The following is a 72,089-nucleotide window of genomic DNA, read 5'->3' as shown; positions in this document are numbered from 1 at the left end:
GTTCCTGTGCGATTGAGCAAGCCTTGCAAAGCAAGCCGTTATGCAGAAGGAAGCGAGAGAGGAAGAAGGAAGCTTATGACAGCCAGTTACTCGGGGGCCTGATAGGAGCCCTCTGGGGGTCTGATTTGGCCACTGGGGGTGCATGTTTGACACCCTTGCTATAAAGAATATAGTTTGAAAAAGCCAGGAGTAATTAATGTGAAGAAGAGTCTTTAAGGAGGCATAAAAAAATAGTTGCGTTTCTGGAAGGACTAACCCAGCATAACTCTAGAAGCCTCTCTGGAGCTTATGTTGAGGGTGGTAGAACTGGTCCACAAAAGCTACACTGAGCTCTAGTGCCTTCAGAGCCATCTTGGTACATTCCCGATCCCACTTGTAAGGTGCCTGTTGAATCCAACCTGCCAGAGAAAGACATGAGATGCCAAAAATCTGGTTGAGTATGTTGGAATCCAGCAACGTCTCATGTACAAAGAAGAAGATTATACCAAGCAAGCTCTAGTTAGATACGGCTGTAAGAGAAGTACCTGATTTCCAAAGGGACTTCTCTGGGGCTTCTGTTTGGAGAATGCCATTCTTGTCTTTTCGTCTAGAGCAATCTAGAACTCTTTCAGCTAACAAGGCAGGTAGGTTTATGTGTTCTCTTCAGGGCTTTTTTTGTAGGAGGAACTCTTTTGCATATTAGGCCACACACCCCTGATGTAGCCAATCCTTCAAGAGCTTACAGGGCTCTTTTTACAGGGCCTACTGTAAGCTCTCGGAGGATTGGGTACATCATGGTGTCCGGTCTGCAGATTCAATGATGAGTCGATGTAGGTACAAAGAAACTATTTTATTGATACTGATACTTGCAGCCTAAGCCAAGGTTTGAAAAGACTAAGGACCATACAGTAGATACATGGCATATAAGGGATACTTCAAAAGGATTCCTATGGGGAGGGGATGGTGCAGGGAACATTCACACATAGATGTTACCAATACATTCTCATGTTGATTAGAAGCCCAAATGACCTTGATGATCCGAGGCTCCTTCCTCCCTTCTTTGAGCCTGACCTGAGAAGGCACAGATAAGACTTTTCACACATTTCCATTTCAAAGCAGGAATACTCTCTACTGGAAGGGAGAGGGTTAGGAGGAAGTTTGCTAGCAGCATTTGGTTACACTTTGGTTTTACCCAGAATGCTCAATGGTTGAGCCAGAGTTATAGACAGACTTGACACATGGGGGTGTAGCATAATATGCAAAGAAGTTCCTGCTACAAAAAAAAAAAGCCCTGTTTCTCTTTCCTGTCCAATTTGTTAGTTCCTAAAGTTTTTCTGACTTTCCAAGCAGTTCAGTTTCCTGACCACTGCATAGGCAGCCCCCCAGGGTTGCACCTTAGACAGCTGCCGAATGGACAGGCCTGCCCTGATGATCATTAAAGTTATTCGGTCTTTTTAGCATTCTCTACCATATATGAAGATCAAATGCATATGGCTGTACGACCACTGACTAGAAGTGACGTGTGTCTCTTAGCTGAAATGGACGTATTCTGAATACGAGCTTTAATCCTAAGGGCATCCAGATAAGGTTAAGCAAAGAGTGTGGCTGATAACATATTAAACCGTTCTTATTTCAGTGGCATATTTTTTGTTTGCTTGAGGAACTGGGGATTAATGCTAGTTTGAACCAGGGAATCACTTCCAAGACTCAATCGTCTGTGCACACAAATTTAGTGCAGACTTCTAGGGCAATCTCTCCTCATCTTGGCAATATATCGAACAGGTTCTGTGCTGGGAAGGGAGTCATCGGACTAGAAAGGAATATCAAGCATCATTTCCCTTAGCAGTGCACAGGTCTTAACTCATGGTCCATTACAGGGGGAGTTGAGCTGGCCCTTGGAGAACACATCCATTCACGTTTTGCAGAGCACATTCATCCTTCTTGCCAGGCATCCATAGATGTGAGTGGAAGAAAACCACAGAAATGGCTTTGCAAGATGGCTACCATCAGTGGCAGACTGGGTCTAAAAATATTCGTTGCCAGGAGACAAAAAGGGCCCACCCGCAACTATAAGGCTATCATTTAATTTTTATAAGAAATAAATAAAATTTTCAAAAAAAACCCCATAGGTGGGTAAAAGGTACAATTGAAACTTTTGCAAAATAAATGTGTATGTGTGTGCATATTATACACACACACACACATATATATATTAGTGATATATTATATATATATTAGTGATTACAGAGTACATATATTGTGCATTTTACTGGCAGTATGCCATTTTCTGGACTGAGAAAATGTAAATATAAATACAGATTGCATTCTCCCCAGGGGAGCTGATCTCTGCCAGCTGGAGATCAGTTGTAAAAGTAAGAGATCCCCGGGCCCCACCTGGAGGCTGGCAACCCTACATACAACGTCAATATATATATAAGAATATCAGGACTTCTGTTATATTTCTGTTATATTTTCAAGTTACTAAAAGGACATAAACATTTGAACATCTTGTCTAATGTTTAAGGGGGCCCACTTGCCATCGGGCAAGCTGACACCCTGGCCAGTCCACCACTGGCTACCACCTATCCTCCCCCAAATTCTGCATGTTCTTTTTTTTTGTTAAACCAATTTTATTTGGTAACATATGGTAACAAATTATATAGCAAATTATAACTTCTTTTATCTATCCCATATATTACTTTCTACCCCCCCTCCCCCCGTTACTTGACCCCCGCCAGTGTTATTTACTTAAAGTACTAATGTTTAAAGCTACCCTTAACTAATAAAAACAAAAATTAATATTCTTCTTTTTTCTAAACTTAATCATTATCAAAAATTGTCCAATGTCCTTTTATTTTCCACTCTTTTTCTACATATCTTCTGAACTTTTTCCACTCCATCATAAAAAACTTCTAAATCATAGTCTCTTAAAATTCTTGTTAATTTGTCCATTTCACTCCATGTCATAACTTTTACAATCCAATCCCATTTCTCTGGTATTTTTTCTTGCTTCCACAACTGCACATATAATGTCCTAGCAGCTAAAAGCAAGTACCAAATCATAGTTCTATCTTCTTTTGGAAATTTTTCCATTTGTAATCCCAACAGAAAAGTCTCTACAACTTTCTTAAATTCATATCCCAAGATCCTAGAAATTTCTTGTTAAATCATCTGCCAATACTTTTTTGCTCTTTCACAAGTCCACCACATATAGTAGAAAGAACCTTCATGTTTTTTACATTTCCAACATCTGTCTGGCATCTTATTATTCATCTTTGCCAATTTCTTAGGAGTCATATACCATCTATACATCATTTTAAAACAGTTCTCTTTAATACTATGACACGTCAAAAGCTTCATAGAGTTCTTCCACAAATATTCCCAAGTTTTCATCTGTATTTCTTTATTTACATTAATTGCCCACTTAATCATTTGAGATTTCACTACTTCATCTTCCGCAGATCATTTTAAAAGTAATTTATATAATTTTGAAACTAATTTTTCGTTGTCTCCAAGCAGAACTTTTTTCATTTCTGTTTGCTCTTTTCTTATTCCTTCAGTTTTCATGTCATTCTCCACCAAGCTCTTTATTTGTTGCATTTGAAACCAATCATATTTATTATTCAGCTCTCCAGCAGTTTTCAATTCTATTTTGCCACTTTGTATTTTTAATAGTTAATTATATGACAACCACTTTTCTTCACCCATCTCAGCTGTTATTTTTATCACTTCTGCTGGCACTATCCATAACAGTTTTCTCTCATCATCATATTTCTTATATTTTATCCATGTATTTAGCAAGCTGTTTCTTATATAATGGTAAGAGAAAAAGCCGTCTATCTTTTTCCCCCCATAATACATATAAGCGTGCCAGCCAAATTTATTTCCATGACCTTACAACGCTGAGAGTTTTTTGTTTAACAACATCAAATTCTGCATGTTCTGATCACCAAACTTAATAAGATGGAGGAAAAACTGGGATCAAATTTGCTAAGGTTTCTAAAATGCTAAAAAAAAAAAAAACAGAGGTAAGGGAAATTGGAGTCTGGGTGCAGTTTGGGAAGTGAAGTTCCACTTTAAATTGCTCTGCATTGTAAAGGAATAGATATGCTGATAACAGATGGGCATTTGGGGGTGGATTGGAGGCATCCCAAATCAGGCCGGCTCAAAAGTACCATCCTGAGCCCTCCAGATGCTTCAGCGCAAGGTGGCCCTATCCTGTCTGCAAGGCGGCTTGTCGCAATCAGATGGGGGGCGTCTCAGAAGCCGGACTGCTCTTTTGACTCCCGCAACAGTCAAGTGCTCATGTGCTCAAGTGCTCTGAGTATTTATTTATTTATTAAAAAGGAAGCGGCTTGGGGCAGCTTGCCGGTTCACACCAAGGTGCCTCGCTTCCATGCATCCACATCCAGATGCCAACGAGGTGACTGATGTGCGGCTCTCAAATTTACAACCACTTTGACAGTGGTTGCTTTTTGAGCTGCTCGGAGGACACCAGAGGATGGAGTGAGTACGGGATGGGGATGGGTGGCAGATGCTAGCGTTTGAAAGGAATTTTCGAGTTGACGCGAGGCATCTCTGAGTCACCCCTAATTGCCCGTCTGTTATCAGCCGTATGGCACACAACAACATCCTGGGATGACAATCTGGGAAAACTGGATGAACGGAAGATGAAATCTCAGTGCTCTGGGATGCTCTTGGCCTTGCAACATGAGTTCCCCCAGATAATCAGAAATGTCATGAATTGATGGATTATATATTATGGCCAAAGTCCAACCTGAGAAGTGACATCATCATGTCAGCTCAGTGCTCTAGGTTTCACCTCAAACTCTGATTTCACCATAGGGTTTGGGGCAGGGCTTTTTTTGTAGCAGGAACTGCTTTGCATATTGGGCCACACACCCCTCATATAGCCAATCCTCCAAGAGCTTACAGGGCCAACTGTAAGCTCCAGGAGGATTGGCTACATAAGGGGAATGTGGCCTAATATGCAAAAGAGTTTCTGTGACAAAAAAAAGCCCTTGTTTGAAGATGATGATGATATTGGATTTATATCCCACCCTCCACTCCAAAAGAGCTCCATGGCGCAGAGTGTTAAAGCTGCAGTACTGCAGTCCTAAGCTCTGCTGACGACCTGAGTTTGATCCCCGGTAAAAGCTGGGTTTTCAGGTAGCTGGCTCGAGGCTGACTCAGCCTGCCATCCTTCTGAGGTCGGTAAAATGAGTATCTAGCTTGCTGGGAGAAAAGTGCAGATGACTGCGGAAGGCAATGGCAAACCACCCCATAAAAAGTCTGCCATGAAAATGTTGTGAAAGCAACGTCACCCCAGAGTCAGAACCGACTGGTGCTTGCACAGGGGACCTTTCCTTTCCTCCACTCCAAATATCCATTATCTTCCTCCCCCACAACAGACACCCTGTGAGGTGGGTGAGGCTGAGAGGACTCTCACAGCAGCTGCCCTTTCAAGGACAACCTCTTCAAGGAGAGCTCTGGCTAACCCAAGGCCATTCCAGCAAGTGCAGGTGGAGGAGTGGGGACTCAAACCTGGTTCTCCCAGATAAGAGTCCATACACCTAACCACTACACCAAACTGGCTCTCCAGTTTGGGGTGAATCCAAGAACCTCTCCCCAGTGTGATGAGATCACTTCTGGTTTTGTGCTGAGTGAAATCAGGAGTTGGTGTGGCACTGAAGAAATTATTCATACCCCCACAGCCTGCAGTCTCCCAGCAGGTTATCAGCCACTCTTGGAAACCCTCCCCACCATCCTTCCCCTTCTGACCTTGAGCTTCATGTTCCAGCAGTTTAGCTGCATTAGCAATGGCGCTACTTTGAGCTCCAGCACCGTAACTCATTTAGTCCTGATACCATCCTTGCCTGCTAGGTGTAAAACTGAAGACGACATTGCACCAGGATTATTTTTTCAGTGACTCAAATTTCTAACAGCTTCAATAAGCAATTTCCCTTAACAAACAAAAGCAGTCAATTTTTCTCCCCAGTTTCTATAAACGATTCAATATCGTAATGACATCTTCATTCTCCCGTAATAATTTGGAAAACGTTTAAATCTCTTTGGTCAGCCTAGACCAAACTGTGCGCATACCAGACAAACACGGAAGCTGCAGTTCTTTCCTGGAAGTAAGGCTCATTGAATAAAATGGGACTTACGTCTGAGTAGATCTGCATAGGATTGCCCCTTTGCTGTGCAATCCTAGGCAGTGTTACACACTTCTAAATCCATTGACTTCAACTCATAAAGAACAGTTCCGTACATTTTTATCAAACAACACTTGAACTTATGAAGCTTCCTTATACTGAATCAGACCTTGGGTTGCAAGGTCCAACTCAAGAACTATCTCAGAACTTTGGGGGTGAAGCCAGGAGACTTTAGGGGTGGAGCCAGGAGCAAGGGTGTGACAAGCATGATCAAACTCCAAAAGGAGATGTGGCCATCACATTTAGAAGAAGAAAAAGACGACATTGGATTTATATTCTGCCCTCCACTCAAGAGTCTCAGAGCGGTTCACAATCTCCTTTATCTCCCTCCCCCACAACAGACAGCCTGTGAGGTGGGTAGGGCTGAGAGGACTCTCACAGCAGCTGCCCTTTCAAGGACAACCTCTGCCAGAGCTATGGCTGACCCAAGGCCATTCCAGCAGGTGCAAGTGGAGGAGTGGGGAATCAAACCCGGTTCTCCCAGATAAGAGAGCTATCGCTGACCCAAGACCATTCCAGCAGGTACAAGTGGAGGAGTGGGGAATCAAACCCGGTTCCCCCAGATAAGAGAGCTCTGGCTGACCCAAGGCCATTCCAGCAGGTGCAAGTGGAGGAGTGGGGAATCAAACCTGGTTCTCCCAGATAAGAGTCCGCACACTTAACCACTACACCAAACTGGCTCTCATTTAGAGGAACCACACATCTTCTAAATGCCTTCCCTCCATTTGGAAATAATGAAGGATAGGGACACCTTTTTTTGGGGGGGGGGGTGGCTTATAGAATTGGACCCCTGGTCCAATCTTTTTGAAACTTGGGGGAAGTTTGGATACTGTGCTGAAAATTTGTTACAGCGGCTCTCCAGGGTCTCAAGCTGAGGTTTTTCATGCCTATTTGCCTGGACCCTTTTTTTTTTTTTTTGGAGATGCCAGGGATTGAACTTGGGACCTTCTGCTTCCTAAGCAGATGCTCTACCACTGAGCCACCGTCCCTCCCCATAATTGAACTCCAAAGGGAGTTCTGGCCATTGGTCCATCCACGTCAGTATTGTCTACTCAGAAAGGCAGCGGCTCTCCAGGGTCTCAGGCAGAGGTCTTTCCTTATCACCTGCTGCTAGATTTTGGTTGCCAAGCCCAATTCAAGAAATATCTGGGGACTTTGGGGGTGGAGCCAGGAGACTTTGGGGGTGGAGCCAGGGGCAAGGGTGTGGCAAGCATAATTGAACTCCAAGGGAATTCTGGCCATCACATTTAAAGGGACAGCACACCTTTTCAATGCCTTTCTTCCATAGGAAATAGTGAAGGATAGGGGCACCTTCTTTTGGGGTTCATAGAATTGGACTCCCTGGTCCAATCGTTTTGAAACGTGGTGGGTATTTTGGGGAGAGGCACTAGATGCTATACAGAAAATTTGGTTACCTCAAAAGACAGCCCCCCCCCCAGAGTCCCCGATACCCGCAGATCTATACCCCATTATTCCCTATGGGAAGCGTTCTCCATAGGGAATAATTGCCCAGTAGACATTTCCCTCCCCCCTGCCACTTTCTGATGACCCTAAAGTGGAAGGAGGGCCTCCAAACCTGGAGATTGGCAACCCTCTCGCTCTCTCTCACACATGCACTTACTGCGTCTGGTTCCTCCACAACGACATCTGAAAAGAACAGGGGCTAGGCTGCTCCCTCTCTCTCTCTCCCCCTCTCTCTCTCTCACACACACACACTTAGCTGCTCTGAAACGAAAGCAAAACAAAGCGAGGGACTGTGTTGCTGACCCTTCCCATGAAGTACTTCCTGCTCAACTTTAAAGGCACACACACACACATTTTGAAACGGACCTGTTTGCAGGTTTCTAAACCTGCTCAAGATCTAGAGCTGCATGGTGGCTATGGGGGCGGGGCTTCCCCTGCCGGCCAGCTGGCGGGGGGCGGGGGAAAGCCTGTAAAACCAGGGGATCCCCTGCTGGGACCTGGGGATTGGGAAGCCTATGCCAGATCCTTTAACTTGAGATTCTGGTGATCAAACCTGGGGCCTTCTGCATGCCAAGGAGATGCCCTCCCACTGAGCCACGTCCCCTCCCACTCCCACTTTCCCGTTTGAAATGTCAAGTCAATATTCCTTGTTGACGCATTTAAAATCTCCAATGTACTGAAAATGCAGATAAATCTAATTTTACATGCACCAGCTTCAAAGGGCAAACAACTTGTTTCACTAGTAGATGCTTTGCTATCTGGAGTCTTGCTTGCCTATTGGAATACAAAATGCATATTCATGCAAATGTGATTTTCCCCTCAGTCAAATTGCTGCAGAGAAGTCTGAAGTTTTTTTTTTTAAAGGAATATGAAATGAAAGAAATGGCTTGCGTTAGAACGTCATGCGTGGCTGCCAAAGGTCACAGCGTAACTTGAAAAGCAAAATCGGTCCAGTGGGGTACTATTACCTTCCTGATGAATATGATTTAGGGTGACCTTGTTTGACCATTCTTTCAAGATAACTTGATTAATATATGAACAAAGCAGGAGTCAAGTCACACCTTTAAGACCAACCAAGTTTTATTCAGAACGTAAGCTTTCGTGTGCTCTCTAAGCACACTTCATCAGATGAGGGGATCAGGTATCGTGGGCTGAAATACATGCAGTTTGTTGATTAAGAGGGCAAGCTGGCTGTGATCTTCTGGGGAAACAGTGTGGCTTGGCCATTGGTCTGGATAGCTGTAAAAGGTAATAAAGTTTCCTGCCAGTTGGTGTTTCTGCAAATCTAGGTAAATCACAAAAGGATTAACCTAGATTTGCAGAAACACCAACTGGCAGGAAACTTTATTACCTTTTATGGCTATCCAGACCAAATGGCCAAGCCACACTGTTTTATGTGACCATGCGATCAGTTAGTTTGCCCTCTTAATCAACAAACTGCATGTATTCCAGCCACAATACCTGATCCCTTCATCTGATGAAGAGTGCTTAGAGAGCACACAAACGTTTATGTTCTGAATAAAACTTGGTTGGTCATAAAGGTGCACTTTACTCCTGCTTTGATCAACTGCTTCAGACCAACACGGCTGCCCGCTTGGATCTATCTACATGGTTAATATATCTCCTTTTCCTTTCTGCCTGTGTGCCCCCCCCCCCAACTCTCCCAGACAAGTACTAGAAGTCCAGCTGTACCCTGTTCGGTTTACCATCTGTTGAACATTTGGATTCATTTGCCAAACCTGGCATCTCTTATCTGCTGGGAATTTTCCATGCCAAAATGTCCATATTTCCCCCCACACACTTCATCTTAAAGGTTAACTTCCTATGTGGGCAGTTGATCTATCGGAGCCCCTTTGTGTTATTTACTTTCCTCCAGGAAACAATGCTTGAGACGAAGAGCCATAAACTCAAGATTTATTAAGGCTTCCCATGCAGATAAGTGCATGTCAAAACTAATGCTATTGAAAAAGATTGTTCCCTGTCTCCTTTCATATAAATCAGAATTGCAGAAGCCTCGCTGGAACAATATTAATACGATTTGCCACTCGTGGGGAGGGGGGAACCAGAGTATGTGAGAAACATCTGGTTTTAAAGACTTGTTTACATGAACTGACAGACACTTTTATTCGCCGTCTCAGAAATCTGCCCCCATTTCTACCCCCTGTACTTCATCAGTACATATTTCCCCATTCCCCAAGGCCGGCCCTTCCACTAGGCAAATTAGAGAGGCAAACGAGAAAGCCAGTTTGGTGTAGTGGTTAAGTGCATGGACTCTTATCCAGGTTTGATCCCCCACTCCCGCACTTGCAGCTGCTGGAATGGCCTTGGGTCGCCATAGCTCTGGCAGAGGTTGTCCTTGAAAGGGCAGCTGCTGTGAGAACCCTCTCAGCCCCACCAATCTCACAGGGTGTCTGTTGTGGGGGAGGAAGGTAAAGGAGATTGTGAGCTCTGAGACTCTGATTCAGGGAGAAGGGCGGGGTATAAATCTGCAATTGTTGGGAGGGGGGATGACATTGGTCCCAAAAACTGCGGTGAGTTCTCCTTTCCACTAAATAAGGTGGAATTCAACTTGACTTATGCTTGGGCATAACTAAGCTGAGCATTGCCCTGTTGTTGTTGTTTTCCTTCTCTGTAACTCTGACTGGAAGATGAGGAAGAATATTAAATGTAATGTCATGAGAATCTGAGGTAAATTTAAATACACGGTAACACTGAGGAGAGGGGAAAACTCTACATGAGGCTGAAATTTTGTGGTAACGCAAGTTTTACTGTTGAAATGTTCCTCTGGTCTGATTATAGCGAGAGAGCTAAGTAAGTGATGTACCATGCCCCCTCTTCACTACATCCTACCAATTACATTGAATCCCTGGATAAGTGTTCCTTACCATGGGTCCCACCTAGGGTGCACAGTGCCTCAGGCAGAGTTGCCACACCATGCCCCCTCCATGCACCACGCCCCCTCCCTTCTTTGCGGCACTGCAACATGGCGCCATGCTCCAGTCCCCCTCCCCCGTGCTCAGCCTCCCCCTTACCGGCTGCTTCAACTCGGGCATTTCCATCAAGTGTTCTCTTAAGAGAGCACATGACGTCACAAGGCTTCACTTCCCTCCCTTTTGGAAGGGAGGGGGGAGTGAAACCTCATTGCATCGTGTGCTCTCTTAAGAGAACACTTGATGGGGAAGCTGGCATGGCTCCCCTGAGCGTGCCGGGGGTGGGGGAATTAGACATTTGTCTGAGGTACCAGGAGGAGGGGAACCCAATTTGCCACCCTCCTTTTCAGTGCCCCAGGCAAATGCCTAATTTGCTTAGTGGGCGAGACAGCCCTGGACTCCTCCACTTGCAACTGCTGGAATGGCCTTGGGTCAGCCATAGCTATTGGAGAAGTTGTCCTTGAAAGGGCAGCTGCTGTGAGAGCCCTCTCAGCCCCACCCACCTCACAGGGTTTCTGTTGTGGGGGGAGAAGATAAACGAGATTGTAAGCCGCTCTAAGTCTCTGATTCAGAGAGAAGGGCGGGGTATAAATCTGCAATTGTTCTTCTTCTGGATCCCACCTATGTGTTCCTCAGCCCTTGCATACAGGCTAGAGTTGCTGAGTCTGAAATGGGAAATTTCTGGAGATTTGGGGATGGAACCAGTTCCCCTAGAGGAGGTGGATGCTTTGGAGTGAGGATTGTACAGTGTTGTACCCCACCTTTAAATCAGGGTGGGGGTGGCAGGCTGCCATGATTGAAGGGAATCTATAACTTTCAGAAATGCACATACACAATTTCATATGGCCAAATATTTTCTTCCAAACTCTATAAGTGAATCAATACTCGCATGCACGGTGTATTATTAATCAATCCAAACGTCAGTCTCTGCCACGCAATTAGGTCACAACAACTCTAACTGGAAGTCTCGCAGTCTCTGACCATAGAGTGGATGTGCTTGAAATCTAGGTACCAGGAAAATCCGCACTGGCTTGTGTGAAGGCGTGACGACATGCAACCTACGGACATGCACCCTACATTATTACATAGCATGTTTCAAGATGTATCTTCTTCCGGGTCACCTTATTCTAATCAGAACTATAAGAGCATAATAGTTGTAACTAATACCTCACAATCACACAAGCACCGTACTCTAAAACCTATTCATACATCACTTACCCGCTGCTTAAAAATTTCAAATGCATAAGTCACAACTTGATGTTAGGCAGTATGGCTCTGAGCATAGCTAACGTGCACACTCAACCTAAACAGTTACAATGCAAACACCTCTGGTGGCAGAACTGTTACAACTTAAAGTTACGAGGCATGGCTATAGAGAAGTAATGAACCAACACAAAATACAACGTCAAAAATTACAGAACAATGAAACTGCCCAAATGCCTCCCCGATAGCTTCAGCCTTCCCTAGTGTGCCCACTACAGTGGGTGTGCTGGGGAAGGCACTGGGGTGTGGCCCAATATGTAAATGAGCTCCTGCTGGACTTTTTCTATGTAAAAAAGCCCTGATTAAATTAGACACTTGGTCCTTCAGTATTGTCTATAGGCCTGTAAACAGGAATTTTCCATGCCCCCGATGTGGTGATGTCGCTTGTTGGGATGTTGTCACTGAGCAGCCAATGGACAGGCACAGAGGTGAAGAAGATTTTGGATTTATGCTCCACCTTCCATTCTGAATCTCAGAGTCTCAAAGCAGCTTACAATCTCTTTTGCCTTCCTCTTCCACAACACACACCCTGTGAGGTAGGTGGGGCTGAAAGAGCTCTCTTAGAAGCTGCCCTTTCAAGGACAGCTCAGCAAGAGCTATGGCTGACCCAAGACCATTCCAGCAGCTGCAAGTGGAGGAGTGGGGAATCAAACCCATTTCTCCCAGATAAAAGTCCACACATTTAATCACTACACCAGGGGTGGGGAACAGTGGCTCTCCAAATGTTTTTTGCCTACAACTCCCATCAGCCCAAGCCATTGGCCATGCTGGCTGGGGTTGATGGGAGTTGTAGGCAAAAAAACATCTGGTGGCATCTTCTTCAACAACCTCCAGCCACTGTTCCCCACCCCTGCACTACACCAATCAAATCAAATTAAACATAAACACCACACCGACCTTCTTCATGCAAAGCAGTGGCTCTTCCACTGAGCCAAGTAACTGATGGTGTCACTAATTATGCAATCCATAATGAAAGAGTTGGATTCCTTCTGAATGTAAGATGTGTTTCCAATGCATGGAAGGGCTGCTTCACACGTCACACTATGATGCCCGGTAAGAAAAGTGGAACTAATATTTGCTCTTTGATTGCTTCTTCAGCTGAAAGCATATGAATTCTGATACAACTTGTTGGTTCTAGTATGCCACGGACTCTTGCACAACACTAGGGACTATTCCTCAACTCTTGATCTATTCCAGGGGTGGCCAAACTTGCTTAACCTAAGAGCCACATAGAATAAACGTCAGATGCCAGATGTTTGAGGGCCACAAGACATGAACATCAGATGTTTGAGAGCCTCAGGGAGAGACGGAGGAAGGAAGGAAGGAAGGAAGGAAGGAAGGAAGGAAGGAAGGAAGGAAGGAAGGAAGGAAGGAAGGAAGGAAGGAAGGAAGGAAGGAAGGAAAATAGATGGGGAGGGAGGCGGGTGAGATGAAAAGAAAGCAACTTTAACTTCAAATGCATTTTCTAAGCTTCCTACTGGCTTGGCTTGGATAAGTGATTTAAATAGACAAATTCCTTCTCCAAGCAGGCACAATATGTGAGAGCCACACAATCTATGTGAAAGAGCCACACGTAGCTCCTGAGTCACAGTTTGGTCACCCCTGATCTATCCCAATATTGTTCTAATTGACGGGGCTTTTTTGGGGGGGGGGGTAAAATTAGACTTGGAAATGCCGCTGAATGAAATTGCTCGGCTGATCGACATCTCGAGCATCGGTTACTTCGCAAAGGCAGTGAGTAATGTATAGCCTCCATAAAAAGCCCCCAAATAAATGGTGCCATGTGTTGGCTATGAATACGATGATGTATCCTCTAATACAACAAAGCAACCGGGCTTTCGAGAGCCAATTTGCAAAAGAATTAATGCTTTCCAGCTCGTTTCATACCGCTATGGCAGGCGGAAACAATAACTCCAACTATTTTTTTAATTAGGGAAATGGCTGCTCTTACCCAAACGGTGTGCGTTGTGTTTCCTTTCGCTGAGGTGACCCGGGAGGCTTAAGGAAGCAGGAAGGGAAAACACAGCACCCTCCAAACAACAGTGAACAGTTTTCCACTGAACTGAAATACCTGGAACTGTGTTAATGGTTTTGGAGGAGGAAGATAAAAAATACATTGTACAATAAAAAAAGAGAGAGATGAATTATGTTCAGGTTTAGCTCTCAGCTAACAAACCTAGAATTACTCACACTGATGAGGCTTTACCTTGAAATGAACCCATGGAAACAGCACGTCTAAAGGCATCCTGGAAACTTCGGCTATAAATTATCAAGAAGTACAAAGCACTTCAATGCAGCTTTGAGGCTCAAATAGGCCATTTGGAACCGGAATGGAAGGCACAGTATGCTCCATTTAACAAAGTGGACTTGTAGATTTGGAAGGACAGACACCACTCTCAGGTGGTGACGGATTTCATGAGGGAGTGAAAGGTGCGTTTGACAACTGAACAGCGGGCATGTGTGAGGAGGAGGGGAAATATTTGGCTCCACACCCAAAGTCCCCAGATATTTCTTAAATTGGACTTGGCAACCCTACCTGTAACCACCCCAATCCCATCAGAACACTTGCCACCATAACCAGACAAAGCACCTTTAAGAACTAGTAGCAGGAGTGGAATTCTAGCAGGAGCTCCTTTGCATATTAGGCCATACCCCCCTGATGTAACCAGTCCTGCAAGAGCTTACAAAAAAGGGCCTTATAAGCTCTTGGATGGGGAAGGCAATGGCAAACCACTCCATAAAAAGTCTGCCATGAAAATGTTGTGAAAGCAATGTCACCCCAGAGCCGGAAACAACTGCTGCTTGCACAGGGGACCTTTTCTTTTCCAAGCTCTTGAAGGATTGGCTTCATCAAGAAGGTGTGGCCTAATATGCAAAGGAGCTCCTGCTAGAATTCCATCCCTGACTAGTAACATGTCCTGGAGGGGCAAGGCTTGCAGCTCCACCCCCTTTCAAAAGTATATAAGGCCTCAGTTCACACTCTGCGTTTCCTGCAGTGACACCTGTGATTAGGTCCTGTTCTGCCGCTTTGTGAATGGGAAAGTGGGAAGTCAGCATAGGCAGTGTTCCTGATCGGGGTAGCCATCCATCTTTTGATGTGTCCTCAACAGATGAATTCAGCCAAGCGTTTCCTTTGTTGTGCGTGTGTTTCCACCTTATTCAGACAGATCCCAGCCTAGTAAAGATGAGGTGGAAGAATGTTGTTGTTCAATTGCACAGTTGAGTCTGACTTTTTGCAACCCCATGCACCAAGTCACGCCAGGCCCTCCTGTCTTCCACCATCCTCCGGAGTCTGCTCAAATTCATGTTAGGGAGGGACGGTGGCTCAGTGGTAGAGCATCTGCTTGGTAAGCAGAAGGTCCCAGGTTCAATCCCTGGCATCTCCAACTAAAAAGGGGTCCAGGCAAATAGGTGTGAAAAATCTCAGAGTCACTTCCAGTCTGAGTAGACAACACTGACTTTAATGGACCGAGGGTCTGATTCAGTATAAGGCAGCTTCATATGTTCATATGTAGTCACATCAGTAATGCTGTCCAGTCATCTCCTCTTTTGCCGTCCCCTTCTTCTTTTGCCTTCTGTCTTTCCCAGCATCAAGGTCTTCTCCAGTGAACGCCCCCCTGTGGGTAACTATCGTCTGTGCCTCCGCCGTTTTGGCGTCCACCGGGAGCTGCTGGTAGGCTTGTGCCAGGTCCAACTTCCCGAAAATCTTAGACCCCGCCAGGGCTGCCAGCACGTGGCTGACCACTGGCACCGGGTATGGGTTGTCTTGGAGCGCTTTGTTAATTGTGCACTTGTAATCTGCACATATCCGCACGTCTCCATTTGGTTTGACCGGAGTCACTATGGGGGTCTCCCACATAGCGTAATCGACCGGCTCCAGGACCCCTTGGGCTACTAGGCGGTCCAACTCTGCCTCGATCTTGGGCTTCAAGGCAAAGGGGGCCCTCCTTGCCTTGAGCCGGATCGGTCTGACCGTCGGGTCGAGCGGTAGGGAGATGGCCGGGCCCTTGTAACTACCCAGCGACCCATCAAATACGTCGGGGAACTCTCCGCACACCTCCCCGAACCCTCCTGCTGTGGCTGTGCGCGCCACCTCTATTCGGATTCCCAAGGGGCCAAACCATGCAAGACCCAACAGGGTGGTAAGCGGCCGCTTGGCCACCAGGATGTCTAGGGGGCCTTTGAAGGACCCCCGCTCCACCAGCACCCGTGCCCACCCCGCTATTTGGACCGGGTTTTGCTGGAAGTCCCGCAATATGAAATTTGCTGGTCGCAGCTGCAGCCCTTGGCCGGGGCGTAGCCTTCTCAGGGTCTCCTCCGCTATTATGGAGATGGAGGAGCCTGAGTCCACTTCCATGGTGCAGGGGGCCCCGTCTATGAGGACCGCCATCGTTATCTTGTTGGGGGTGGTCAGGGGCAAATTCAGTACCTGAAGTGAGGTGGAGGCTGTGGAGTGGGACTCTGCGGCCTCGTGGTGTGCGGTCGGTCGCGGGCGGTTGGGCTTGGCTCGGAAAGCCCACGCTATGTGGCCGGTCTTCCCGCAGCTTCTACAGTCCCAGGTCCGGTACTGGCAGTCCCGCCGATCGTGGGGGTCGCCGCAGCTGGCGCATTTCGCCCTTTCGCTGGTGCGCTGACTCGGCCGTTCGTGGGCTCGGGGGCGCTGTGGAGCTCGGGCGGCGGGTCCTGCGTCGCGTCGCGTCTGGAAGGCTTCTCCCTCGTCCTGGTGCTCGGGGTCCAACTCCTCGTGGTGGGCGGTCTCGGTCTTGGCCCGGGGGAACGTCCTGGCAGTCCTCTGCCACGCTACCGCCTCGCTGAAGGCGCCCTGGAGGGTGAGCTCTTCTTTGGCGAAGAGCTTCTGCTGGAGCCTTTCGTCGCGGAGGCCCCACGTGAATCGGTCGGCCAGGGTTTCCTCCAGCTGGGGAAAGTTGCAGTTCCCGGCGAGTTTGCGGAGGGCTGCCAAGTAGTCCGCGGCTGACTCTCCTGCGGTCTGGTCCCTTTTGTGGAACATGAATCTGCGAGCCACCCGTGAGGGCTGCGGCAAGAAGTGGCCCGTGAGGAGCCTGATGATCTCCTCGTAGGATTTCTCCACCAGGCGGGCGGGCGCCGAGAGACCCTTGGCGATCTCGAACGTGGCTGGCCCGCAGACGCTCAGGAGAACATCCCTCTTTGCTCCGGCGTCGGTGATCTTGTTGGCCCGGAGGTAGAACTCGACCCGTTCCGAGTAGGACTCCCAGCCCTCTGGATTTGCAGGGTCGAAGGGCTCGAGGTAGCCGGTGATTCCGCCCTGGTTGGCCATGGTGGCGGCGGCGGTCGTGTCCGGTCGTTCGTTGCCCAAGGTCTCCGTCGTAGCCGATGAGGCTAAGATCCCATCCTCATCGCCACTGTAAAGTACCAGACTTGGAGACGAGCATAGGGCAACGTAGTTTATTCCATGGTACAATACAAGATGGAGAGAGCGAGCACGCGGGCCGGATCCCGTATATATACAGTTGCCGGACTATTCTCCCTGCTGGCCGGTCCAATGCCGACCAGCCGTATTTCCCGCCACAAGCTGTGATTGGCGGATCGTTGCGCCCAGCGCGGAGGCACCTGGATGTTTCTCAGTTACCTCCGCGGCTGGAGTGGACTGATGTCATTCTGCTGTTGTGGCCATTATGAACTGGTTGCGCTCTGCGAACGCCATACACTACAGAGTGCTCCCTTCTCATTTGGTGACCAAAGTATTTGAACTTCAGCTTCAGCATCTGGCCTTCCAGGGAACGATTAGGGTTGATTTCCCTTAGGGCTGACTGATTTGAATACTGCTTGCCAATCCTTTTGCTTACGGTTCATGTGCAACAGGGAGTGGGGGGAACATTAATTGTTTAAGGATGCCATTGAGGTTAGGAGAAAGATACTGCAGGGCATCATTTGCAAACTCAAAGATCTGCTATTGGATACAGTCAGGATTTATTTCTAAAGGGGGCATTTATTATGGTTAATTTTATAACCATAGAAACAAGTGTCCTCTACCAGAGTAACCAAGTGGGTCAAAAGAATGAAGGAGACAGATCTGCTCACTAAATGGTTTTCCTTGATCAGGCTTATGGTTCACATACTAAGGCACTCCCAGAAGAGATGCCTTTCCTCGGGAGCAGAATTCAGCCTAATGACTTATAAGAACCAGAATGGATTTATTATTATGTCTGAACAAAATCGGATAAACATACGGGGACTGGATAAACATGGAGCAGAGATCCATCAATGGCTATTAACCACAGCGTATTGTTGGAACTCTCTAGGGCAGTGAATGCTCTGTATTCTTGGTGCTTGGGAGGGGCAACAGTGGGAGGGCTTCTAGTGTCCTAGCCCCACAGATGGACCTCCTGATGGCACCTGGGCTTTTTGGCCACTGTGCGATACAGAGTGTTGGACTGGATGGGCCATTGGCCTGATCCAACATGGCTTCTCTTATGTTCTTAACCGCAGGCAATCATCTTATAACACAGCATACACAATCAAAAACAACTTGATGTGTTGAGTTCCTCAGCACCAACAATGACTGGTCAATATTCATTGAATGCACTAATTAATTTAAATAAAGCTTGAAGCCTGTAATATAATCCATGCTGTGCCCTTGGGATTCGGGGAGAAGAAAATTGAATAAATAGTAGGTAATAACTTTCAGAGGAAAAGGCAATTAATCACAATGCTAAGGGTTTCTATTTGCCATCTGAATTCTACATATTAGAAACATTCGGCTTTCCTGGAGAACAGTGAAACAGTGCTTGTGTTTGCACAGTGCAGCTGTAATAGAGGATTTTACTTTCAAAATAAACTCCTTTGCAGCTAGTTGAATTGCTACTCTTGGAAAGCACTCTCCTTACTCAGAGGGAAAGATCACTGTTGATGTATAAATTCTAAAAGTGATAGCAAAGTTTGATCAGCTCACTGGTTGATTGTAACTAGCATGGCCAATCTAGCATGGCCAATAAATCACACTCTCTGAGGAATTTGCTTAAAACCACCTTCAAATGGATTCTGTCTACCACTATTGCTGTGGGTGTTTGTAAGCACAGTCAAATCGCTTCTGACTTATGCAATTCTATGAATTAATGATTTCTGAAATGTCATATCATCAAAGCTTTTTATTTTGTAGAAAAAGTCAGCATGAACTCATTTGCATATTGGGCCACACCCCCTGATGCCACCATGGTTTCACACAAGGCTTTTTTGTAGGGGAAAAAGCCCAAGAGGAACTCATTTGCATATTAGGCCACACTCACTGATGCCAAGCCAGTCAGAACTGTGTTCCTGTGATTTCCTGCTAAAAAAAAAAATCCCTACATATCATTAACAGCCTTGCTTAGGCCTTACAAACGGAGGGGCATGGACTTTGGATCATCATACGGAGCAGAGGTCCATCAGCGACTATTAGCCACAGCATATTGTTGGAACTCTCTGTCTGGGGCAGTGATGCTCTGTCTTCTTGGTGCTTGGGAGGGGCAACAGTGTGAGGACTTCTAGGGTGATTCTGCATTAGCCTTTGCTCCGGCTCCGACGCTTTGTTTCTCCCGGGGCAAATGTTGATTTCCACACATTTTGACCCGGGGCGGCAGTTTGACCCACCTCCGAAGCGGTGCTGCCCTGGATTAAGGAGATCGGCAAAATACCAGATTTTTTTTTGCTGCGGTTCCGAAGCTCAGAATTTTATGTGCGGAACTTGAGCCAGTACGCTGTCAAACTTCTTGCATCAGTACAACACACCCACATAACTCCACGCCCATGATTCCACCCAGTTATTTCGTCATACTTTCGCAATTTTACTCCCTTTGAAAATTATGCAATGTTTTCCTGAAATGGATTAATTTTTTTAAAAAAACAACTCATTTTGCGTTACAACGCAAAAACAATATAATGATGTAACGCTATTTTCTTTTTCCGAATGCATCACTTACTTGCAACCGCCCTCTTCTTTACTATATTCCATGTGAATTTGATAATGTGCCATTGCATTGTGATTGTGTTCTTCCCCCCTCTGAAAAAAAATCAATCCTGACTGCTATATTTTTTTTCCAAATAAGATCATTGCAACACAACTAAATAAAAAGCAGTGTTGCACAAACTACTTTAAACATGCGTGATTGCTACCTTTATCGATCCCCCCCCCCCATGACCTCAAACGGGAGTGGAAATTTGATTATGTTTACAGCTTTATATTTTTGATAGGTTGGGGAAACTTTCTCCCTTAACCCCTCTGCATATTTCTCCCCCCCCCCTCCTTCATGCATCTCTTTGTAATTTGTTATAGGTTTTAACGGAAAACTGTGTGCTTAACATTCGGCGTGTGTGGATAAAAACGGTGGATCGCTGACTCAGATTTCATGGTCCTTAACCTGCCAATGGCAGGGCGAAAGGAAAACATGTGACTTTGCCAGTATTATGCCTCTGGCATTACATTGTAATGCAAACAAAGACGTTACGTTGTAACGCAAACACGCATGCGTGTAAAAAAAGAAAAAGGGAAACGTATGAGGGAGGGGGAAATCTGGGAGCAGCGGTAATGCGGAATCAGAAAACATGAAACAGATTGGGAATTCAATCCGGAGGAAATCCTCTAATGCGGAATCGGGAAATCTGGCCTGCATGGAACAACCCCGGAGCAAAAGGGGGGCAAACACCAAATGCGGAATCAGCCCTAGTGTCCTGACCCCACTGATGGACCTCCTGATGGCACCTGGCTTTTTTGGCCACTGTGTGACACAGAGTGTTGGACTGGATGGGCCATTGGCTTCTCTTACATTCTTTGATAGAGTTAATCCATCTCATGAAGAGCCTCTTTTCCAGCTGCCTTCAACTCTTCCTAGCATTATTGTCTTCTCCAGTGACTCTTCCCTTCTTGTAATGTGACCAAAGTACAATAGCCTCAGTTTGGTTATTTGAGCTTCTGGGGAGAGTTGCAGCTTGGTTTGATCTAGAACCCACTTATTTGTCTTTTTGGTGGTCCCCAGTTCCCATAAAACTCTTGCCTAACACCACATTTCAGATTTATTAACTTCTTTGCTGTCATCTTTCTTCATTGTCCAACTTTTGAACCCATTCACACTAATGGGGAATGCCATGTCATGAATCATCTTGAGGTTGGTCACCAGCAACACATCCCTACACTTCGCCGTCTTTTCTAGCTCCTTCATGTCTGTCTTTCCTGGCCTCAATCAACTTCTGATTTCTTGGTTGCAGTCTCCCTTCTGGTTGATAATGGAGCCAAGGAATAGAAAATATTTTTAAAAAATTCAGCTTCTTTATCAACTGTAAAGTTGTATAATTCCCCAGTAGTCACTATTATTGTCTTCTTGATGTTCAGCTATATTCCTGCTTTGGAGCTTTCTGCTTTAGCCTTCAGCAGGAGTTGTTCTTCACTGTTTTCACAGTCTCACGGTCTTCACTGTTCTCTACCAGTAATGTTGTCTTATTTGCATATCTCAAATTATTAATGTTCCTTCCAGGGCTTGGTGTCAGGGGTTGTGGCCTAATATGTAAATGAGATCCTGCTGGGCTTTCTACAAAAAAGCCCTGTGCAAAACAATGGTGATGCCAGGGGGTGTGACCAGATATGCAAATGAGTTCCTGCTGGACTTTCTCTACAAAACAAGCCCTGGTTCCTTCCATCAGTTTTCATTCCTCAAGAGACAGTTTGGTGTAGCGGTTAAGTGCCCAGACTCTTATCTGGGAGAACCAGGTTTGATTCTCCACTCCTCCACATGCAACTGCTGGAGTGACTTTGGGTCAGTCATAACTCTCTCAGAGCTGTTCTGCTCCAGAGCAGTTCTTGGAGAGCTCTCTCAGCCTTGCCTACCTCACAGGTTGCTTGTTGTGGGGAGGGGAAGGGAAGGGAAAGGAGATTGCAAGTCACTCTGAGACTCCTTCAAGTAGTGAGGGTCAGGTATAAATCCAGTCTTCCCCTCCTCCTCCTCATCTAAATTTAATCAAGATTTCCTTATGATATGTTCTGCATATGAATTGAACAGACGGAGATAAAATACATCCTTTGCCAACTGGAAACCATTCTGTCTCTCCATTTTCTGTCCTAATTGTAGACTCTTGTCCAGAGTACAGGGGTGCACACTAAAACAATCAGCTGTTGTGGCACAACCATTTCTTTTTAAACCAACCATAACTTTTCATGATCCACACAGTCAAAAGCCTTGCTGTAATCTAGCAAACACAAACTGATTTTCTACTGAAATTCTCTCATATGTTCCTGTAACCAATGTAAATGTGCAATATGTTCTCTAGTGCCTCTTCCTTTTGCTGAATCTGGCTTGAACATCTGTCATTTCTCATTTCATATGTCTTTGTTGTAAGCTTTTGAGCATTACTTTACTCATGTGATTAATAAGTAAGCACAGGGTGGAATTCTAGCAGGAGCTCCTTTGCATATCAGGCCACCCACCCCTGATGTAGTCAATCCTCCAAGAGCTTACAAGGCTCTTTTTTGTAAGCTTTTGAGGATTGGCTATATCAGGGGTGGGTGGCTTGATATATAAAGGAGCTCCTGCTGGAATTCCACCCCTGAGTAAGCACAATTGCTCAGAATGTAAACGATTAATGCAATGGTCCAATAGATGCTGCAATCTTTACATTTCAGTTCTTTATTGGAACTGAAATGTAAACTGAGAATTTCATGACTGTGGCCTATTGTTTTGTTTTCCAAATTTACCACATTCTTGTTATGATTTTGATGGTCCTGTAGCTGGAAATAGCTCTATTGTTATTCTGTCTACTCCTGTTAAACAAACGTTTAATTTTGGATAAAAGCTTTCTTGTGCATGCACACTTCTTCAGATACATTGCAACAAGACTTCCTCAACCATTACATATAGGTAGAAAGGATGAAAGAAAGTTGCCAGTAAAGGTTAATTATACTTGTTTCCCAGTGTGGAATTCTAGCAGGGGCTCCTTTGCATATTAGGCCACACACCCCTGATGTAAGATGGCGGCGAACAAGGAGCTCCGATGTTGAAGCTCCTGGGGCAACACCAAATTTTTAACTATAATATCGAACTACACCCTCTGTAACTACCTATGCAGTTTAACTAGCAGCTGAAGAACGCTAGCGCGATTCTAGAGCTTCGCCTGTCTCTTCATTCAAAGAGGAAAGTGACGAGAAAGTGCTTACCGGCGGGGCCGGCGCCGCGGTGGTGAAGGACGGCGCAGCCTGGGAGTGCGAGCCGCTCGGGGGCTGTGTGCTAGACGCTGAGGCGGTCGGGGCCGGAGTGCGGCAGACAAGACCAGGCGAGCGCTGGAAGTTGGGCATGGACTGTGCATTGTGGAGTGAACTGTGAATTGTGGAGTGGCCTGAGGCGGGAGTGTTCGAGGCTGGACCGTGAGCAAAGCCCGGAGGAGCTGAGCGGCAGCGTTTGGCAAAGCTGCGGGAGAGAGATGGGGCAAAGTACCGAGATAGCTGGGCTACCAGTGGGACGACGGCCCTTCCTCTCCTCTTCTCCGCTCCTCCCCCCCTCCCTCCCGGACATTATAGTTGGGGGTTGTGGATAAAGAACGGGGGGAGCTGGAACAGGCTGGGGAACATCAACGGTGGTGAGGTGACCAGAGGACGCCGGCGGAGACGGTGATATCAGCAGGCTACTGGGCAATTCTGGGTCCCTGGGGGTGTAACCGCGCAGCTGGAGGGACACAGGGAGGCTAGCACCTCCCTGGGCCCCCGGTGTTGTCTGGAGGGCTGCCTCAGGTTCCCAGATAGCACAATAGTACACTGTACCTCTGCACCTCTGAGTAAGACCTCGCCCCCCCTCCCCCCAATGAGAACACGCGCACTTACACGGACATTGCCCAAGAATAAGAACAAGTTCATCTGCACTCTATGGACACTGACGCACTTTAATAACAACTACAAGAAGAACATTGCACTTTACGGCTATCATCACTTTGGAAACAACAGCACTTCACCTAGTTTTTAAATCTCCTACCTTTTATTCCAACGGATTTTAACTGCCAAATTTTTAAAAAGAATTGGATAATTATTTATTGGTTATTTAAATGATATTTATTGATTAGCTAATTGGAGATTTATTTATGGCAAACTAATTAGAGATGGGTTATTGGTTGGGGAAGGTTTTAATTTATGGAGCCAACTGAAGTATTAATTTAATTATTGTTAGCTAATGAATTAGAGATTGATTGGGGGAGGGATTTAAATTAAATAACTATTAGTTACTGGTAGTTGGCAGTTTATTGGTTGGAGGTGGGAGAGTGAAGAGGGAATAGGTATAACTATTCTGCTAGTTGAGGGGCTGGTGGCCACCAGTAGGAAATGGCGGGCCTGGGGATTCCTGTACTCCTGGGGAGGGGAAGGTATGACGGTGGGAACAGGCAGAATTATAAGGGAAGGAGGCTGAGACATGACAGTGCTCGACCACCTTCCAGCCTGCGTCCCATTCTGACGGTGACAGGTAGTGGGGCCAGGCAAAATTACTCGCCTCCGTCACTGGTGTTATGTAATGCCAGGTCCATCAATAATAAGACCGCTACCCTTCGGGAATTCCTGCTAGAGCAGGACGTGGACCTGGCATGCGTGATCGAGACCTGGGTGTGCGATGGGGAGACTGTAGCTCTCACCCAGATGCCCCCCCCGGGATACTCGGTCTTTCACCAGTCGTGGACTAGCGGGCGGAGGGGAGGAGTGGCACTATTCATACAAGAGGCTTACTCCTTTCGGGCTCTCCCGGCCTCGGAGATCAAGGTCTGATGTGGGACGTTGGGGAGGGGTTGGCGATCTGACTGGTGTACTGTCCACCTAACGCACTGGCTGGCGCCTTACCATCCCTGATGGAGGCGGCGGCGAGCTGGGCGTTGGAGTGCCCAAGGCTTCTGGTCTTGGGTGACTTCAATGTTCATGCCGATGACGCGGCCTCCAATCGGGCGATGGACCTGGTGTCATCCATGGCAACACTGGGACTCTCCCAAATTGTTACAACGCCCACCCATCAGGCAGGGCACATGTTAGACTTGATCTTTGCGGTGGGAGTTTTAGTGAACGATATTACTGCTAAAGTAGTGCCATGGTCAGATCACTATGCCCTCAAGGCTCGTGTGGATGTGCCACCCCAAACCTGTTTAGGCGGAGAGCGTATTTTAGCTTGCCCGCGGAGCCTGATGGACCCGGAACGGTTCCTGAAAGCGCTACGGGATCCCTGGCGATTCCTTGGATGATCTGGTGGAGTCTTGGAATGATAGGCTCTCCAGAGCCATCGATGAGATTGCACCTAGGCATCCTCTGCGCCCGCGTTTAAAGCCGACACGTTGGTATAATCAAGAGTTGCGGCAATTAAAATAGGGACTCAGATGACTAGAGAGGCAATGGTGGCGTACTCAAGACGAAGCAACTCAAACATCTTATAGAGAGATTATGAAGTCCTATGAGATGGCAGTCAAAACCGCAAAGAAAACATACTTTGCGGCTAAGATTGCGTCCGCAATTTCGCGCCCAGCACAACTATTCAATATAATTCAGAATCTTACAATGCTGCCACAAGGCAGACCAAATTCTAACAAACTGGAGATTGGCTGTGAGGCTTTTGTGAATTTTTTTGCAGATAAGATCGTGTCGCTCCGCCGTGACCTCCCTGCCATATTAGAGACAGTTTGCGAACCCGAGGCCTTTCTTCGGATCATGTTCTGGATGGTTTCAGTGCTCTCAGCCTGGAGGAAGTTGACAGGATCCTCTTATCTGCATGCCCAACAACTTGCAATTTGGACCCATGCCCTTCCTGGCTGATTAAATCCTGCCAGAGGGAGCTTAGATATCCTGTACGGGATATCATAAATAGATCCCCGAGGGAGGGGCACTTTCCAACACCGCTTAAAGAGGCGATGGTCCGCCCCCTCTTGAAAAAAACAACATTAGACCCGGCCGAATTGGCACACTACCGGCCGGTCTCAAACTTGCCCTTGTTGGGCAAACTTATCGAGAGGGCAGTGGCAATGCAGCTACAGAGTTTCCTGGAGGATGCTTCCGTCCTTGATCCCCTTCAGTCCGGCTTTCGCCCAGGCCATGGGATGGAGACGGTGTTGGTTGCCCTGGTAGATGACCATCAACAGCATCTGGACCGGGGCGGTTCAGCGGTGCTGATGTTGTTGGACCTGTAGGCAGCGTTCGACACGGTCGACCATCAGCTACTGACCTGCCACCTTGCCGACACGGGGATTCAGGGGTTGGCCTTACAATGGCTTTCCTCTTTCCTTGAGGGTTGGGGACAAAGTGTCACGATTGGGGGTGAGCTGTCCCGGAGACACACACTTGATTGCGGAGTGCCTCAGGGAGCGGTTCTCTCCCCAATCTTATTTAACATCTATATGCGCCCCCTTGCCCAGATTGCCCGAAGGTATGGACTGGGTTGTCACCAGTACACTGATGACACCCAGCTCTATCTGCTTATGGATGGCCAGCCTGCGTCCCAGAAAACTTGGACCAGGCATTACAAGCCATGGCCAGGTGGCTCAGGCTGAATGAGCTGAAGCTAAATCTGATGAAGACAGAGGACCTTTGCTTGCTCGTCATGGTCCGGGAGGGGAAATCCCCCTGCCAGTTTTTGACAGTGGTGCACAAGGTCAGGAGTTTGGGGATACTATTGGAGCCTTCCTTAACGATGGAGGCTCAGATAGCAGCCACTGCTAAATCCGCATTTTTTCATCTTAGGCGGGCGAGGCAGCTGGCTCCTTTCCTGGAGCCCGATGACCTAGCAATGGTGATCCATGCAACGGTCACCTTGAGGTTGGACTACTGTAATGCCCTCTACATGGGGCTGCCCTTGTGCCGAACCTGGAAGTTGCAGTTAGTGCAGAATGCCACGGCTTGGTTGTTATTGGGGCTCCCAAGATGGGAGCACATTCGGCCAGGGCTCTGGACTCTGCACTGGCTGCCAATAATATACCAAGTTCAGTACAAGGTGCTGGTTATTACCTTTAAAGCCCTATATGACCTAGGAACTGCCTACCTTAGGGACCGTCTCTCCCCACATGTTCCCCAGAGAGTACTGAGATCGGGATCTCAAAATCTGCTTGTTATCCCTGGGCCAAAGGAGGCCCGCCTGCAATCCACCAGGGACAGGGCCTTCTCCATAACGGCTCCTTTCTGGTGGAACCAACTGCCGGAAGAGGTGAGGGCCCTGCGGGATCTTTGTCAGTTCCGCAGTGCCTGTAAGACAGCCCTCTTCCGGCTGGCTTATAATTAACTGGCATTGGAAGCTCAGTGTAGTTCTGATAGACCGCCGTTATATGTTTTATTATTCTACTGTTTTAACTGTGTAAGATGTTTTAAATTCAAATTATGTTAGATTTTTATGTGTTGTGAGCTGCCCTGAGCCACTTTGGTGGGAAGGCGGGATATAAATAAACTTGAACTTGAACTTGAACTGATGTAGCCAATCCTCCAAGAGCTTACAAAAAAAGCCTTGTAAGCTCTTGGAGGATTGGCTATATCAGGGGTGTGTGGTCTAACAGCAAAGGAGCTCCTGCTAGAATTCCACCCCTGCTTGTTTGTCTCAGTGCAACTTTCACTTCTCTTTCTAAAGCCATCGTGTTTTTTTTGAAGGAATCTGTCATCCTTTTATGTCTCCTTCAGTATATTGTCCCCATCTTGTCTTTATGTTGTCCTGTTCAGTTGATGTATTTCCATATCAATCTTTCAGAATGCCTAACCATGCCTTATCTGAGTTTCAACTGCCATCCTAAAATTCTGACTGTGCAAGGTTCAACTAGTTGTTATGAATTTGTAGAGTCAAGAGAAGGTCACTTCCTGCCAGTAATGTGCTTGGCAACTGGCTAAGTGTTTTTCATTTTCTCTACTTCATCTCCCCCTTATGCCCCCCCCCTTTGGGTATTTTAAATATAACAAATAGATGTACATACAGGGCTTTCTTCGAGATGGAATGCATAGGAACATAGTTCTGGTTGGCTTGGCATCAGGGGGTGTGGCCTAATATGCAAATTAGTTCATGCTGGGATTTTTCTACAAAAAAAGCCCTGTGTTCATAATTGTTTGACTTCGTAGCTATCATCTCGTGCAGGACCAAAACATGATGTCAAGTCTCCAAATTCAATAACGAGTCGTTGTTGGAACAAAGTAACTAGTTTATTGATAAGGACGTACTTGACTAGGTTCAAATTGAAAGACTAAAGATCATACAGTACAATGCCATCATATAAGGTACACTTCAAAGGGATTCTTAAGGGAGGGGCACTATGCAGGGCACATTCACACATTGATGTTACAACTTCGTTCTCAGGCCTGCTTTGGCCTTGAGCGTTTCTGGCTCCAACCTCCCCCGATGCCCAGCCTGAGAAGGCTCAGATAAAGTCTTCACATATTCCCATTTCAAAGCAAGACTACATAACAAAGGAAAAGGAGGGGGGGTAGGGAGAGGCCTAGCTAGCAGCATTGGAATACAGATAGGCTTTACCCAGAAGGCTCCCTGCTTGAGCCAAAGTTAAGTACAGGCTTGACCAGAGTTTTACAGAGACTTGACACATGAAGCCAGCTTTCATTCAGAACAGTTGCTATGGTCCTAATCTTGTGTTTCTAAATACATCACAAAAATGAAATGCATCACATTTTTTTTTAAAGCCTGCCTTCAATGTTTTTTTTTAAAAAAGGTTTTTCTCTATGATTATATATATATATATATATATATATATATATATATATATATATATATATAATACTTAGCCATAAATTATCTTTTCCCAAACAAATTAGAAAAGGTCAATCACCTCCCCCACACAACAAACAGATGAGAAATATTAATGATTTTAAAAAAAAAACAACAACCCTATTTTTAAGTTCAAAAGTTGTACATCAGCTGGTGGACTTTCAAAGTGCCTATTAACCTTTTTGCCTCTGCTGAAAAGCTTTTAAAGGAAGGGGGGGAGCCATTATAAGGTGGAAGTAGCATGTTAGCAACTGGCTAAAGAAAACAATGGCCCAAATAAAAGGGACAATTTTTAACCTGGCAAAGATTAGCAGACAATTCACCCCAGCTTTTGGTTTTGGTTTTGTAAAGAGTCGGAAAGGGTGGAGTAACACAACAATCCACAGACTGTATCTTCACACTACAGGCCTTGCTTTGGTTTTAATAAAACAAAGCTCGAGTCCAGTGGCACTTTAAGACCAAGAAATATTTAATTCTGAGTATAAGCTTTCATGTGTATGCACACTTCTTCAGATATCTTGAAACAAGACTTCCTCCACCATTACATATAGGTAGAGAGAGTGACAGAAATTCGCCAGCAAGGGTTAATTAGACTCATGATGCATTTTGTAGAGAAAGAGGTGCCAGAGCTCATTACCACAACGCATTTGCATAACTCATTTGCATATGCCACACACCCCTGACATCACTGGAAGGTGGACTCAATTATGTCAGCTCATCATTGATTGTAGAATGCATCTTGAATTATAATTGTCACAATAAAAACCCTACTCCCATCATACTTTTAAAATTATTTTTTCCTATGTGGCCACAGTGGCATTATGAAGATTCCCATCTCTCTGCTTTATATCTTTTGGTTATTTTCCCATTTTTTGTGGGGGGAAATATTAAAAAGCTTGTCAAATCTTAGAGTTCAGCAAAATTCTCACAGGGGGTTGAACAATAGAGTCTGTAATGGAGGGTAACAGAAGGGGAAGGCATGGAAGTAGTGACAGACTTCACATTTCTGGGATCCAAGATCACTGCAAAAGGCGACTGTAGCCATGAAATTAAAAGACGTTTGCTCCTTGGGAGGACAGCTATGGCAAACCTGGGCAGTATAATAAAAAGTGGAGACATCGCTCTGCCAACAAAAGTCCATATAGTCAAAGCTATGGTATTCCCAGTAGTAATGTATGGCTGTGAGAGTTGGACCATAAGGAAAGCCATGCGCAGAAGAATAGATGCTTTTGAGCTATGGTGCTGGAGAAGACTCTTGAGAGTCCCTTGGACTTCAAGAAGATCAAATCAATCAGTCCTAAGGGAAATCAACCCAGACTGTTCCCTGGAAGGTCAGATGCTGAAGCTGAAGCTCAAATCCTTTGGCCACCAAATGAGAAGGGAGCCCTCCCTGGAGAAGCCCCTGATGCTGGGAAAGACAGAAGGCAAAAGAAGAAGGGGAGGGCAAAAGAGGAGATGGCTGAACAGCAGTACTGATGTAACAAACACGAATTTGAGCAGACTTCAGAGGATGGTGGAAGGCAGGAGGGCCTGTCGTGACTTTGTCCATGGGGTCACAAAGAGTCGGACTCGACTGTGCGACTGAATAACAAGAACAGAGGGTCAAGCTGCCTATACCACAAGCCATAAAAGGTATATTATTTATTATAAAACATGCATAAAAAGAATTTTAAAACATATTGTCTGAATGCCAGACAGCATAAAATTGCCACCTCTATATAATTTCACATCTGCATTTAATGGCTTGCTAATTACTACAATGACAATACGTGTTTTTGGTCCCTAAGGGCCCTCCTCAGTGATCAATTTAAAATATACAAAGACCCACATCTAGGAATGAAATGGTAGAAAGCCAGGTGTTGCTTCTTATATGATGTGTCATGACTTAAAATTATATAAAGTAAATCATATCTGGATAGTCCTGAAGACTTCACCCACACATCAGAATATGTATCATATGGTTCTCTGATACAGAGTATCAAGTATCCCTGGATGTGAGGTAGTACCATCAAAAGTTGCTTAGTAATGGAATACTTTTGATGGTGTTATCTCACATCCAGGGATGTGTATGTTTTATAACGGCTACAAGCATAGAAAGCTTCAAGAGGCGAATGGATAAGCATATGGAGCAAAGGTTCATTAGTGGCTATTAGCCATAGCTTATCATTGAAACACTCTGTCTGGGACAGTGATGCTTTGTATTCCTATGCTTGGGGGGCACAGTGGAAGGACTTCTACTGATGGACCTCTTGATGGCACTTGGGGGTTTTGGCCACTGTGTGACACAGAGTGTTGGACTGGATGGGCCACTGGCCTGATCCAACATGGCTTCTCTTATGTTCTTATGTGACACAGAGTGTTGGACTGGATGGGCCACTGGCCTGATCCAACATGGCTTCTCTTCTGTTCTTATGTGACACAGAATGTTGGACTGGATGGGCCATTGGCCTGATCCAACATGGCTTCTGTTATGTTCTTATGTGACACAGAGTGTTGGACTGGATGGGCCACTGGCCTGATCCAACATGGCTTCTCTTCTGTTCTTGTGTGACACAGAGTGTTGGACTGGATGGGCCACTGGCCTGATCCAACATGGCTTCTCTTCTGTTCTTATGTGACACAGAGTGTTGGACTGGATGGGCCACTGGCCTGATCCAACATGGCCTCTCTTCTGTTCTTATGTGACACAGAATGTTGGACTGGATGGGCCACTGGCCTGATCCAACATGGCTTCTCTTCTGTTCTTATGTGACACAGAGTGTTGGACTGGATGGGCCATTGACCTGATCCAACATGGCTTCTCTTATGTTCTTGTGTGACACAGAGTGTTGGACTGGATGGGCCATTGGCCTGATCCAGCAGGGCTTCTCTTATGTTCTTATGTGACACAGAGTGTTGGACTGGATGGGCCACTGGCCTGATCCAGCAGGGCTTCTCTTATGTTCTTATGTGACACAGAGTGTTGGACTGGATGGGCCACTGGCCTGATCCAACATGGCCTCTCTTCTGTTCTTATGTGACACAGAATGTTGGACTGGATGGGCCACTGGCCTGATCCAACATGGCTTCTCTTCTGTTCTTATGTGACACAGAGTGTTGGACTGGATGGGCCATTGACCTGATCCAACATGGCTTCTCTTATGTTCTTGTGTGACACAGAGTGTTGGACTGGATGGGCCATTGGCCTGATCCAGCAGGGCTTCTCTTATGTTCTTATGTGACACAGAGTGTTGGACTGGATGGGCCACTGGCCTGATCCAACATGGCTTCTCTTATGTTCTTATGTGACACATAGTGTTGGACTGGATGGGCCACTGGCCTGATCCAACATGGCTTCTCTTATGTTCTTATGTGACACAGAGTGTTGGACTGGATGGGCCATTTGCCTGATCTAACATGGCTTCTCTTATGTTCTTATAATAAATGATATATATTTTATGACTTGTGGTAAAGGCAGCTTGACCCTCCATTACACAGTGTAAATTTGGGTTGAGTTTTTTCCCTTCCCCCTTTCTTTGTGGGTTGGAGCCCAGAAGTAAGTATTGGGGAGGGGTTAAGAAAGAAAGAGCACAATAAAATTTAGAGGTTCTGGAGCTCTGCTCCTGTGAGCTCCTGTCCAAAATGAGACCTGACTATACCTAAGATTGGATTTCGCAGTTGGTTAAACTGGTCAAGAGCAGCAAAGTAGGATACAGATAACAAGCAAGTTAACATATGTGAGAACTAAATTGGGGTCCGCTGTCATCCATACCTTTGCTCTCTGGTCCTCCTCATGAAAAGAGAATGTTTTCCTTATTGCGGTCAGCAGGGCTTTTTTTGTAGCAGGAACTCCTTTGCATATTAGGCCACACCTGCCTGATGTAGGCAATCATCCTGGAGCTTACAGTAGGCCGTGTACTAAGAGCCCTGTAATCTCTTGGCGGATTGGCTACATAAGGGTGTATGGCCTAATATGCAAATGAGTTCCTGCTACAAAGAAAGCCCTGATGCTCAGTTGGTGGATGAGAAGAGGGCTCCCAGCGTGGTATTTGTGACAACTCCATTTCTTGCTCCAGGCCGGTATTTTAGATTATCCTGATCCACCACATGCCAAACCACACAAGAACTTTCGGAGGACCACAAGGGGTACACAGAAAGTTCTGGAAGCAAGTTGCTGCCACATCCACTCTCTGCAAAGAAGAAGCCTCTTCGGTTTTGCTCTGAATCCCTTGAAATGACTGCCATTTCCTGATTCTCACTTCTAGATACCACAGCCAACTTTTTATTTCAAAGTTTCTGGCAGCTTAGAGAGTTTAGAGCATGGTTGCCCAGCTTGGAAGACACCAAACCGAATGAACCTCCCTGCCCCTCCCCCGAATTAATTACTTTTGCCACGGATAGCAAAACCCGGAGACTGTAAAACACCAGGTATTCAGGCCTGGGGGGGTGACATAATATGCAGGTTTGGTTTGTTAGGTGGAACCTGAGCAGGCTGGGGACAGAATCTGCAACATCCCAAGCAGACACAATTATTCAATGTCATGGACAGACAGGCACACAATTATTCAGTTCGGCATCTGACTGGCACTGTATCCACAGCTGAGTATGCTTACTCCCAAATTGCACCCTGTAAAACAGTGCTGGCCTTCTGGATATATTATACAAGACTATAGCTATCCAAGTACTGAAGAGCCATACTGTGCCTGTGAACATAAAAAACTGGGAGGAAATACGGACCTTTCTTTAAAATTCCAACAACGAAACCCCAACTATGTCAAAGGCAAAACGGCTGGTTGACAAAACTCTACATAGCATTTACAGGTTAGGCATATTTTAGTTCAGTGAAGAATATTTGAAGCCTGGCAGAACAGAAGAAGAAAAACCAGCAAAACCATAGGAGCCAGTTTGCTGTGATTCAGCTTAATTTTAACACTGGAACTTTCCAGAGGCTAAAATGACAACGGGTTCTTGTTAAACAGGCCTCAATAAACCTGAGTTTTCCTATTATAGGTTCTGCCATGTGGAACAAAATGGCTTTTATTTTCTCCCAGTGGAAAGTACTTAGAGGCAAAGGTAGTCCCCTGTGCAAACATTGAGTCGTTATGGACCCCTGGGGTGATGCCACAGCGTGATGTTTTCTTGGCAGACTTTTTTTTTACAAGGTGGTTTGCCCTTACCTTCCCCAGTCATCTACACTTTCCCCCCAGCCCTGCTTGGCAGTTGGAAAGAATAGCCACAAAGCAACAAAGCGTGTGACACTGTACAGAAGATGCTCGGTTTGTATAATTACCCCAAATGCAAATTGTATTTGGACTATGGCCATCCCACCCATGAGAGAAGTTCAATTACTGACTTCTTCTGCAGCCTGCAGCCCAACAAGGGAAGAAGACTCAATCAGTTAGTAGGTTGTTTTGTTTTGTCTGCTAGGATTGCCAGGCCAGGGTTGGAAAATACCTGGAGACTTTGGGGGAAGATCCAGGAGAGGGTATGGTTTGGGGAGGGATAGGGTCTTAGCATGACACAATGCCATAGAGTCTACCCTTCAAAGCAGCCATTTTCTCCAGGGGGAAGTAGTCAAAACTATGGACTGCGGTGTGGAGAATCCAAATAAAAAATTCTCTGCTTTCAAGCACAACAGCACAACAACTCCAAACGTGAAAATTATTAAGATTGTAAGCTCTCTGGAGTCCAGGTTAAAGATCCCATTTCAAAGACCTGATGAAGATTTGAATGGGTGCACTTTGGATCGACCCACCATTGTCCACATATGCAGGGCTTTTTTTGTAGCAGGAGCTCCTTTGCATATTAGGCCACACTCCACTGATGTAGCCAATTTTCCAAGAGCTTAAGAGGCTTTTTGTACAGGGCCTCCTGTAAGCTCCAGGAGGATTGGCTACATCAGGGGTGTGTGGCCTCATATGCAGAGGAGTTCCTGCTACAAACAAAGCCCTGCATATATATGTCAATATATTTGGAATTCATTTCTGGAATTTGCATATCCATATATTGGGGATGTATATTTGGAATTAGTGTTTTGTTGTGTATGACTGGCTATCACTAAAATACTTGCATTGTTGTGTTGTTGTGCCTGAAAGTAGTGTATTTTTATTTCAATTTTTTCCTGGGGAGCTGATCTTCGCCCACTGGAGATAAGTTGTAAAAGCAAAAGATCGCCAGGCCTAACTTGGAGACTAGAACAAACTGGAAAAACTGTGGAAGATTAACAAAGTCCCAAATACTAGAAGTTGCTACTATTAAAACTAGTTCCAAAACTCTCTTGAAAGTGAAACGGCCTGAAGAAAAAAAATATTATCTGAATATTACATATATTTCATTATCACAGTAATTTATAAAGTCAAACATAAATTATAACAACCAACGTTCCAGTCCATTCAGTCCCACTTAAGCATGTTGGTTTCAGACTTCAGTAACTTCCCCCCCCCCCCCCCCCCGGTCTGAATTCTGTCATGGATCTATCTTGTAGAAGAAGAAGAAGCATTGCAGATTTATACCTCACCCTTCTCTCTGAATCAGAGACTCAGAGCGGCTTACAATCTCCTATATCTTCTTCCCCCCACAACAGACACCCTGTGAGGTGCGTGGGGCTGAGAGGGCTCTCACAGCAGCTGCCCTTTTAAGGACAACGCCTGCCAGAGCTATGACTAACCCAAGGCCATTCCAGCAGGTGCAAGTGGAGGAGTGGGGAATCAAACCTGGTTCTCCCAGATAAGAGTCCACGCATTTAACCACTACACCAAACTGGCTCTTGTTATTTGTGAATTCTGTTATGAGATTCTTCTGTCTCTTGTGAATGTAATTTGGATGTATAGAAGTTTGCCCCATGTGTCTGTTAGGTGTTATTGGAGATATCACTTTAAGAAGTGCATGTTCATTGTGAATTCTGTTATGAGATTTTTCTGCCTCCTGTGAATGTAACTTGGATGTATAGAAGTTTGCCCCTTGTGTCTGCTGGGTTTTACTGGAAGTATCACAGGGTTTTAAGAAATGAAACAGCTGTTTCTGTTTTGAGCATTATAAAGGATTATGAGTGGGAAGATAGTTGAGAACTTTCTCTGTGTTTAGTGCTGTAGGAATGATCCATTTTTGAAGTGGCGAGTGAATGTTGACTGCGGTTAGGATGCGTAATTTGGGTATAATATGGACTTGTATGACTTACAATATGTGATTTTGTATGATTTTTGTGTATTTTAGATGAGTGGGGAATGCTTCTTCGAGGAAGGGTGAACCGGAAATGGTAACAAATGCTGACGTTACTGTCAGAGGCTTCCTTTGGACCCCCTTTTATGAATGCCAACTTGTTGATGTTCTGAAGTTGTTATAACTGCTGTTTGGAAATAGGAAAGAACTGATATAAAATCATAAGGCACTTTTCTACAATGGAACCAGCAGAAGCACTAGCGCTTTTACCTGCTCTGCTCTGCTAGAGCAGAGGGGCAAAATTACTGAAGTCTGAAATAAGCGACTGAAGTCTGAAACTGACATGCTTACATGGGACTGAATAGACTGGGACTTCGGTCGTTCAAATTTATGTTTGACTGCTTAGAATTTACTATGATAATGACATCTATGAAATATTGAGATTAAAAAAAAATATTCTTCAGGCTGTTTCACTTTCAAAAGAGTCTTGGAACTAGGTTTAATAGTAGCAACTTCTAGTATTTGGGGACTTTGTTTATCTCCCACAGTTTTTTTTTTCAGTTTGTCCTTGCTTCTTCCTGTGGTTCTTTAGGGTGACTCACCCGGAGACTGGCAACCTTAAATGAATCTTGCCAAAATGGCCTGATCTCTTCCGTCTTCACACATATGAACGATTTCATGTCTCTTCTCAAATCCCACGTGTTTGTTTCCTTAATTAAGATAGCCCTTTCTAAGGTGAATTTTTTGTTCTATTTTCAAAAGAAGCTCTTTGTGCGAGGTCATGACTTCTCCTTGCTGCTGTGTCAGGCCTTTCCGGAAAATGAACCTCCCGATTCAAGGGCTTTGCCCTTGGTTAAATAAACAAACCCTCACTGTTGTCCTAACATCATTACCAGAGTATGAGCCTGAAGGCCTGCGTGGGATTTATTAGGGCTATGCTGCTATTGCCAGTGCCTGCACTTTATTGCATTCACTTTGCTTCTGAAAAGCAGGGGTGATGCTCCCAGCCGTCATTGGGAGAAGGCTCTAGCCCTAGTCAAATGTAACTTCTTCATCCTGCCCCCCACCTCTCTCTGTCTCTCTCTCTGTCCATGTAGTTTTATGGAATCATGGAGTTGGAAGGGACCTCCAGAGTCATCTAGTCCAACCCCCTGCACAATTCAGGAAATTCACAAATACCATCCCCAAAATTCACAGGATCCTCATTGCTGTCAGACGGCCATCTAGCCTCTGTTTAAAAACCTCCATGGAAGGAGAGCCCACCACCTCCTGAGGAAGCCTGTTCCACTGAGGAACCTCTCTAACGGTCAGGAAGTTCTTCCTAATGTTGAGCTGGAAACTTTTCTGATTTCATTTCAACCCACTGGTTCTGGTCCTACCTTCTGGGGCCAAGAAAACAATTCCACCCCATCCTCTAGATGACAGCTCTTCAAGGACTTGAAGATGGTAATCATATCACCCCTCAGCTGCCTCCTCTCCAGGCAAAACTTGCCCAGCTCCTTCAATCTTTCTTCATAGGTCTTGATCGCCAGACCCCTCACTATCTTTGTCACCCTCCTCTGGACCCGTTCCAGGTTGTCTATATCCTTCTTAAAATGTGATGCCCTAAACTGAACACAATACTCCAGGTGAGGTCTTACCAGAGCACAGTAAAGCGATACCATCAATTTAGGATAGTCTGGTCTTCTGCTCATTGCAGTTGGAGAAAGTGGTAGGGCATCCAAACCCAGAAATGATGTTACTTCCAAGTGATGCTCTAGGAATTCCGCAGATCTCTGTGGTAAAGATCATAGTGATGTGGAGGGGATGCCTAGAGTGTCAGTCATCACTTTTGAGTTCAGATGCAATTCCCTACTCACTATTTTTTTTTTAAGATGACGCAATCAGCATTGGCAGGCAAGTCAGTCATGGACTAACTCAGGACATGCAGATGGCAACTCTAGTTGAAGTATAATAAGGGGTTTGATTTTTTTTTTCCCTACACAGCTTTAAGTTCACAAAGGGACCCACTCTTGTTGATAAAGTAGTCTATGACAACCAGGGGCCATTTTGTAGAAAAAAGATGTGCCAGAGCTCATTAGCATAGCTCATTTGCATATGCCACACACCCCTGACATCACCAGAAGGTGTACTGAATTATATCAGCTTAGCACATACCTTAAGAAGCCCCATGGCGCAGAGTGGTAAAGCTGCAGTACTGCAGTCGGAGCCCTCTGCTCATGATCTGAGTTCGATCCCAGTGGAAGCTGGTTCAGGTAGCCGGCTCCAGGTTGACTCAGCCTTCCATCCTCCTGAGGTCGGTCAAATGAGTGCCCAGCTTGCTGGGGAGAAAATGTAGATGACTGGGGAAGGCAATGGCAAACCACCCCGTAAAAAGTCTGCCGTGAAAGCAACGTCACCCCAGAGTCAAAAACAACTGTTGCTTGCACAGGGGGGCTACCTTTTTAGCACATACCTTTAAACACTTCTTGAATTAGAATTGTCATAATAAAGCCTTACTCCCATCATACTTTTTAAATTCCTTTCCTATGAGGCCACAGGGGCATGGTGAAGATTTCCATTTGTCTGCTTTATGTTTTGGTTATTTTCCCATTTATTGGGGGGCGGGTGGATATTGAAAAATGTGTCAGATCTTAGAATTCAGCAAAATTCCCACAAGGGGGTTGAACTATGGAACTCAGAAGCAAGTATGGGGGGTGAGAGGTAAGTAAGGAAGAGCACAATAAAACACAGAGGTTCTGGAGCTCTGCTCCTGTGAGCTCCTGCCTAAAATAAGGCCGGGTGACACTTATGCCTTTTGCACCAATATAGATGTGATCCCTCGTGGAGCTGAGACCTACTCAACCATTAATTGGCATTACATTTATCTGAATACAAAGATTTGCTAGATCTAGGCTATTAGAATTAACAACTGTTTCCTTAGAAACACGAGGAAGGGTGGATAGGAGACTTTGGGGGAAGAATTACAGCACATAAATCACATATAACAAAAGATTTCTGGCAGTAATAGCGTTTTCCTATATGCCCAATTTTAGACACAGTTTAGTATGTTTCTGTTTCCTATTCCCTAATGCTTATTTATTTCTTTTCAATATCCAAAACTAAAACATAATACAAAAACAAAACCCATTTATAATACAATACTCAGTTGGGTTTACAGGCACAATATTCAATATTTGTTTCCACAATCCCAATAATCATTCATTTAAAAAAAAATGTCCAATCAGAAAATAAATTTCAAATATGTAATTTCAATCAAAATTAAATTTTAAATCCAGTGATTCAAGTTCAGAGTTTACACAGGAATTCTAGATATAAAAAAGTAAAGGTGCAACCACCAGTCGTTTTCAACTCTGGGGTGACGATGCTTGCACTCTGTTTTCACGGCAGACTTTTTACAGGGTGGTTTGCCACTGCCTTCCCCAGTCATCTACAATTCCCCCCCCCAGCAAGCTGGGTCCTCATTTTACTGACCTCAGAAGGATGGAAGGCTGAGTCAACCTGGAGCTGGCTACCTGAACCAGCTTCCACTGGGATCGAACTCAGGTCGTGAGCAGAAGGCTCCAAACTGCAGTACTGCAGCTTTACCACTCTATGGCATGGGGCTCTCTAATTCTAGATATATCCTGTTCCAATTATATGTCTTCATCAGTGAACCAATAATTGTATCAATAGATCACCTAAGGTGATCCATTTTCTCTACTTTCGTTTTTTTTGTACCCGAAAGCTTAGTTTAAATTATTTACAGAGGCCTTGACAGTATCATTCTGAGTAGAACAAAGCATCCAACTATGTTCTAGTAGGGCCTGAAAATTAATATGCAGAAATGTCCCTTGCATTCCCTAGCTCCCCCAAACTGAATGATTTGGAGAAGTCAGTAGCTAACTGTAAATGTATTTTATCAATTCCTCTCTTAATACAGCCACATCTGGGGATATTTAAATCCAAAGATTGGAAACATGACTATACAGGACCGATCTTTTTGCAAACCTCAGGAAATCCTCAGGTTTGCAGAAAAGTTTGAAAATCTAAAAGGGGTTGAAATAGTGTATTTTGAAAAGGAAATTTTGCATTTGAATTAAGGCATCTGGAAGATTTCTGCTATCTCTCAGGATGGGTCTCTGAAAATTAGGACTGTTCCCCACTAAATTGGGGCAGGTAGAGGGGGAAGAGATGTCTGCTCTTTCCACGCCGATTTGTGTCACTATAATTAAAGATCTGCTGATTATATTAATCCTTCAATTTATGGAGCTTCCTGCCTGGGTGAAATCTTTTCCTTCCATCCTGAGGTAGTCACTTTTTTCAGGCTCTGCAAATACATCAAGGCAGCCTTCTAATATGCTGATTACAGTAATTCACCTTGTGGAGTGACAATTTGAATACGTTTTTGGGTTTCAGTGCTTTCCTTCACCTGTAGATCTCTAGTCAATCTGCTGTGAAACTACCTTAACACTATTTAGTGACCTGTGATATTTCTGTTGTATTTATTAATCACAGGTGACCGGGGCAGTCTCATTAGCATAGATTACTCCCCCCCACCACCAATTGCCATTGGCAATGAACACATTTTACATAATTGCCGGATAATTGAGGTTGGACTCTTTAAAAAAAAAAACAATTAGGAGACTAGAAGGCTGCAAGGCTGCTGAAGGGTGCGGTCAGGAGTCATACGTTATCTGAGAACTTTTAAAAATAACTTTTTGATTAAAAAAATGAATTGTTTTCCATTTTAGAGGTTATTTTTATAAACAGGAAAGGCAAAAATAGAACCACAAAGTAGTGTGATATAAAGCTTGACCGCCAGCTGCCATTTTGCAGAAAAAGAGGTGCTGGAGCTCATTAGCACAACTGATTTGCATAGCTCATTTGCATACGCCACACCCCCCGACATCACCGGAAGGGGGACTAAATTATATCAGCTCAGCATCTACCTTAAAATGCTTCTTGAATTATAATAAAACCTTACTCCCATCCAGTGTTCCCTCTAAGCTGAGTTAGTGTGAGCTGGCTCACAGTTGCTTAGCTTCTGGCTCAGACATTTTGTCTTGGCTCAGGAAAAATGGTCCCAGAGCAAATGAACTGATGCACTAGCTCACATCTTTAACACCAGTAGCTCATGAAGTGGAATTTTTGCTCACAAGACTCTGCAGCTTAGAAGGAGTATTGCTCCCATCATGCTTTTTAAAATTGCTTTCTCTATGTGTCAACAGTGACATGATGAAGATTTCCATCTGCCTGCTTTATATGTTTTGGTTATGTCCCCCCCCCCTTTTTTGTGGGGACAAATATTAGAAAGTTTGTCAAATCTTGGAGTTCAGCAAAATTCTCACTGGGGGGGGGGGGTTTGAACCATAGAGCACAGAAGCAAGTATTGGGGGGGGGGGGGCTGAGTAAGAAAGAAAGAGCACAATAAAATGTAGAGGTTCCTGAGCTCCATTCCTGTGAGCTCCCGCCTAAAATGAGGCCTGGATGTTAGGTAGCTACAGGAGAACCAGTGAGCTCTGGTAGTTAGAGTGTCAAGCTAAGATTTGAAAGGCCCTGGTTCAGAACCTGCTCTGCCCTGGAAATCTGGCTGGGTGAACTTGTGGCATGACTAGAATCAATGAAATGGCCACACCCAGGGGTAGAATTCTAGCAGGAGCTCCTTTGCATGTTAGGCCACACACCCCTAATGTAGCCAATCCTCCAAGAGCTTACAAGGCTGGTTTTTTGTAAGCTCTTGGAGGATTGGATACATCAGGGGGGTGTGGCCTTATGTGCAAAGGAGCTCCTGCTAGAATTCATCCACTGGCCACACCTAAGCTGGAATATGACCTTGAGAAGGAAGACTCAACAAAACCATAGGAGCCAGTTTGCTGTGATTCAGGACTCACAATAATAGGTTTATTATAGGTTAATAATGGCAAAAAGGTTCTGAAATTTTTAGGGGAAGGGTTATAGGAAGAATAGTTTAGCAGTGAAATAGGCTGCCTAGGGTGGTGATGAGCTCCCCCCAGGGCCAGCCAGAAAGTATGCGGCGCTGCATATAGACTTACTGCCTGTGCACCCCCAGGCTGAATCCCTCCCATTTTTTCTGTAGTGCCATGCCTACCCACTGCTACCTGCTCCCCCCCCCGCCCCCAGCACACTCACACCAGCCTCGTGCTTACCGGCTTTTTTTGGGGGGGGCATCAGAATAGCATGCTTAATACAGAGCAGAACGAGGCTTCGCTCCCCCCTCCCTCCCTGTTCCGGAAGGGAGGGGTGAGAGCAAAGCCTCTTCCTGCTTTATATTAAGAGACAGGTTTATTGCAATGCCGGCCAAATGGGTAAGCACGAGGCTGGCATCACTACTCTGAACACACCGACAGGGGGCAGCGAGTAGGTCACCTTCTGCTGTGCCCCCCTGGCTGATGTCTGAGTGCACTGGATGTGGAGGTGGCCTGTCCATGTGGGGGAAGGGAGGTGGCCTGCCTGCCACCTAACTGCCCCGGGGCAATTAGGCATTTGACTTGGGTGCCGGGGGGGGGGGGAGAACCCAATTTGGCGCCCCCTCGCCTGGTGCCCTAGGCTAATGCCTAATCTGCCTAGTGGATGAGCCGGCCCTGGCTTCCCCTCACTGACAGTCTTCAAGCAGCTGCTGGCCACTCACTTGTCAGTGCTGCTGTAGGCTGATCCTGCATTGAGCAGGGGGTTGGAGTAGGTAGCCCTTCCTAGGGTTTTTTTGTAGCAGGACTTCCTTTGCATATTAGGTCACACACCCCTGATGTAGCTAATCCTCCAAGGGTTTACAGTAGGCCCTGTAGGAAAAGCCCTGTAAGCTCTTGGAGGATTGGCTACATAAGACGGATGCGGCCTAATATGCAAAAGAGTTCTTGCTACAAAAAAGAAAGCCCTGGCCAGGCTTGCCAGTCTCCAGGTCCCAGCAGGAGTTAACTACCCGCAGATTGATTGGGTCAATATGTGTTCTGGTCGAGAGAAAGAGATTGAGTTTCTTGATGCTCTCAATGACTGTGCTATGGAGCAGATGGTCTCAGAACCTACCAGAGGTGGGGCGATCCTGGATCTGGTCCTAAGTAATGCCCAAGACTTAGTGAGAGACGTAAAAGTGATTGCGCCGCTTGGGAACAGTGACCATAATGTTATTGATTTCACCATTTGTATAAATAGGGAGTTGCCCAAAAAGACCGCCACAACCACATTTAACTTTAAAAGGGGTAAATTCTCTGAGATGAGGAGGCATGTGAGGAGGAAACTGAAAGGAAAGGTAAATACGGTCAAAACCCTTGGGGAAGCTTGGAGACTATTTAAAACTATAATCCTAGAAGCTCAGATAAAATACATACCACAAGTTAGGAAAGGCACAAACAGGTATAAGAAGAGGCCAGCATGGTTAACAAACAAAGTAATGGAAGCTGTAAAAGGTAAGAAGGACTCCTTTAAGCGGTGGAAAACCAGTCCAAGTGAGATTAATAAAAGGGAACACAGGCAGTGGCAAATCAAATGCAAGATTGTGATCAGGCAGGCAAAAAGGGACTATGAGGAGCATATTGCAAAAAACATAAAGACCAACAATAAAAATTTCTTCAAATATATTAGAAGTAGGAAACCAGCCAGGGAAGCAGTGGGGCCCTTGGATGACCATGGGGTAAAAGGATTACTGAAGGAGGATGGGGAAATGGCTGAGAAGCTGAATGCATTTTTTGCCTCCGTCTTCACCGTGGAAGATGAGAAGTGTTTGCCTGCCCCAGAACCACTAATATTGGAAGGGGTGTTGAAAGACCTGAGTCAGATTGAGGTGACAAAAGAGGAGGTCCTACAACTGATAGACAAATTAAAAACTAATAAGTCACCGGGTCCGGATGGCATACATCCGAGAGTTCTGAAAGAACTCAAAGTTGAACTTGTGGATCTTCTAACAAAAATCTGTAATCTTTCATTGAAATCTGCCTCTGTTCCTGAGGACTGGAAGGTAGCAAATGTCACCCCCATCTTTAAAAAGGGTTCCAGAGGAGATCCAGGAAATTACAGGCCAGTCAGTCTGACTTCAATACCGGGAAAGTTGGTAGAAACCATTATCAAGGACAGAATGAGTAGGCACATTGATGAACACAGTTAATTGAGGAAGACTCAGCATGGGTTCTGTAAGGGAAGATCTTGCCTCACTAACCTGTTACATTTCTTTGAGGGGGTAAACAAACTTGTGGACAAAGGAGACCCGATAGATGTTGTTTACCTTGACTTCCAGAAAGCTTTTGATAAAGTTCCTCATCAAAGGCTCCTTAGAAAGCTTGAGAGTCATGGAGTAAAAGGACAGTTCCTCTTGTGGATCAAAAACTGGCTGAGTAATAGGAAGCAGAGAGTGAGTATAAATGGGCAGTCTTCGCAGTGGAGGACGGTAAGCAGTGGGGTGCCGCAGGGCTCGGTACTGGGTCCCATGCTCTTTAACTTGTTCATAAATGATTTAGAGTTGGGAGTGAGCAGTGAAGTGGCCAAATTTGCGGATGACACTAAATTGTTCAGGGTGGTGAGAACCAGAGAGGATTGTGAGGAACTCCAAAGGGATCTGTTGAGGCTGGGTGAGTGGGCGTCAACGTGGCAGATGCGGTTCAATGTGGCCAAGTGCAAAGTAATGCACATTGGGGCCAAGAATCCCAGCTACAAATACAAGTTGATGGGGTGTGAACTGGCAGAGACTGACCAAGAGAGAGATCTTGGGGTCGTGGTAGATAATTCACTGAAAATGTCAAGGCAGTGTGCGTTTGCAATGAAAAAGGCCAACGCCATGCTGGGAATTATTAGGAAGGGAATTGAAAACAAATCAGCCAGTATCATAATGCCCCTGTATAAATCGATGGTGCGGTCTCATTTGGAGTACTGTGTGCAGTTCTGGTTGCCGCACCTCAAAAAGGATATTATAGCATTGGAGAAAGTTCAGAAAAGGGCAACTAGAATGATTAAAGGGCTGGAACACCTTCCCTATGAAGAAAGATTGAAACGCTTAGGGCTCTTTAGCTTGGAGAAACGTCGACTGAGGGGTGACATGATAGAGGTTTACAAGATAATGCATGGGATGGAGAAAGTAGAGAAAGAAGTACTTTTCTCCCTTTCTCACAATACGAGAACTCGTGGGCATTCGATGAAATTGCTGAGCAGACAGGTTAAAACGGATAAAAGGAAGTACTTCTTCACCCAAAGGGTGATTAACATGTGGAATTCACTGCCACAGGAGGTGGTGGCGGCCACAAGCATGGCCACCTTCAAGAGGGGGTTAGATAAAAATATGGAGCAGAGGTCCATCAGTGGCTATTAGCCACAGTGTGTATGTGTGTGTGTATATATATATATATATATTTGGCCGCTGTGTGACACAGAATGTTGGACTGGATGGGCCATTGGCCTGATCTAACATGGCTTCTCTTATGTTCTTATGTTCTCCCACTTTCCTAGGCTCCTTCCCGCTCCCAGTCAGCTGACCAGCAGGGGAAGCCCCGCCCCCACAGCCCCCATGTATCTTTCCACCTCTGGAGGCTTTCAGACTCCACTGGAAAATGGAGTTGGGTTGGTGCATCTGTGTCTTTAAGGCTAAAGGGGGATGGGGGAGTAGGCAGAATAACATGACTGTGAAAGCAGCCCAGACTTTCCGTTGGTTGCACAATCTTTGCAGAAGTTGTTTGCAGCCCAGACCCTTCCTTGGTCGCATCATCTTTTCAGAGGTCGGTTCCTCTGTGTTACTTTGAAGAAGTTGGAAGTTCAGCAACTCCTAAGTAGAGATGTCAATCCCCAGGTGGGGGCAGGCCCTCCCCCACTTTAGAGTCATCAGAAACGGGGATGGGGGGGAGGGAAATGTCCGCTCGGCATTATTCCCTATGGAGATCGATACCCATAGGGAATAATGGAGAATTGATCTGGGGGTATCTGGGGCTCTGGAAGGACTGTTTTTTGAAGTAGAGGCACCAAATTTTCAGCATAGCATCCAATGGCTCTTTTCAAAATGTGCTCCAAGTTTCAAATAGAGTGGACCAGGGGGTCCAATTCTATGAGCCCCAAAAGAAGGCACCCCTATCCTTATTTCTAATGTAGGGAAGGCATTTAAAAGGTGTGCGGTTCCTTTAAATGTGATGGCCAGAACTCCCTTTGGAGTTCAGTTGTGCTTGTCACAACTTGGCTTATGGCTCCACCCTAATGTCTTCTGGCTCCACCCTCAAAGTCGCCAGATATTTCTTGAATTGGACTTGGCAACCCTTCCAACTCTATATTACTAAGATTGGAAGTAACACATTTGTGATAACAAAGCATGCAGAACAATTTAGTGGATTTGTCTGAGAATGTGTGGGTACAGATGGTCTTGTCAGATCCTCACAGTTTATAGGAAAATCCGTTAGTCAAAACTGTGGGACACCTAGGTGATGTTAAAGATGACTAATACAAGGTAGCTTCTTGGAAAAAGTATAAATGTGTCAAGTTCTGTAATTAAAAATCACTTTCCTCTACACAAAAGGTTTTTGCCTTCCTTCATGCGCAAATAAATGTTAATAAGGAGAAAATGGATGTAGGCTGTTTAGTATTATTGGTGTTGTGCTGTACCTGAGAACAATTTCAGATCCCTGCAATGGTGTGCCTTTTGCCAAAGGAGTAATCAGTTGTTGTGCAGTTAAATGACTTCTTAAGTTCAAATGCTTTTCTAGATCCTTTTGACAAAGGGCAATCAGTAACAAGGTGAAGATTTGAATTTTTCAGTCCCCCCCCCCCAAATTTCTGTAAATTGATAATTTCCTGTAATCAGGGGAAATGATCACAGCATGCAGAAAGGTGTGATATAATCTTCCACCCAATATGCTAGGGGTTTTTTTTGTTTGTTTGTTTCATTTTGTTTTAATTTCAGGTAGTCTTTGCCTGAGGAGATGTTATTATCCTTCTGCTAAGGTTGGCCAGGCCTCAGATGCTAGGTAAAGTCATCACGAGTGCTTTCACACATGCTAAATAACAGGGCTGTTTTTGTAGAAGGAGCTCCTTTGCATATTAGGCTACATATTCCTGATGTAGCCAATCCTCCAAGAGCTTAGTGGCTGTTAGTACAGGGCTTACTGTAAACTCCAGGAGGATTGGCTACATCAGCTCCCAAACCTTTCTGAGGGTTCCCCCTCCTCCTCCCCACCTACTTTGTCCATTGAATAGTAGGTGCAGCTGCATAACAATCTTTGGATTAGGATAGCGGGCAGCCAACCAGCCACCAGGGGCTTTGCTACGCCCACATCAGCCCTCATTAACCCCTTGAGTAGCCAGGGCCACTCTTTCTCCACTTCTTATGTGATTTTGGATGGCAGGGGGCTTGCTGGCCTTTTGACTGTGGGGGGGGGCAGTGGCGAAAGAGAGTCCCAAGTGAGCGAGGCCTGCTTGGGCTGGCAGGATATCTAGCCAGCCCAAGCAGGCCTCACTCTCCCAGGGCTCTCCTTTCTTGCATCAGGTAGCTTTTGGCTGGAGGGGAGTGGCATATGCTAATGAGTTATGCTAATGAGCTCCACTGTCTATTTTTCTACAAAACGTCCCCTGATCAGGGATGTGTGACCTTACATGCAAAGAAGTTCCTGCTACAAAAAAAGTCCTGCTAAATAATATCATTTCAATCCAGTGACTGTTTGCAAGTGGATTTTGCCATCTCACACACACAAGCAACCATTGCAAAATGCATTGAAGGTGGATCAAAAGTGCATTATTTAATGTGTATGAAAGCACCACAGGTTTAGGGGGTTTTTAGCATCTAAATGAAGGCAGTACTTATTTGCCTGAACAAATGAAGCTGTCTATCAAGGTCATTGGTGTCTACTGACAGTGTGTCTCCAGGGTCTCAGAATTCTTTCATATCACCTCCTGCCTGGTCCTTTCAACTGGAGATGCCAAGGATTGAACCTGGTATCTTCTGCATGCCGAGCAGATGGTCTGCCATCAAGACACAGCCCCATCCCGATGAAATACTCAACTTGCAGGCAGTCACATCAAAATTAAGTGCAACTACTAGTTGGGAAGGAAAAGTGAATTCTGGATAGAGTGCAAACCCATAACAAAGGGTATTATAGCAATTAATTGTGCTTATTATGGCCAGTTTGGTCGGGAGAGTGGAGTTGGTGTAGTAGTTAAGTGTGCAAAATCTTATCTGAGAGAACTGGGTTTGGTTCCCCACTCCTCCGCTTGCAGCTGCTGGAATGACCTTGGGTCAGCCATAGCTCTCAGATCTGTCCTTGAAAGGGCAGATTCTGTAAGAGCTCTCTCAGCCCCATCTACCTCACAGGGTGTCTTGTCGGGGAGAAAGGGAAAGGAGATTATAAACCGCTCTGGGACTCTGAGATTCAGAGTGAAGGGCTGGGTATAAACCTAATTTTTCTTCTTCTTCTTCTTCTTCTTCTTCTTCTTCTTCTTCTTCTTCTTCTTCTTCTTCTTCTTCTTCTTCTTCTTCTTCTTCTTCTTCTTCTTCTTCTTCTTCTTCTTCTTCTTCTTCTTCTTCTTCTTCTTCTTCTTCTTCTTCTGGATAGGGAATTAGCAAGTCTTAAGCAGTCAAATAATACCAGAAACTCAATACCCAGCAGGAGATTCCCAGTAAAGATTCCTACCAACCTTGGCTCAGAGTTTTGTTTGTTTGTTTATATCTTGCCTTTTTTCCCCAGGGCCTTTTTTGTAGCAAGAACTCCTTTGCATATTCGGCCACATACCCCTGATGTAGCCAATCCTCCAACAGCTTACAAAAAAGAACCTTGCAAACTCTTGGAGGATTGGCTACATTAAGGGGTGTGGCCTAATATGCAAAGGAGCTCCTGCTAGAATTCCACCCCTGCTAGTCATACATACTTTGAGCTAGCATGGCTTTGCAGGGAGATTGTTTAACACACGCATTGTTAAGACTGAAACAGACACTTCACAAGAGAGGTGCCACATTCCTTTTCTCTTTGACCTTGAATGTCAGGCGCTTATCAGGACTGCTGGAGAGACCATTCTAACTTTCGATTTCAGGGGAAAGATACCTTGCAGCTGGGGAAAAGGGACTTACGAGAATATGTTTAAAATGCTTTTGCTGCAGTACTGCAGTTGGAGCCCTTTGCTCACGACCTGAGTTCGATCCCAGCAGAAGCTGGTTCAGATAGCCCTGTACTAAGAGCCCTGTAAGCTCTTGGAGGATTGGCAGCATCAGGGGTGTGTGGCCTTATATGCAAAGGAGTTCCTGCTATAAAAAAAGCCCTGTTTCTTCCCAATGGGGACCCAAAGAAGCTTGCCTCATTCTCCCCTCCATTTTATCCTCAAAACAACCCTGGGAGGTATAGAATCATAGGATTAGAAGGGACCTCCAGGGTCATCTAGTCCAACCCCCTGCACAATGCAGAAAACTCACAAATACCTCCCCCTACATTCACTGAATTTTCATCACTGTCAGATGGCCATCTAGCCTCTGTTGAAAAACCTCCAAGGCAGGAGAGCCCGCCACCTCCCGAGGAAGCCTGTTCCACTGAGGAACCGCTCTAACAGTTAGGAAGTTCTTCCTAATGTTGAGCCGGAAACTGTTTTGACTTAATTTCAACCTGTTGGTCCTGGTCCTACCTTCTGGGGCCACAGAAAACAATTCCACACCCTCCTCTAGATGACAGCCCTTCAAGTCCTTGAAGATGGTGATCCTATCACCTCTCAGCCGCCTCCTCTCCAGGCTAAACAAGCCCAGCTCCTTCAACCTTTCCTCACAGGACTTGGTCTTCAGACCCCTCACCATCTTTGTCACCCTCCTCTGGACCCAATCCAGCTTGTCTATATTCTTCTTAAAATGTGGTGCCCAAAATTGAACACAAGACTCCAGGTAGGTTAGAGTGAGAACGTGTGACTGGCCCAAAGTCACCCAATGAGCTTCCACGGCAGAGCAGGGATTCAAACCTGCATTTCCCAGATCCTCTTCCGACACTTTTAACCACTATACCAAGCTGGCTCTCACCAGTTATATTATGTTGATGGTTCTGCTTTATTGATGTTTAATCTGGATTGTTTTATTGCTTGTTCATAGCCACCTGGGAGACCTTTTATCAGGAAAAAAGAAGTCCTTCCCAGGGCTATTTTTTATAGGAAAAGCCCAGCACAAACTCATTTGCATATTAGGCCATGCCCCCTGACAGCACTGTTGTTTTGTACAGGGCTCTTTGTAGAAAAAGCCCAATAGGAACACATTTGCATATTAGGCCACACCCCTTGGCACCAAGCCAGCCGGAATTGCATTCCAGTGAGTTGCTGTTCAAAAAAACCCCTGGTCCTTCCAATAAATATCAATAGATCAATGTATATGCATCGTAGATAACTGATATAGCCATTTCTTGTTCTTGCAACCCCGCCCCCAACTTTATTTTTACCCACGAAGTCAGTGATTCAAAGGCTCCTTGAACACGGGCTATTTGCTCACCCAAGGTTTTTCAAATGAAGTAATTTTTTTTATATTCATATCGCCATAATACTGATCAGCAACGGTCCATTTACTGTCCTATAATTGCCAAGAATGTTTATTCATTCTTGCCCCCATATTTTATTCAATCTTCTGTAATGTTCCAGGTCATTGCATGGATAGAGCTGGGATTCTGGGATATTAACTTAATTGGGCAAACTGGGGCTGCTTTAGAAAACAGGACTGTTTAAAGGACAAAAAGTATATAAGTCTAAAACGTAAAACTTCAAGGGGAAAATTAAGTATTACAGGTAATACTGACAAATTCTTTCAAATATTATCAGGAAAATATTCTTTTTCTATTGAGCTGGGTTCTTTGATTTGTTTGAATCAGGCATATATTTCACCCAAAAATACGCACCTTCAAAAACTCAAAACATGAAGTATGTGAGAACCATTGAGCCTACATAGAACAGAAGTTTGTTGTAAATAAGAGAAAAAGCAGGGTCTTTTCAGTGGCAGCACCTTCATTGCAAAGCACCTTAAGTTGCCAGGTCTTTGGCTCTTGCTGGCAGGGGGTGGTGGTGACATCACCATGCATGATGTTCCTGATGTAATGATGTCATGTGGAAGTGACATCATCTCACCAGGGACATCACACAGCAATGCTCTGATACTTTGGGTGCAACTCTATGGTTACCATAGATTTTTGACCCAAAATACAAGAGTGTCAACACATGATGTTCCCAGCATGATGACATCACTTCCACATGATGGCATCATGTTGAGGATGTCATGCTGGGTTGTGGCTGTTGGGGGTTGGGGCTTCTCCCCACCAGCCAGCTGGCCAGCAGTGAGGAGAAGCCTGAGAAATCCAGGGATCCTGCCCCCATCCCCTGGGGCTGGCAAAATGCCCATCCAATCAGCATTCTTCTGAAGATGCTAATACAGTGCGCGGAAAGGTCTTAAACAGAAATCAAGTTATATAACGTAGAAATATAGAAAGCTTCAAGTGGGGAATCCGCAACAACTTGAGAGGAACATCTCATTTCCTTTCCCACATTGTTTCCTCTGGCGCTTCCCTGAAAGCCCTCACATCCTCTTCTCTTTTCCTGCTTCCTTCTCTTCTTCCCACCCATCAGCCAACTTACCTTTATCTGCTCCTCTGGCTTTAGCATTCCCTCCAACAGCCTCTACCTAGGAAATATATGACCAGGTTGTGCACCGTTGGCTTTCAGGCAGGGCTCAGTTTCATATTGCCAACAGCTGTGCTCAGTGGGGAACCTTAAGGACTTGCAAGGGCACCTCACTTTCTCCTGTATCCCCTCTCCACACTATTTTTTCCTTCCGTCCTTCTGGCAATCCTCATATCCTGAATTTCACTGTTTGCTTCCTACCCAGCAACCAGCCTAACTTTTTTTTAAGAAGAAGGAGAAGAAGAAGAAGACGATGATATTGGATTTATATCCCGCCCTATACCCTGAATCTCAGAGTGGCTTACAATTTCCCATATCTTCTCCCCCCTGTGAGATGGGTGGGGCTGAGAGAGCTCTTGCAGCAGTTGCCCTTTCAAGGACAACTCCTACAAGAGCTATGGCTGACCCATTGAAAGGATTGGACAGTAGGGTGACGTAAAAGACCTCTTCCTAAGACCCTGGAGAGTCACTGCCTTTTTGAGTACACAATATTGACCATGATAGACCGGTGGTCTGATTCAAAAAAAGGCAGCTTCATGGGATTCAGCATCAAGCCGCTTCAAGTTCAACACAACTCAAAATTAATAGCGTCCATGTGACCAGGTACACAACCTTGCGAGGTGTGTCTCCCACTCTGGTGTTCTATCAGCTGTGCTCTGGCTGGAACTTTAATTATGGACATTTTTGTAGCAACTCTCTCTCTCTCTCTTTTATCTCAAGGTTGGCTGTGTTGCAATCAGCTCTGTGAGTGGCAAGACCGTTGACTGGTGGCTGTCAAGCTGAGAGGGCTTTTAATTACACAGAGTTCAATTAGACTTTCTCATTTTCATGGAGAGAGGGGGAAAAAACCTCTGAGGAGGAGAGTCTGGCGTAGGTTGAGATTCAGTGCTCAATGTTTAAAAGCATTTTTTCATCCTGAATAAGTGTTTCATTTCAGCACTTAGGCTTGGAAAAGTGTCTGTCTGTCTGTCTGTCTGCCTGCCTGCCTGCCTGCCTGTCTGTCTGTCTGTCTGTCTGTCTGTCTGTCTGTCTGTCTGTCTGTCTGTCTGTCTGTCTGTCTGTCTGTCTGTCTATCTATCTATCTATCTATCTATCTATCTATCTATCTATCTATCTATCTATCTATCTATCTATCTATCTATCTATCTATCTATCTATCTATCTATCTATCTATCTATCTATCTCTGTCTCTCTGTCTGTCTTCACCACCACCACCACCACCACCAATTACCCATCTATGTATCATTGTTTGTCTGTCCATTCATCAGTCTGTCTGCCTAATTTAACCAGACCAAAATGGTGAAAGTAAATCTGTTCTCTGTGATTGCTAAACTTACAGAGAGCACTATTTTGTCCTCATTCTTTGTAAAGCTATTTCTGCGAACGGTCCTGGCGCTTATTTGTGACCTGATCTTATGCACATCTAGTCCATGAAGTCATTGGCACTCCCTTCTAAATGAATATGTGTCGAACCAGGCTGTCAGCTTGAAACCCTGTGTAGCTGAATCTGAATTGCAGGTTATAAACGCTGTACTGTGAATGCGCTTGAAATGGTTTGTCTCTTGCTTTGAAAACCCTGTGGGCTTGCAATAAGTCAGCTGCAATCTGACAGAACTTTCTGCCACCACCAATGGAAACATTAACTTTAGGTGTGACTGATAACAAAAAGTGTACTTTCCCCTAGCAACATCAGCCAGTACTAGTCATTGTTTTCAACATTTGCAGTATAGTTTGTGTTCACTGTGTGGCTGTAAATCTTCCATAATGCAATTCACTCTTCACATTCAGCACTGAGAGGTCAGTCAGTAATTGCAGAAAGAGACCACTAAGCCTTCATTTTGCAAAAAGAAAAGAAAAGAAAAGTGTTCTGTTTTAGGAATGTGCACTTGGATATTTCTGGTCCAAATATGCATTTAAAAATTTTAAAAAAGATCCTTACCGGTATTTATTAAGCATATTTGTTTATCTGAATGATATTTGAGATTTTTTGGGGGGAGAGACTGGTAAATAACTAAAAATATTGATGAATACTAGGAATATTCTGAGTGCCATTTCAAGAGCCCCAGGGGTGGAATTTTAGCAGGAGTTGCTTTGCATATTAGGCCACACACCCCTGATGTAGCCAATCCTCCAAGAGCTTACAAGGCTCTTTTTTGTAAGCTCTTGGAGGATTGGCTGCATCAGGGTGTGTGGCCTAATATGCAAATGAACTCCTGCTAGAATTTCACCCCTGAAGGCTCCCATGCCAGACTTACTTATGTTTTTCTTTAGTTCAGCAGGACTCCAGGGCAACAGGTGGGAAGTAGTTTTTCTTTAGTTTAGCAGGCAGCTTTTCTGGGCAATAAGGCCAGACTCTGATCTAGAGAAATGGGTTTGATACCCCACTCCTCCACATGATGCTAGCTGGGTGACCTTGGTTCTCTCAGACCTGTTCTATCAAGAGCAGTTTTTTTTTTTTTTCAGAGCTGTCTCTGACCCAACTATCTCACAGGGTGTTTGTTGTGGAGAGAGGAAACTGTAAGCCACTCTGAGACTACGTGGGAAGGGCAGGGTATGAATTCTCCCCCTCCTCCTTTACCTTCTTCTTCCAGTTTGATGTTGTGGTTAAACGTGGCAGACTCTAATCTGGACGCCAGGTTGAATTCCCCAGTCATCCACATGCAATCAGCTTGGGCCAGTCACAGTTCTCTCAGAGCTGTTTTCTCAACAGTTGTTCTTTCAGTGCTCTCTCACCCCCACCTATCTCACAAGGTGTCTGTTGTGGGGAAAAGAAGGGAGGGAGATTTTAGTTCGCTCTGAGACTCTGAGTGAAGGGCGGGGTATAAATCCAATTTCTTCTTCTTTCTTCTTCTTCTTTCTTCTCCCTAGTTGGGTTATGTTTGGTAGGGGGAAAGGGAGTTCCCCCCCCCCCTTTCTGTTTCTTTAAAAATAGCTCCCTTGGTTTGGTTTCATCATGTTTTTTGAAGGGATGGGTTCTCTTCATCTGAAACTTGAAAGGTCTTTTTTACTGGATGGGCAGGACTATGTTGTCTGCAATTTAAGTGTCATTTGCTTGAAAAATACCACTTCAGCCCCCTAGAAATAACCCCCCGTGAGGAATAATGGACCTGAAAATGTTCAGAATTCCAAAACAAACAAGCAAACAAGTCAGACAAAAAAAGCCTGGGCGGCCCAAATGCCAAAACAGTATCGAGGAACCCCAAATAACCCCAAAACGCAGGTATTTGAGTATTTCCCGCAACCCAAATCTGACTGTCACAGGGCCCGGGGTCTCCTGACTCACGGGTAGCACCAGGGCTCTTTTTGAGCAGGAACACACAGGAATGCAGTTCTGACTGCCTTGGCTTCAGGGGGTGTGGTCTAATATGCAAATGAGTTCCTGTGACATAAAAGCCCTGCCCTCACCTCATAGCACAGCTGAGGCTAATATCAACCCCCCCCCCCCCCAAGCCTACAGAATGCATGCCTGGACACTCTCAGCGCACGGGGAGATCCTGCTCCCACCTTCCCAGGGCCTGTCTTGCCCTCAGTTCCATGTGTCAGCTGCCTTCCACTCTGTAAACCTTGGGGGCATCTGGAGCCACTGGCCCAGGGCCAGCCCTTCCACTAGGCAAACTAGGCAATTGTCTAGGGTGCCAGCCTTCTGGGGGGACCAAACTGAGTGCTCCCATGAGACTCGGTGACATTATCAGTGTGGGGGAAGGGGCGCCAGAAGTTTGAAGAAGATATTGGATTTATATCCTGCCCTCCACTCTTAATCTCAGAGTGGTTTACAATCTCCTTTCTCTTTCTCCCCCACAACAGACACCCTGTGAGGTGGGTTGAGCTGAGAGAGCTCTCCCAGAAGCTGCCCTTTCAAGGACAGCTCTGCGAGAGCTATAGCTAACCCAAGGCCATTCCAGCAGCTGCAAATGGAGGAATGGGGACTCCAACATGGAATTCTATCAGGAGCTCCTTTGCATATTAGGCCACTTCCCCTCATGTAGCCAATCCTCCAAGAGCTTACAAGCCTCTTTTTTTGTAAACTCTTGGAGGATTGGCTACATCAGGGGTGTGTGGTCTAATATGCAAAGGAGCTCTTGCTAGAATTCCACCCTTGGGGGAATCATACCCGGTTCTCTCAGATAAGAATCTGCACACTTAACCACTACACAAAACTGGCTCTTGCCAGACAGTCTAAGGGCAGCCCTGGCTATCCCCCTCCAGGTTCTTCACCTTACCGACAAAATGCCAGGGTTTTTTTTTTTTCCCCAGGTGCATATCCCCATTCTCTTTACCTTACTTGGTAATCATTGCAAGACATTATCTTCATTTCTCCAAAATATTTCTCAGGGGAGTTATAAGGCAGATCTCGGTTTTATTTTTTATTTTTTAGATAGCAGTGGAAAAAAAAGAAATTGCTTTAAGTACGAGCTAATCAGTAGTGGGGGAATGCAGCTTATTCTAATGGGCACAGTGTGCTAAATTGTCCACGTTAATGATATTACTGTTGCTGAGGTCTATTATCTGCCTGGTGAAGCCAGTGGCAATGGTAGTCTGAACCAAAGCGATAGGGTTTGCTTAATGCTTTTTTTAAAAAAAATCAGATATTGGACGCAGCCACTGAATCTGTTTAAAGACTTTTGTATTCGCAACGGAGCCTAACAGTGAACACTTGGAGCATGCTTCTGAGTGCATAGGGATTTTTTTTTTTAATGAGCTACAAGCAGGGTCGTCAGACCATGTGGCTTGGGGCCAAATCAGCCCCCCTAGCAACTGGCTGTTGTCTGCTTCCTTCTCCCTCCCTCTTGCTTCCGTCTGCATCACAGCTTGCTTTGCCAGGCTTGCTCAATCATACAGGAGCTTTAGAGCAAAGCCTTTATTTTCTCTTTTGGCAGAGGCTCCTCCTTGGGGAAGAAGGGGGGGAGTGATAGGTTGTTTTGCCAGCTCTCTCAACCACACAGCAGAGCTACTGAGCCAAGTCTTTCTTCCTTCTATTGGCTGGGGCTTCTCCCCCTCCTGGTCCCCTGGGGAAAAAAGGAAAGAGCCATTGCTCCCTTTGCCTAGTTCCCTGGATCTCACAAGAGAGATACAAAGAAAGCGCCTTTAAGACCGATGAGGGTTGATGTTTTAATCATGTCTTATTTTTAAGTTTTTAAAACATCTTTAATTGTGTTTGCCTGTGGCTTTTCTAAAGTTTATATCTCTGCTACTTGGCATTACATTTTATGACACACACGGCCCAGCCTGAGAAGGTCTCATTTATGTGAGATTTGACCCTTGGTCTTGAGTCTGCTGTTCAGGTGTTGTTCATGGTCAATGCTTTGAACCTGACCAACGGAAACGATGAAATGACTGGAGATTGTGAACTTTTGTACATGTTGCTTCATGTACTAGTCAGCCATTGGAGAAAGTACTTTGTTTTGTAGCTCCTGTTCAATTGACCAAGTCTGGCAAAGCAAGCTGTGATACAGAAGGGAGAGAGAGAGAGAGAAGGAAGCAGACGGCATTGAGTTGCTTGCAGGCCTGATAGGAGCTGTCCAGGGTCCTGATTTGGCCCATGGGTTGCATGTTTGACACCCTGACCAAGACGCTTCTGAGAAGTTCCAGGATTCCTCAGGATTCACCCTGAAATATGCTGATCCTAGATTAATATTCTAAGCATGAACCTGTAGTATCTGTCATACAAAAAATGCCAATTGCCATATTTATTTGGCACACTGTTAATAAGAACATGGAAGTCAAGGCAAAACTGCAGAGCGAACATGCCTTCTTGTTTGCCTGAGGAACATAGATTCACTGGTATGCTCACTGCTTGAGGACTGGACCTATTTGTAAAAAATCATTCCTCTGTCTGTGCAAAACTGGCTATCTAGTAAAGCTACTAATTAGGACGACACTGCAGGTCTTAGAGCCATATGCAGGTTTGTCGCATTTGAGAGGACAGAGGCATCCATCTCAGTAATTTGAATTATGCCATAATGGACTTCCAAATTTTCAGCCCCATCATCTTTAGTGCTTCAAATGGTCACTTATTATTTCTGCAGGCAGCCAGGCACAATCCTTGGCTCCAGGCTTTTGGTGTAGGTGGCAACAGACCATCAGAAGGGCCCTGAAGCTTGGCTTCAGTCTACAAAAAAAAGCCCTTAGATTTTGGAAGTCATTATAGCTACAATTTTTGAGCTGTGGTGCTGGAGAAGACTCTTGAGAGTCCCTTGGACTGCAAGAAGATCAAATCAGTCAGTCCTAAGGGAAATCAACCCAGGCTGTTCCCTGGACGGTCAGATTCTGAATCTGAAGCCCAAATACTTTGGCCACCAAATGAGAAGGGAGCCCTCACTGGAGAAGATCCTGATGCTGGGAAAGACAGAAGGCAAAAGAAGAAGGGGACAGCAAAAGAGATGGCTGGACAGCGTGACTGATGTAACTAACACGGATTTGAGCAGACTTTGGAGGATGGAGGAAGACAGAAGGGTCTGGTGTGACTTGGTCCATGGGGTCACAAAGAGCCGGACCTGACTGTGCGACTGAACAACAACAAAAATAGCTACAATCAGGGCTTTTTTTTGTAGCAGGGACTCCTTTGCATATTAGGCTACACCCCCCCCCCCCGCCATGTAGCCAATCCTCCAAGAGCTTACATGGCTCTTCTTACAGGGTCTACTGTAAGCTCTTGGAGGATTGGCTACATCAGGAGTATGTGGCCTAATATGCAAAAGAGTTCCTGCTACAAAAAAAGCCCTGTTACAATAAAAATTCAAACAAAGCATTCTCCAGTTGGATGAAGTGATGTCACAAGCTGTGTGAAAGCTTGGTCTCTTCAAGTCACATTAGGTAACCAGGCTCATCAACCAACCTACTGGAGTTACTTTAATTTATTTATTTTTGCCAAGCGGGACTTGTGAGGTTGTAAGTCGCTTTCCACTTCAGGTGACCCTATGAACAAATGACCTCCAAAATGTCCTATCACTAACAGCTTTGCTCAGGTCCTGCAAACTAAAGGCTCTGTCTTCCTTTATAGAGTACATCCATCACATGTTTGATCTTCTTTTCCACTGCCTTCAGCTTTTCATAGCATTATTGTCTTTTCCAGTGATTCTTGTCTTCATAAGAATGTATGAGAAGCCATGTTAAATCAGGCCAGTGACTCATCCAGTCCAACACTCTGTCACACAGTGACCAAACTCCAGGTGCCATCAGGAGGTCCACCAGCAAGGCCAGAACTCCATAAACCCTCCCACTGTTGCCCCCCAAACACCAAGAATACAGAGCTCCACTGTCCCAGACAGCACTGTGTGCAAGAAGAAGACTGCAGATTTATACCTTCTCTCTGAATCAGTGACTCAGAGAAAATGGAGAAAGAAGAAGAAAATGGAGAAAATGGAGAAAGAAGAAGACTGCAGTTTTATACCCGCCCTTCTCTCTGAATCAGAGACTCAGAGCAGCTTACAATATCCTATATCTTCTCCCCCCACAACAGACACCCTGTGACGTGGGTGGGGCTGAGAGAGCTCTCACAGCAGCTGCCCTTTCAAGGACAGCTCCTGCAAGAGCTATGGCTGACCCAAGGCCATTCCAGCAGCTGCAAGGGGAGGAGTGGGGAAACAAACCCGGTTCTCCCAGATAAGAGAGCTGTGGCTGACCCAAGGCCATTCCAGCAGCTGCAAGTGGACGAGTGGGGAATCAAACCCAGTTCTTCCAGATAAGAGTCCACACACTTAACCACTACACCAAAATGGCTATCAAGTGGATCTTGCCATTTTACACAGTAAAATTCAGTTTTTAAAGTGCATTGAGAGTGGAGTGAAAGTGCATTATCTAGTGTGTGTGAAAGCACTCATAGTAATGTTCTATCTATACCTTGTGGATAATAGGCACTGATGGACCTCTGTTCTATGTTTATCCAATCCCTTCTTGAAGCTGTCTATGTTTTTAGCTGCCATCACTTCCATCAGCAGTGCCCAAAGTATGATAGCCTCAGTTCAGTAATTTTAGCTTCTAGGAAGAGTTCAGACTTGATTTGATCTAAAATCCACTTATTTGTGCCCATAAAACTCTCTTCCAACACCACAATTCAAAGGAATCAGCCTTCTTGTCATCAGTTTTCCTCACTGTAAGATTAGACACATGAAAGGAATTAACTGGTAGGTGCAGAGCTGTAAAGCTTCAGTATTGCAGTCAGACCCCTCTGCCCGTGACCTGAGTTTGATCCCCAGTGGAAGCTGGGTTCAGGTAGTCAACCCAAGGTTGACTCAGCCTTCCATTCTTCCAAGGTCGGTAAAATGAGTACCCAGCTTGCTGGGGGAGGGGGGGAAGTGTAGATGACTGGGGAAGACAATGGCAAACCACCCCATAAAAAGTCTGCCGTGAAAACATTGTGAAAGCAACGTCACCCCAGAGTCGAAAATGACTGGTGCTTGCACAGGGGACTACCTTTACCTTTTTAACCACCACTACTAAGCAGTTTTCACAATAAGAAACTTTGCATAGAAATTTTACCCTAGTCGGGTGCATGTATCAAAATAATAGAAGATATTAATTTTGCCTGCTGAGCAGTACTGAGCAGCAGAACAAAAAAAGGACATGTGGAGAGCTGAAACCGAGTCAGGGTACTGGTCCATCTGCCGGGACTGTCTATTTTCATTTATTGTGGAGCTGAGCCAAAACACATTTGGCTTTTGCTTTCATTATTGTTGAAAAGCACCTGCGTTTTTCATTGTCCTTTTGGTTGCTTCCTTAAAATTTTTACCTATCTGTATATCTAAGGAAAAAGAGTCCTGTGGTGCAGAGTGGTAAAGCTGCAGTACTGCAATCCTAAACTCTGCTCACGATCTGAGTTCGATCCTGGCCGAAGCTGGGTTCAGATAGCCAGATCAAGATGAACTCAGCCTTCCATCCTTCCGAAGTCGGTAAAATGAGTCCCCAGCTTGCTGGGGGGAAAGTGTAGATGACGGGGGAAGGCAATGGCAAACCACCCCATAAAAAAAAGTCTGCCATGAAAACGTCATGATGCAAATGACTGGTGCTACCTTTACCTTTTATATCTAAGGAAGAAGTATAAAAAAAGCTTTTGAAAAGCTGGTTGAAACTTCCAGGAGACTACACCAAGAGAGACCTCAGGAGATACAGTGTGGTCTAACGGGTTAGAATGTCAAATTAGAACCTGGAGGACCCAGGAAAGCCCTACTCATCCATGAAACTCCTTGGCTGGCCTCAGGCCAATCACCTGCTCTCTCAGTCTAAACTGTCTCACAGGGTTGTTGGTATGATAAAATGGAGAAAGAAGAAGACTGCAGTTTTATACCCGCCCTTCTCTCTGAATCAGAGACTCAGAGCAGCTTACAATCTCCTATATCTTCTCCTCCCACAACAGACACCTTATGAGGTGGGTTGGGCTGAGAGGGCTCTCACAGAAGCTGCCCTTTCAAGGACAACTCTTGCAAAAGTCATGGCTAACCCAAGGCCATTCCAGCAGGTGCAAGTGGAGGAGTGGGGAGTCAAACCTGGTTCTCCCAGATATGAGTCCACACACTTAACCACTACACCAAACTGACTCCTTGGAGGTTGCTCCATGACCTTGTAACCCACCGAGGTCCCTGTCCTCCCCAGGCTCTGTCCTCATATCTCCTGGAGCTTCCCAACCTGGATCTGGCAACCTTAGCTCCATGAGAGAAGTCTTCCTCCACCTCCCAAAATTCAAAGATAAATCCAGGCATGAGAGTTTGACCAAAACTTGGGCAAAAAGCAAACAAATGTTCTGGATCCTGATTAAAATTTCAACATAATCAAAAATCATAAACATTCAGCTTGGTTGTAACTGTGTTTCAAACAACCAGGGCTTTTTTTTTTTATCAGGAACTCCTTTGCATATTAGGCTACACCCGTTGATATAGCCAATCCTCCAAGAGCTTACAATAGGCTCTGTAAGAAGAGACCATCAAGTTCCCAATGTTCTTAAAATAAAGATGACTCTCCATAGGATTGGATAAGTGTTTATCGTAAGACAGGATACATTGACACTGACTCGTGGTCGTTCAGTGTGAAAGTGACGCACAACAGTACAGGTTCACATTATATACCCTTGCAGTAGTCATTAGAAATGCACCTGAACTTAGGGCGTGAAGTCAGTTCAGTTTTAGTGGCTGGGGGTCGCACACACACATTCTCTACCAAGCTTTCAACAAAACATTCTGATCTGATCCTTTTTTCGGAGAAGCATGCTTTTGTCATGATTAAACAGAGATTAATTGACATGGAGATTCAAGACCTTAGAAGTCTCGCTTCTGGGCATTGCTCTCCCATGCAATGAGGGATTCCTTTTAGTGGTTCACTTACAGAGTATTTTTCTTGTTTAATTGACTCTCATATTCGGGCGTTTATGTTAGCCCATTTTAATGTGCTTCCTTCTGCCATGCTATACGGGAGGTTTAAAAAAATACCATTCTTTGATAGGCTCTGTCCCTGTGGGCTGAAGGAAACTGAAGGAACAGACCATGTACTTTTATTCTGTAGATTCTACTGTGATTTACATGCATCTTATCTGGATCCTACATTGCAATCGCTGGAAGGTAAATCCGATGAAAGCAAGATAGTAAGCTTACTAGCCTCAAATAAGGCTGAAACCATCGAAGTGGTGGCAAACTTCCTTCACTGTGCTTATAAGAGGAGAAGTCTGTTTAATTAGCCACCTTTTTTCCTGCTTCCTTGATTTGATACTGTTGTTGTTTTGCCAAAAAAGGTTCTGTGACTGACTGAAACGAAACATTCTAGGGAGGGAAGAAGGACCAAGAAGTTTCCCAGATCCTAGGGGGCCAGCAGGTTAACTTTCATTTCTGCAACAGACACACATTCCACAGGCTACATCAAAGACACACAGATAATAAACTGGAACTTGACAAGACTTGGAAGCTATTGGAGGATTGGCTGCATCAGGGGGGTGTAGTATGGAAAGGAGTATGGAAAGGAGTTCCTGATACAAAAAAGCCCTTTGAGCAAATGAAACACCTTTCCAATCCCACTCGAAAAAACAGAGAAGGATCCCCCTCAACAGAAATCCAGGCCTGAATTCACCCAAGGGTTCAATTCCATTCTGTTTCTGCTGCTGCAAATGAACTAAAATGTATGAATTTAGAATACATCACCTCTGAGTGCATGAGTTTTTTATGGGCCATAGTCCTGAATTAAAGTTTGATTCATAATGTTTTTAACCTCTCCATAGCAGTCATGCCCTTCCCAGCTCCAAGATTTTAACTCAGGTTTAAAGGTGCTTGTGAAATCGTATGCTTGAATTATATATAGCACACTATAGGAATCATACAGCATAAATGAATAAAATATGCCTATGAATTAAAAGAATTTCCTTGCTTGAAAACTGATAACGCTTAAGTGAATCTGTTAAAGCAGATGCAACTGACGTGCAGTGCCACAATTCTGTAGAAATATATAGCATGCTATTCCGTTGCAAGCAATAAGCATAAAAGCTCATTTGTCCTGTTGCATTTGGAATTATGTTTATACATTCGGCAACTCAAAGAAATGCCGACCCAGTGCATTTCTGTCAGTCGAGAGACCCTGTACATATCATATGTACACTGCGGAATTGTAAATGTAGGATGAAATATTGACTTTTGTAGATCTCTCCTCACTTTGCATATGCACACAAGCTGAGGGTTCCATTTAGAGAAACTAAAAGGGGGGAGATTGTAGGGGAATGTGGAGAGTGTCAAAAGTGCAGCCGGGAGTTGGATTGGGCCCCTGGAGGGTTCCTATCAGGCCCGCAAGGAAGTCTGTTTTCTTTTCCCTCTCTTGCTTATAATGTACTACATTATATCAGCTTAGCATCTATGTTAAAATGCCTCTTCAATTCTAAGTGTCATAATAAAACCTTACTCTCAACAGGGCTTTTTATTTGTGGAAAAAGCCCAGCAGAGATTCATTTGCATATTAGGCCACACCCCCTGACCACACCATTGTTTCACATCATTGTTTCGCACAGGGCTTTTTTTGCAGAAAAAGCCCAGCAGGAACTCATTTACATATTAGGTCGCATCCCCTGATGCTAAGCCAGCTGGAGCTGCGTTCCTGCTAAAAAAAAAAAAAAGAGCCCTGCTTACTGCTGTGACACTGGGACCGATTTCCCACTAGACTTCTTCCGGGTGGAGAGCCCTTTTGCTCCCAGCACATCTCTCAGTTTTTGCATAAGCTGCCATGGAGCTCAGGTTGGACCACTTCTTTTCCGCTGCAAGCAAGCTCCACTTACAAGTAATTTCTGCTTGCTGCAGGAGAGTGGCACGCTGACTCCTAGCTCCACTCCAATTTGTTGAAAACGAAGAGAAGCCCCGGGGCAAAAGGGCTCTCCACCCTGGACAAGCTCTAGTGCTAAATTGTTGTGGGTATGTTCACACTACACTAAATATTGCATTTTGCAACTGGATTTTTACTGTGAAAGAATAGCAAAAATCCAGTTGCAAAATGCATTATTTAGTGTACTGTGAATTCCCCCCACTATTTCTCCTTTAATCCGGATATAATGAGGTTTTCATTTTCTACAGTGTGAATGAGAAAAAAAAAAAAGAGGACAGTCTTACACAGATGGGGCATTGTCTGGGCGCTCTCCTTTACTATAAGAGTTTTTCATTATCCATGTAGAGGATGTGGGAAACTGATATATTTGCAGTGCAATCTTCAGAAACTTTTGAGCCTGATGAATTTTGCTTTCAAATTGGAATGCAAATTAGTGTGACAGTTAAATTCACCTCAAACTTCGAGAAAAATCTCTTACGTTCTGGCAGATCAAGGCATTGCAATTAGAGGATTTATGCAGGTTCAATGTACTTTTGAAAAAAAAAGTCATTTTTCTAAAAAATAAAAGTTAAAAATAAAACACATTTTTGCTGCACAAAATAGATTCCACAAATTAGCAAGCAAAGTGCATATATTCTTGAAAATATGTTTCTCTCTGAATGGCTGTAGTCTTTTAAAAATATCCAGTTATAAAGAAAAAATTGTTTATCAGTTAGTGGTAGCAGCTGATTTTTCCATTCAGGCATGCTTTATATGTAAGGATTTAATTGGACCACCCATGCACCTCTATATTTTTATACAATTAAAAATTACATTTGAGCCCAAACAACTCAAAATTTGTTATGAAGATTTTTTTTGGTGTCCAACATTTCCTTGAGAAAGCCTTCATCGGTTCACATCCACTGTCCTCACCTGCCTTCAGTTAAGAGTCAACAAATAGTGGGACTTGCTAGATCATCTAGTCTGATATTGATGCATTCAGGGGTCATTTCATAGAAAAAAGAGGTGCCGGAGCTCATTGGCACAACTTATGTGCATATGTCACACACCACTGACATCACCAGAAAGAGTATTAAATTATATCAGCTTAGAATCTACCTTAAAATGCTTCTTGAATTATAATTGTCATAATAAAACCTTACTCCCATCAGTTTGGTGAAGCCAGTTTGGTGTAGTGGTTAAGTGTGTGGACTCTTATCTGGGAGAACCAGGTTTGAGATTCCCCACTCCTCCTTTTGCAGCTGCTGAAATGTCCTTGGCTCATCCATAGCTATCACAGAGGCTGTCCTTGAAAGGGCAGCTGCTGTGAGAGCTCTCTCAGCCCCATGCACCTCACAAAGAGTCTGTTGTGGGGGAAGAAGATAAAGGAGATTGTAAGCCGCTCTGTCTTCTTCTACTACTTTTGACATTACCTTCTCCTATGTGGCACAGTGGCATGATAAGATTTCCATCTGGCTGCTTGATACGTTTTGGTTATTTTCCCATTTTTTTGTGGGGAGAATTATTAGAAAGTTTGTCAGATCTCGGAGTTCAGAAAAAACAGTGGAAACGGAGTAGCACAAACACGTATAATCTTAAAGATACAGTACCACACCAAAACAAAATTTCCACAAGATCAATGCCCTTGAAGGGGTGTTGCCAGTAATATGAATGTCAGCAGGCTATGCCGACTGAATTTTCAGTACTGGTGTCCCTGTTTATAAATAACCATTGGTATTGGGAAACCATGATGCATTGGTTTGCTGTAACAGTCTACAATTGAAAAAGGTATGACCAAAACCAGTATTATGGACTAACTCATTTTGTGGACTAATTCATTGTGGATTCATTTCTTGCTGCATTGATGGGCCCTGGATTCAAGTCAAGGAACGACGGACGTTGAGGATTTCATTTTCTACTATAGACTCTTTCATGCATCGATCTTGTGAAAATTTTGTTTTGGTGTGGTACTGTCTCTTCAAGATTATACATGCTTGTGCTACTCAGTTTCCACTGTTTCTTCTGATCCCTACTGAGTTTCTGATGGCTTGTACCAGATCTCAGAGTTCAGCAAAATTCCCACAGAGGGTTTGAACGATGGAGTCCCGAAGCAAGTATTGGAGGAGCCCCGAAGCAAGCAAGCAGGAGCACAATAAAATGTAGAGGTTCCGGAGCTCCACTCCTGTAAACTCCTGCCCAAAATGAGGCCTCGATGTATTCAACAATTCCTGATGTGACTAATCCAGAAAGAAGGAAGAAGTAACAGGCGAGGGAAATCACTGGTGCTGAGCAGGACTGGATTATTTGCATAATTTAGATGTCTAACATCTGTGTTTTTCAGGGGAAATCACTCTTTCAAGCCCTCCCCTCCTCCCCACCCCCCACCCCCCCAAAAAAGCCTGAATCCTCTGAAGAAGCTAAAATGACTAAATTGAGGCAACCGTTCTTGGGTCACATTAGGAGAAGACACTGGTCACTGGAAAAGCTGAAGGCAGCAGGAAGAAGGGAAGACTCAACATGAGATGGATACATGGATTGATTCTGTAAAAGAAGCCACATGTCAAGAACATAGAGAGACTCTTGCCGTTAGAATCATAGAGTTTGATGGGACCTCCAGGGTCACTTAGTCCAACCCCCTGCACAATGCAGGAAACCCACAAATACCTACCCCAAATTCACAGGATCTTCATCGCTGTCAGATGGCCATCTAGCCTCTGTTTAAAAACCTCCAAGGAAGGAGAGCCCACCACCTCCCAAGGAGGAAGCCTGTTTCACTGAGGAACCGCTCTGTCAGGAAGTTCTTCCTAATGTTGAGCCGGAAATTCTTTGGATTTAATTTCAACCCATTGGTTCTGGTCCTACCTTCTGGGGTCACAGAAAACAATTCTGCACCATCCTCTATATTACAGCCCTTCAAGTACTTGAAGATGGTGATCACATCACCTCTCAGCCTCCTCCTCTCCAGGCTAAACATGCCCAGCTCCTTCAACCTTTCCTCATAGGACTTGGTCTCCAGACCCCTCACCATCTTCGTCACCCTCCTCTGGACCCATTACAGCTTGTCTATATCCTTCTTAAAATGTGGTACCCAAAACTGAACTCCAGGTGAGGTCTTACCAGAGCAGAGTAAAGCGATACTATCACATCACGTGATCTGGACACTATACTTCTGTTGATACAGCTCAAAATTGCATTTGCCTTTTTAGCCACTGCATCACACTGTTGACTCATGTTCAGTGTATGATCCACTAAGACCCCGAGATCCTTTTCGCACATTCTACTGCTAAGACAAGTCTCCCCCATCCTATAACTATGCATGGGATTTTTCCTACCTAAATGCAGAACTTTACATTTGTCCCTGTTAAATGTAACATTTGACCTAACACACACATACACAGACACCCCAAGATCAAACTTTGATAATATCTGGTGCAACTCTAAACATCTGCAGATGTTGATAACCAAACTCCCCCCTTCCGTTCACTGTGTTGTTTCTTGCAATAAATAAATCACCTGCTATGATTGCTACCTATTGGATATTGCATTAGATGATGAATATAAAGCATCGTAACATCCATTATTCCATATCTCGAATCGATCATATATCATTTATTTATTTAATTGTGTTGAGGAGTCAGTGTGTGAAAGTTCATCTGGCTGCCTTTTTAATCAAAATGGGGAGGGGGGACTTGAGAGTTCTTAATCAGCTTCGGTAGCCCATATAATGAACACCCAAGCAAAACACATTTTATTTCTGATCTGCTCCTCCAGATCCGAGCCTGATGCGGTTGCCGTTTGCCTTTCGAAAGGAGAGGTCAAGCCTCGTGCTGATGTTTCTGAGGTAAGGTACCGGAGCATAAAGTTCTTAATTCCTCAGCTGTATTTCATTCCACCTGTCGAGCTTATTTTTTTATTACGTCCTGAAGTACAAACGGTTGATAGCCACGCCGAACGAGAAGTAGCAAGTTCACAGCGACCTTGTCAGCAGGCTCAGTGAACTTCGGAATTTAATCAATCAACCATTTGAAAGAATATGACAAGTGTTGCCTTTTTGGACATCACCCAGTCGTCCAAAAGCCGCACTGTCATAAACAGGAAGGAACAGAAGTCGAGGGGAACCAGGAGGAAAAAAAACCCAACACCCGATAAATGCTACCCGAGCATTTTTCGTGGGAGAGAAATGCTTAAACATACATTCAATCCACCAAAGTCTTTTGCATAACTTATGCTGTCAGCATATCAACCCAGAATCTGTTAGTTTATAACCTAGCTGACATTAATGAGCTTAATGCACTCGGTCTCTTGTGTTTTACATCTTGGGCTGCAAAAAGAAAAATAGGAAGATAAAAAGGCTAGTAAATAGAGAATAAAAATGGAATGGAACTGGAGGATCATTTTCAGGGAGAGATTTATGGCTCAAATACCCATAATTATAGTGCTGCAGCTGTTGTTTTCCATTAAATTCAAGCAAAATGCACTAACCAAGGAGAGATTTCTTTTCCCTGAAATTTGCCACAGCACAGCAACTGCGCTGTTGTCACTTGCACTCCACTTAGGAAAGCGAGAGATATGTTGGGTTGTGTTCCCTCCATTGGTTTATCATGGCAGGCTAAACTTCCTCTTTTATTTACCATCAAAATTTGGATTTTAGGTGTATCCCTGTTCATACGAATTTGGAAATACATGTTCCCTGCCCCCTGAAATAAACCTTCCCCCTCCCCACCACCAATGGTATATTTGTTGGGGGGGGGGGTTGTCTGAGCAGAAATCATAGTTTCTCTAAATATTCAAAGTCCCACTAGGCAATTAGTTCTGTGCTTGGGGTATATTTCTTATTGTACATCATGATTACATAGCCTGTCAGGCTATGAAACACATTTTAGGATACAAAATAATTCAGCATTCTCATTTCTCAACATCCTTACTAGGTAGCTAGGTATCGCAGCTAGAAAGAGAGAGGCCATCGTTGAAGGCTTTCATGGCCGGAGTTCATTAGTTGTTCTAAATTTTCCAGGCTGTATGGCCATGGTCTTGGCGTAGTCAGGTACTACTATGCCAAGACCATGGCCATAAAGCCTGGAAAATCTAGAACAACTAAAGAGAGAGATTGATTTCTTCAGCTTGGTGACCTTAAATAATCCAGAACCAGATAATTTCACCACCAAATCCATAAAGTGAAATTTCAGTCAACTGCCACCTGGTTGCCAGGAATCGCGTTTCAGGGGGCATTTGGAGCTCAAGCAAGAGAGGGACATGAGGAAATCGTGCTGTGAAGGTGAAAGTCCTTCCACCCATGGAAACACTGCCCTGGATCTGAGCCTATAGCTCAACTAGGGATGTGATCACACAGGCAGTTTGGCCTGACATAGCCCCCCTCCCCTACAGATCAAATGGGCATAATCACACATGCGCTTCTGGCTACCATGCCCCACTATGGCGTTGGGTCAGCCATAGCTCTTGCAGAGTTGTCATTGAAAGGGCAACTTCTGTGAGAGCTATCTCAGTCCAACCTACCTCACAGGGTGTTTGTTGTGGGGGAGGAAGGTGAAGGAGATTGTGAGCCGCTCTGAGATTCAGACAGAGTGTAGGGTGAGATATAAATCCAATATCTTCTTCTTTTTCTTCTCCTTCTTCTCGTCCCTACCTTGCACTAAAATGACTCCCAAGCGAATTGAATAGCCACCAGCAAATTCCAGCAGTTACTTTGGTGAAGTGCACCATGGAAACCTACGAGTGGTATGATCACTCCATTTCCAATGTGTCTTTTTTTCAATCCCACTCTGATGTGTGCTTCAGCACCCCCATAGAACGCAGCCAGGAGCATGTATGTTCTTGCCTGCCTCTGCACATGCATAGTGGGACTTTGGAAAAAAACGACAAGCAACCATGGGCCCATGGCACTATACTGCTGGCTTAGAGGATGCCATCTGATCAACAGATACTGACCAAAACTCAAGCAGCTTATTCAAAGTTGAGTTACTGCTGTGACAGCCTGTCCAACTGACTGCACGCTAGGAGTCCAATGCATTTTGAAAAAACTGACATGAATCTGACAATACCTTTTGTTGACTTAAAGATGTCCTCCAAAATCACAACTGATCTCCAGATCTCCATTTTCCTGGAGAAAATGACTGCTTTGGAGGGTGGGCTATATGAGGAGGGGCTTTAGCTCACTAGCAAAGCATCCACTTGGCATGCAGATGGTCTCAGGTTCAATCCCCAGCTTCTCCAGTTAAACAACTCAAGTAGGAGGAGATGGGAAAGACCTCTGCCTGAGACTCTGGAGAGCTGCTGCCAGTCTGAGTAGACAATAGAAGAAGAAGACCACAAATTTACACTCCACCCTTCTCTCTGAATCAGTGTCTCAGAGCAGCTTACAATCTCCTTTATCTTCTTCCCCCACAACAGACACCCTGTGAGGTGGGTGGGGCTGAGAGGGTTCTCACAGAAGCTGTCCTTTCAAGGACAATTCTTGCAAAAGCTATGGCTAACCCAAGGCCATTCCAGCAGCTGCAAGTGGAGAAGTGGGGAATCAAACCCAATTCTCCCAGATAAGAGTCCACACACTTAACCACTACACCAATACGTACTTGGATGGACCAAGGTTCTAATTCAGTATAAGGCAGCTTCATGTGTTCATATGGCCTCATACTCCTGAGATTCCTCCAAATTTCCAGTAATTTCCCAATCCAGCTTTGGCAACCATTTGTTGACTGCTTAAGACACATTCTGGTCTTACTCTATCCAAGGGGTAGCCAACGGTAGCTCTCCAAATGTTTTTTGCCTACAACTCCCATCAGCCCCAGCCAGCATGGCCAATGGCTGGGGCTGATGGGAGCTGTAGGCAAAAAACACCTGGAGAGCTACCTTTGGCCACCCCTGCATCCCTTCTTCCATTTTGACTTCTTTTGCAAATATAGAATCTGCAGCCTTAAGTGGCAACAGTATCATCCAAAGTATGTAAAAAAAAAACACCTCAAGACCAATAAATGGCTTATTCCTGGTAAAGAGATAATTTAAAATCCTCAGCGAAGTCAAAAAGCAGATGAAGAAAATAAATAACTTTGTCGAAAGTCTCACTGCAGACATATTTTCCCCATCCAGTTGCTGATCCGTGCAGTTATTGATCTGAGCTGACATAATCATTTTGACTAATTATTCCCAGCTTCCTCATGTGAAAAATAGTGGACAGGAGGTCTGCTGAGAAAACCTGGAAGCAATCGGAGAACAGGTGTCTTCCATAGTGGTTTATCATGCTATGTAATTCAACTGTGCCTTCATCTTTCAAGAAAGTAGGGCTCACTTTCATTCTCATATTCCATGAAAAGGGCTGACTTCTTTGCTGTGAGAATCAGCTGGTACTAGCCCAGGTACTGGGCTTATATACTGCGTAAACGTATGCAAAGACTATGGTTCACACGTGTTGTGGGGGGAAAACATGGTACTTCAAGTGGAAAGACCTTCGCTGTAATTCATGTAATGTGTGAATATGTGGCCCCTGTCATGGGTGCTGGGGACCCTGCAGAAGAAGCTGAGCCTGCAGAAGAAACTGTGCCCCTGCCACCTGCACCTGTGCCCTTGCCTCCTGCTGGAGAAGATCCAAGCCCCCCTGCCTTGCCTACTCGGGTGGCTCGTGTGCGTGACTGCTTTCGTCAGGACCTCAGGGATCGGAGGAGGGTGGCACGCTCACAAGCAAGATGCTCCCTGAGCCCTGAGTTTTGAAAGGATTCTGGCCCTTCTAGGAGTGAGGGTGCTTGAGTCTCAGCAGGATCCTGGCTGCCCTCTGAGTCAGCAATTAGCCCAAATGGGCAACAGACAGCAGAGGGCTATATAGCTGTGGGCTTTGAGAGAAGGCTTTGTGGAAGCAACTAGTCACTTACCTGACGTTCTAGCATCCACTTTGGCTTCTGACTTCGGCTTCTGGACCCCCTGACTCTGGCATTGACTTCTGGACCCCTGACTTCGGCTTCTGAACCTCTGACCTATGATACCTGGACTGTGATTCGGTTTTGGCGCTTTGGACCCTCCTTGCTACCCAGCTACAGACCTTGGACTGCCCCTGGACTTCGCCTGGCCTGGCCCCAGCCCGTGACAGCCCCTGCCCTTCAGGGAATCGGGTGTGATTTTATCCCCATCAGGACTTTTTTTGAGCAGGAATGCACCGGAATGCAGTTCCAGCTGACTTTATGTCGGGGGAGGAGTCTCAGTCAATAGAAGGAAGAGAGGCTTGGCTCAGTAGCTATGCAACCGAGGGAGCCTGGATTGCACATGAGAGATACAAAAAAACCTTGTATGAAACAATGGCAACTTCAATGGGTGTGGTCTAATATAAAAATGAGTTCCTGCTGGGGGTTTTCTACAAAAAAAACCTCCCTGGTCCCCACCCTATTTAAGAGTGGAGCACAGAGGATTTAGGGCAGGGTGCCAAATATGAAGCCTGGGGGATGAATGAGGTCCCCAGAGGGCTCCTATTGGGGCCCCGAGCAACTGCTGTTGTCTGCTTCCTTCTCCCTCTTGCTTTCTTCTTTCTGCATCAGAGTTTGCTCAATCAC

This window comes from Heteronotia binoei, chromosome 3 (assembly GCF_032191835.1).
Source record: "Heteronotia binoei isolate CCM8104 ecotype False Entrance Well chromosome 3, APGP_CSIRO_Hbin_v1, whole genome shotgun sequence".
Lineage (NCBI taxonomy): Eukaryota > Metazoa > Chordata > Lepidosauria > Squamata > Gekkonidae > Heteronotia > Heteronotia binoei.
Note: the sequence above shows the minus strand (reverse complement) of the source record.